Here is a 69,887-nt window from a genome sequence, read left to right as displayed (position 1 = left end):
GCCAAGTCCTGTCAAGTGTAATATTGTTAGAATATATTTAATAAAGATTTCCTATATTTTTTTGTGACATAAAATTGTAGCATTGTCCTGGAATATTTATTCAGAAGTTCTTTTCTTGATTACTAGCATGTTTTTCTGGTCTTTCAAGACTAAATTCAAAGTATGTAGCATCTCCTGTTCATTAGGATAGTTTGATAGTTCATTTCAGTAGCTGGTTAAACATTTACAATTTTTCTGTTCTTATTCTCATTCTTTATCCAGAAAAGGAATACATAATCTCCTCTCCTCCTGTGCAGTGCTCACCCTAGTTTCAATCATAAGTAGAGTTTGTAAACTTGGTTCATTTTTGTGTTTTCTTTTATCATGGGATATAGTTTATGAAGGATTATGAGGCGTAAATAGAATTCATCCTTTTGAAAATAATGTTGGGAGAGAGAAGAGCAGTGGTAAGGAGTGGTCCTTAAGGTTTTGTTTGGCCTAATATAAACTTCTGTTTTACATTTAACATATTTCACCAGAATGCCATATTTTTTTTTCCTTTAATACTGATAATTAGGATTCTATACTGCTTTGATGGTTCTGCTTGAGTACAACAGTATTCTGAGGTACAAAGTCAGGTGTAGCTATAAATCTTATTTTTATAAGTGTTAGGCTTTCATAAACTTATGCAATCTCACCTTGTACATTCCTAGCTGTCAGTAATGTTTTTTCCTGGATTTTCTTCTCAGCAACCCGATAGCAGAAGGGTCAACTCTTCTGTTGGATTTTCTGTTTTGCAGCATACAAGCAATGACCCATATTGCTTTGTGGAATTTTATGAACACAGAGATGCAGCTGCTGCATTAGCTGCTATGAATGGGAGAAAAATTTTGGGAAAGGTAAGATAATAGAATGATGGCACTTCATGAGTATATATTTTTGCTTGTCAGATTAGCGTGTGTGTGTGTGTGTGTGTGTGTGTGTGTGTGTGTGTGTGTGTGTTTTAGCTTGTGTTCTTTTTAGCAAGTTTTTAAACAAATATTCAGCTTTGCCGAGTGGTGGTTTTGCTTTTATTCAGCCTAGTGTTTTTACAAAAATTATCCTGTTTGATAAATGATGTAATAAGTGGTAAGTGTTAATGGTTCATAATGACATGCCTAATAATTGTATTAAATATAATCTTTATTTTTAGGAGGTCAAAGTAAACTGGGCAACAACACCAAGTAGCCAGAAAAAAGATACTTCCAGTAAGTACTCCTGCTGCATTTTACTGTGGAAGAGTTCTGAAATTATCCTGGCAGCGCTACCAGCTTAAATAGGGTTTTTCTTCCCTTAGTGTTGCCTGAAAAAGGCTTATTAGTAGCTGGCTCTTTAAGTATTTGATTACCAAATGCTTTGATTTCAGATCACTTCCATGTGTTTGTTGGGGATTTGAGTCCAGAAATTACAACAGAAGATATCAAATCAGCATTTGCCCCCTTTGGTAAAATATCGTAAGTATCATACTCAATACTATACTCAATAGTGATAGGCAAAATTGTATATGATTAACATGTACTGGAATTAAGATTTTCTTTCCCTAGTTAGTGTGACTTTTTTGTTTGTTGTTTTGTTTTGTTTTTTTGATTAGTAGATGTTGTTGAAAATGTTAATGTCATTTCAGTGTTCTGGGGTCTTGTTTTCATCTAATCCTGTGTATGATATGTTAAAATTTTTTAAGTGATTCTGTTTGTTATCTTTGAAGCAGATGTTTGGGTGGTAAAGCTTATTATAAAGTCCAACTTTCTGTCAGATGTTTTCAAAATTTGGTGGTTAACTAAAAGTGAATGTGATGTATACTGTGTATTAAATTTTATAGGAAGAGTTTATAAATTGGGAAAAGTAGGTAAATCCTTGGGTATATGGTGGTTAAATTGGAAATGTACATGTTTAATTACAATGATAAATGTGTTTTGATATTTTAGCTGAAAAGTAGTCTATTATAATACTAAAATGTTTTGTTGTCTGAGCCATAAATGTGGGATTAATCAGTAGATGTTTTTTTGTTATTGGTATTTGATTCTGGTAGTTAGGGCCCAAATGTGGTTTGATTTTAACAAAGCTTATGCTCAAATCTCATTGTATGTTATGTAATCAAATATATTGGAAAATTGAAAGTGGTTTTATAAGTTCTATAAAATGTCTGTTACAATGTATCTTTCTGATTAAAATCCGTATATTTTATGTACTTCCTGTAGATTTAAATGAAACGTTGTAGTACTACTTAAAGGAATATGTTTCACCTAAGAACAACAATATTCTTCTGTATACAGTTTGTTGTTCTGTAGATTTATTTGAAAGAAAGATTTAATTCTTAATTTTCTATTTTGATATTTGCTTTGCTTTTTAATCTTTAAATGTGGTAAGTAGTACTGTTTTAAAAATCAGTATAAAAAATAATACAGGTTGCTGTTTTTCAATCTTTATTTATACCTGAGACCTGCAGTTTTTCTAAAGTCCAAGTCACAATTAAAAGTAATAGCATTCTGGTTATTTTGCAGAATTGCTCATAAGAATGGACAGGATCTTGAAGGCTAACTGCAAGGAACTGTGCACACTGGAACTCAGTTGTAGATTTTTTTCTCATTTCTATTTATTCTTATTATACATTATTTATATATACATATTTTAGTATTTACATTTTAACATTCTATATTCAGTGGAGTTCTATATTTCCAATCATCTTAACTTACTCACTAAAATTTCTGTGTAAATTTGTTGTTTTCGTACTGGTGTGCTTAGCATTGTTGTTAGTTTTTTATTCTCCTTTCTTAAATTTCTGAAAATGTCAATTTTTCAAAATTTACAGCTGCCCAAACTCCAAAATGATGGTAGAGAATTGACCAAGAAAAATAAAGAAATCTGTTAACAGGCCATGTATGCCTTTTTAATTCCTATTTTTACCTCTTTTTCAATTTTTTAATATTTCATATATTTTGTATCACTAGGCAGAAGACATTTAACTATTTAGAGATTGCATGGTAAAGTAGTTAGCATTGTTACAGTAATTTATAGACCAGTAAACCTTAGAGGACACTAGCCAATAGAATATTAGAAAAGGAAACTATTGTTCCTATTAATCTTCAAATTTGAGCATTTAGTTTAGAAAGTGCAGGCTATTTGATTAGGTTGCATGTTTATTACATGTTTTTGTCCTACTGCTTTTTTCTAACAGGTAAAGAAGCGTTAGGGAGAGTTCAGGAATGGCAGTAGTTAATTAGGGCTAACTGGAATTTTATTTAAAAAAATGCTCACAATACAGTGTGTGTGGTTCCTTTTAGTTTTTATTTTGAGGATGACTCTTACTTCCCTCATTTAGCTGTGCTTCTTTTCACAGGGACGCCCGAGTAGTTAAAGACATGGCAACTGGAAAATCCAAAGGCTATGGTTTTGTATCTTTTTATAACAAACTGGTATGTTCTTTCAACTCAATATAAATTTAATCCAAAATTAGTGGTTAATCGGAATCTTGAATATTCTTAGATATTGCCTGTAACACCTTTTAGGTAATTTTCTGTATTTTAATAGTAGAGTGTAATTGTTTTCTTGGAAATAAATAGCTGGAAAAAGATAGGCTGGTTGTAAGAAAGTGTATCACGGTTGCATTTATGCATTGGTGAAGATAAGATGTGTTGGAAGTCAAACTCAAGATTAGGACATATGAACTCATCTCAGAATTTGGAGGGAAGTTAAATAATATTTAGCCTGAACCATGAAAATCTCAGTTTTAACTTTTAAATGGTCATCCATACTTTTATAGCTACGATATTAATGACTACAGCAAAGTATATAAATGAAAATTAAAACAATTCATCTTGATTTTTTGCATATATTCTTAAAGAAAGAGGTACCAAAATGTCTTAAGCATCTGTATTAACTGTAAGATCCGACAATAAAGTGGGCTTCAACGGTAGCATTTTAGACCAGTGTTAGCAGCTTAGATTACCAAGATAAAGGCTGGGAACTGTATTCTTTCTTTGCTTAAATTCATTGCAAATTCCCATTAGTTGCAATAAACTCATTTTTACTGGCAGCATTCTAAATCCTAATGCAGAAGTCTTCTGTCTTAAAATGAGCTATTAATCTTGTGTCACAGTCATAATCCATTGCTACAAGAATGTTGATTTTGGGCTAGGTGGTTTAGACCGTAGTATTGGGAGGTTCTATATATTCTTCAGTAAAAGTTACACCTCAGTCAGCCATCAAATTCAGATATTTTTGGCAGTCTTACTTTCCCTCTTTTTGGTAATGAGTGGGGTTATAATTTTTTCTTGCATACTTGAATTATGATAAATTTCCCTTGTTGCTTAAATGTTGTACTAGTATTTTGAAATCTGTGAATAAATATAGTTTCGATGTATCACTGGAGTTGATACCAAGGGATAGTTAGTATCATTTTTGTGTTATTAGTTCAGTTTTGTTTGAATTCATTCCCTGTGCTGGTAAGATTTGGATTCAGGGGTGCCAGCGTGTTATTTCATTTATTGGTCTTATATGCTACAATTTTCTTTTCTGTGTTTGTAATTGCTCTTTCTCTTTTTTTATCTGTAGGATGCAGAAAATGCAATTGTGCATATGGGAGGTCAGTGGTTGGGTGGTCGTCAGATCAGAACTAACTGGGCCACACGTAAACCACCTGCACCTAAAAGTACACAAGAAAGTAAGATCCGTGTACTGCATTTTGTTAAAATTATGGCTACGTCACAAAATCATGAAGTAGCGTCTTGATTTCTTGAAATTTAAATTTTATTAGCTTTGTAAGGCTCAGTTCATCTTGAATTTAATTGTCTAGTAATAATTGGGCTTTGATAATTAATGTAGTTGGGGCTGTGAACCAGCTGATTCTATAGATCAGATCATAGCATCAAGAAAAAAGTTCTCTTTTTTCTCCCTCAATGAGGTGTATCTTTGTACACAGTAATCAGTTTTATACGACTGTATAATCATCAACATTTTTGTTTTCTTTCTGTATATAGATAACACTAAGCAGTTGAGATTTGAAGATGTAGTAAACCAGTCAAGTCCAAAAAATTGTACTGTGTACTGTGGAGGAATTGCCTCTGGGTTAACAGGTACAGTGTGTGGTCTTCTCCCCTTCTCCGAGGAGCTTTATCCCTCTTAGTGTCAGCGTCATGAGCCTTAAGTATTTTATTCATGTGTTTTTGTTTCTCAGATCAGCTTATGAGACAGACTTTCTCACCATTTGGACAAATTATGGAAATAAGAGTTTTTCCAGAGAAAGGCTATTCATTTGTCAGGTAAAATTCTGTCTACAGGTTGCTCTGCTATTTGACCCGTTCTTTTCAGTTACATTATTTGATCCCCTCGGGTATCCGCCTTCGTTGTTTTAGCAGTTCTTTGCGATGTAGAATTTTAGCCTACCTGCATAATGTATTTAGGAAAACACCAAGTTGACAGTTATAAACTAATGAGTTTCTATTATTTATTGTGTAAGTTCTTTAAAAAAAAAAAAAAAAAAAAGACAAACCCTCATATCTTCCCCTTCTAGATTTTCAACCCACGAAAGTGCGGCCCATGCCATTGTTTCGGTGAATGGCACTACAATTGAAGGACATGTTGTTAAATGCTATTGGGGTAAAGAATCTCCTGATATGACTAAAAACTTCCAACAGGTAATTCGATTTTTCACAGCACTTTTTAAGGTTTCCATCTTACATATCTACATAAAAGCTTTAGAAACTCTGTAAAATAAACAGAAAATAAAGCATATAGCTGCTTTCAGTTTATTTTTATTAATGCTTTTTCGAAAGTGATTATTTTGCGGTATTAACTGAATCTTAATACTTTCTTTCCACAGGTGTCACCACCCCAATAAACTTAGACAATGATAAATAACAGAGTCCTATTCACATAAGGGTGCTTACTTAGTTTTTCTCTTCCTTGTCTCCCACTTTCTTCAAATACTGTGTTTCTTACTTACTTCCTAAAATGGTGATTTGTTTTTTCCTAGGTCGACTATAGTCAGTGGGGGCAGTGGAGCCAGGTTTATGGAAACCCACAACAGTATGGACAGTATATGGCAAACGGGTGGCAAGTACCACCTTACGGAGTATACGGGCAACCGTGGAACCAGCAAGGATTTGGAGTAGAGTAAGTTGTCTGGGTTTTTCCAGTGTGGAAACTGATATAGTTTTGACAAAAGAAATCAAAAATGTGTTTTTCTAGGGGGAAATCTATTTAAAGTAAATTCATCAAGCTATTCGTCATGGTGTTACAGAAACCTTACGAAAAGTGATTTATAGTGCTAAAAATTTGCTTTTTATTACCTAGGTGAAAGGTGAGGTTGTGGTAACATTTGATGTTTTCTACTATCTCTATAAGCTGTTGGTAGAATTTCATTTACATTTCTAATCTATTTTATCATTTATTTTTGCATGGAAAGGGTCTTTGTCTAGATGTGTTTAGAAATTTAATGACTTGTGTCTGTTGGCTTACGGGAGAAGTCTATAAGATTTACGTGGTACAAAGTAGCTTGCGTTTTTTTCCTTTGTTCATAGAGTAGGTTGGTCCTTTGCACGTTTCTCCCCAGGCCAGCCCAGATCTTTATTTTTACTGGTTCCTTCTTCCTTCTCTTTCCAATGTGAATTTTGTGATTTTTAAATTTCTTATATTGATGTACCGTGTGTGCAATACATGATAGGTAGGTGATTTTTCATTTTTTAAAAATCAGTTTTGAAATGTTCTTCAGAGAAGTTATTGTGTTGTGATTACATTAACCAAAAATTTAAGACTATTGTTGGGATACGTATTGTACATGTGTGGATGCGTGTCATTTGTTTCTTCGCCCTTTGTTGTGGGTGTGTTGATTTCTTGTTGTCTATTCTATGATGGGGCTCTTCTTGTTCTTGTATAAATGGGTGGATAATATTTTCTTCGTGTTTGCTCAAGATTTTTTTTTTCCCCCCCAAGTCAATCACCTTCTGCTGCTTGGATGGGTGGATTTGGTGCTCAGCCTCCCCAAGGACAAGCTCCTCCCCCTGTAATACCTCCTCCTAACCAAGCTGGATATGGTATGGCAAGTTACCAAACACAGTGAGCTGGGACTCTAAACAAAATTGTAATTCATGATAGCTTCAGTTTCCTGTGACACTCTGAAGACATGAAAGTAGACATCGGAAAATGAAAATATTTATTTTAAAAATTGAAATGTTTGGAACCTTTAGCACAGCTTTGCTTTGGTGAAGGACACATGTCTTCTAGTTCTGCCTTTTTAAGTTTTTGTTCATGATGGATATGAACATGATTTTTCTTTGTGTACAAAAACTAAAATAAAGTCAATAAAGACAATTCTGACTACAAATTTTGATATAATAGGAGAAATGGGTAATACATTTTGATTCTTAGATACTATTCCATTTTTATCTTGCTGTTCAGTATTTTAACTCACTGTGTTTTTAAAAGAGCAAAAAAAGGGAGGATCGTGGAAAACTGGGAATCACATATAAGTTCATCCTGAACCTTGATACTCCCCTCCCTCCCCCTGAGGTGGACCACATTTGAAGTCAGCAGAAAAAAAGTGTGATACTGAGAAGAAATTGCATGATTTTGGAGTCGCTTTGGAGGAAATAACTTTATGCCTAAAGAAACTGAAGCCAGACTGATAAAGGAATTTTACAAACTAAATAAGGAACAGCATTATCTGAGTTACTTGAGTGAATGTTGGTGGTCCACATAAAGACATGTTTTTAAACCTTTAAAAAGTGTTGATTATTAAAACTGTAGTAAATTACATTTCATTTTGGGGGAAATTCCAAGTATGGTGTTTGTATTAAAGTCAGACAGTCATACTTGTGCTTTTACATAAAGTTTAAATGATATACATTGTAAATATTGAATAACTACAGTGTTTAAAAAGCATGCTTCACCATAGAAGTAGCAGCAATGTAATTATTTGAAGTAACACTTAACACACTCCACTGCATTGAATGCCGTGGACTGATAAGAATGTTTAAGACTGACACTTCCAAGGTTGGCTACTATGTAAAATTAAAATTATACAAATTACTATACAGAAAAAGCCTTAATTTTAATTTCATACAAATCTTTGATGCATTAGTACATTTTAAAATGTCATTGGAAATCAGATTTCTTTTTTTTTTTTTCCTTTACATCACTTGGTATGTAAATACCTTGATTAAAACCTTGTAAACCTATTCCAGGGTTCCTATAAGTTGTATAGTACAAGTGTTTTTAAAAAAAAAAAAAATCTTGGGGTGTTTTTTAAAATTAGATATATTTTGCCCGAGAATTTTTTTAACAAGATTGCTAAAACATCTTATTTAGACAGTTTGATGTACCAATTTATAATTGGATATTCAGCTTAAGTAGTACACAGAGTTGTGACTTTTATTTTTATTTAGCTTTTTTTCTTGTGGGTAGTGTGCATGGGATGACGAGCCTGATCAGAGGCTGAGTTGTACGTGTGCAGAGTTTGTAAATGAACCACTTGGGTAGATGGAGAAGACAGAAGTTTGCTTCAGAGGTATTTTTCTGGCTATGTGGATAAAATCTGCCTCAAATTTCTATCCTAACAAGAATGTACAAGAAAAAATCCTATGTATTCGAATTCTGACAGCTAGAGGGTGCAAATGTTTAGGGCAGTGTATTTGAAATGTTGCTTTGAAGCCTGGGCACCAAAATGAGAAAACCCTTACCAGAGTAAGATGCAATTAATACCCACAAAGCACTATTTTTTAAACGTCTAAGGTCTTAACAGTCAGCTTTAAAATAATGACGGATTTATAAATTGGTGACTACAATAATTTTGGTGTTATTCTTCCCCATTTAGGAAAAGAGATGTATTAAACATGAATATTTGCAGGGTCTGAAATTCATCTTCGGGCCAGGTTTTTTTACGGCACTTTAGTTTTAACCACAGGAGTCCTCTGTGATCCTCTTCTGTACAAAAGTTACCCTTATTTCTTTGTTTATGGCTAGTGTCCTTGGGGGATGTTATGGTAAAGTTACTTTATATTTTATAAGGAGAACACTCAAATTATATCAATTATGCCTCCTCGTTTAAAATTTCTTGAATATATGTGAAACTTGAACAACTAAAGACTTTTTTTTTTTTTTTTTTTAAATATATCAATATTCTCAGTTTGCCTTTTTTGGTCTGCCAGTAGATTAAGTAGCTGACTGTGGTAGCAGCGAACTATAGCTGCAGTGTTTTCCTGGTGGTTCTAGGATTTCATAAGATGATCCAAGCTAGTTCTAGCGCCATAGAAAACCTATTTCTAAAGTGTCCTTCGTCTCAATCTGAAACAAAGATTTCATGATCAGCTCAGTTAATGGAAGTTATTTCATATTAAATGGTTTTTAAAATACAAAGCTACTTATCCAAATGAAACGCACCATTTTAAAATTCAACTGTCAAGCTAACACAGACTCAAGTCTATTTTATAACAAAGTGAAGTCAGTGCTATCTTGATCAATTTAAGCCTAAGAATCGTTGCCTTTTCCATGTTCATTAAAAACAACAGCAGAGATTCTTTGGCATGCGAGAAAATGTTTCTTACTAATATTTCGAGATTTATTTTGGTGATGTGTTTCTGACTGCCATCTTTGCTCTAATAATCTCTTTATTAGTATTTCCCCCATACCATTCCCACGTGATTTTTATGTCTGCTGGCAGTGAGAGGCTAAAATGACTGGCCAACGTAAGCCAAAGCTGTAAACCACAGTTGAAGTAAGTCTTTCAATAAAGACTAGACTGTCTGATAAGTGGTTTTTTTCTTATTGTCGTTTATTACTTAAGTATTCCTTCCAGGCTGCCATGAAATAAGCAATTTTGTTTTATTAGTAAGGTATGTAGAATAAACATTTATTCAGGATCTGTTGCTATGTTCTGTGTGTCAAAAGTCCATTAGCTTTGTTGAATTAAAAAAATTTTTTAATTAAAGTTTAATTTCTGGATATGGAACAGCAGAAATTTGCATCCTTCTAAAAAAGTATGCTCTACTGAATATTAATACAGTAAAATTTCATTAATTTAGAGTTCCCAGATAATGGAAACCCGTTGTTTTACCACAGCTAGGTTGATCTTTGGTAGTATCTGTGAGTAAAGTTTGCACTCAACAAACAAAAAAATAGGAAAAGAATTTATCCTGAGACTTTTCTAGCTGGTGTGCCCAAATTAAATCTTCCTATTTGTTAAAAATCAGCATTTGGACTTCAACTTAAAACATTTTGAACTTTGAAATTGCATTTTTAGTATGCATTGGAAAGCTGCAAAATGATTTAGACTTCAGTTTAGCCTTCTGTTAAGTGGTCCAAATGAGAAGGTTTTGTTAAATACAAATTCTGCTGTGTATAGTAGAGAAGTGTCCTACTTATGTGTCCAATAGGTTACTATGAATTAGATTGCCATCTATTCTATTTTGAAACAAGGAAATTATGTGAATAATTACAACTTCAACAAATGTGTTAATAAGTACAGTCTATTTAAATGGATCTGCTATGGCAGTTAGTATGGAGGCTAGAAACTGATTCACAAGGTGAATTATTACTTTGTGTAAATATCTCTTTGCGGGGCAAGAATGATTTTTGGTTTTTAAACCCTAAATGTGAAAGAAGTTCAGTTTATATCTAGGAAATAGGGGAGGGGTGGGGAATTATATATAGTTGGTTTTTTTGTGGGTTTTTTTGTAATCTTGGGCAAAAGAGGGTGCTACTGGTAATCGACTTTTTGATCGTTAGGATTTTGTTTGAGGGAAGAGAGAGCTTAATCCACACAGCGTTCACAGTTTGGTTTTTAAACAAGAATATCCATGAAAGTCACAGTTTCTGACAAAAGGTATGTATCAAATAAATGATTTCCTTGATGATCTAACTCAGTTTAATACAGATACTGAATTTTAACTTTTCCAGATTGTTGTGTTTTTTGCAATTCACTAAGCATTGTTTTGCTGGAGTGTTCCACTGGGAAAGTGATCCCCATATTCTAATATTTTGAAGTCAGCTTGGAAAGTCTACCAGACGAATGTAGCTGGAGAGCCGTCTACTGGCTGTTAGAAGAGGGGCAGGCAGCCCTGTGGGAAGTAAGCTCTTGAAATGGAGCTGTCCACTTGGTCTTGCAGCTGGACTCAGCTTGCCTGCAGTCTCCTGTTTTCACTCTGCTTCGTTCTGGTGAACCGATGAGCATTTGCAAAGAGCCTAATTCCCAGCTGATACTGGAAAATTGCATTTTTAAGGTAACCCAGGTTTTGCTATAAACCATTCAAAATCATAACTTGTGCAACTGTGATTTTTTCGCCTCTGTTCTTTCTTCCTTGGGTTTTGGTATACCAATGAAGAGAAGTCCAAAACCATCTGAACAAAATGGGCATATGAAGTATGTAGCCAGATGCAGCGCTGCCTGTTCTGAGGGGTGATACGTTGTATATGTTTTAAATTTTCATAGTTCATTTTACTGGGTAAGAGTTCGGAGTTGAATTGTTTGGTATGGGGTTTATATGATTACTTTTGCTCACAGAAGTAAAAGTAATTCATAAATCTTAACCTACCTAAACAAGATTGAGAATGCCCATGTAATCTTACTTTGCTTCTTTTTGGAGAAGACTAAACTTGTAAAAACGTTAGTTTCCTTTGACTAGGTTGTATTTTAGCCTGTGGCCCTGCTCAGCCTTGGTTATCTGTTTAATGAGAATTTGGACCTGGAAAGGGGTGGTGCCAAGGATAAAGAAGGGGGCAAAGGTCGTTGATGTGGGAACAGACCGGCCCCAGGCAGGTGTAGCAAACCCTGGTGATCAGGGCTTCAGTGCTGCTATTTCATGTTTCTTAATTTAAGATGACATGCACATATTACCAGGAAGACTAGGACACTTAGCAGGTCCTTGAAAATAAAATATTACCAACACCTTTGTCTTATTTACTGACCCTGGTCTTTTTTTTTTTTTTCCAGTTTCCTTTAATAACGTGTATCTATCTATTAATGTATCTAGAAGGCTCTTAGAACGTTGGGCAGATGCTGTGATTCCAAATACTGCCTTCGAGCATTTTCAGTAAAATGGGATTAAGATAGGATTCAAAATCCACATTTAGTTTATTATAACCAGGAATCTTTTATTTTTAAAAATGTTCAGCATTTCCAGATTGCTTTGCTACTTTTGTATCTTTGGTTCTGTCATCCTCCACTAGAATGTAAGCTCCGTGGGGGCAGGGATTTTCTTTCGGTGATGACCCAAAGCCTAGGACTTACAGATCAGTGCTTGGCACATGCTAGATGTTAAGTAAATGTTGAATGCCATGACTATGATGGAGGAAGTGAAGGTAAACATATTTTAGTCTCCCTTTTAAAAGCAGAACACCGGGCACCAGGGTGGCTCAGGGGGTTAAAGCCTCTGCTTTTGGCTCAGGTCATGGTCCCAGAATCCTGGGATCGAGCCCCTTATTGGGCTCTCTGCTCAGCAGGGAGGCTGGCTGCTTCTCGCTCTCTCTCTGCCTACTTGTGATCTCTGTCTGTCAAATAAATAAATGTAAAAATCTTAAAAAAAAAAAAAGCAGAACACCACTTGGTGTTCTGCTGAACTAGAACTTGATCAGAATCAAGTGGGTGCTTGTCAAAATGCAGATTCTGAGGATCCGTAGTTGTGGATGAAGGTAATCTGAAATCAAGTTAATTGGTGTGGATTCCTTTTTTCCTCTTCTAACTCTTGTCCAGGGAAGAAGACCCTGTTGGCCATAGTCACACGTTTTCAGAAAAAAAAAAAAAAATGGTTTGGGGGGAGTGCATCATCTCTGTAATTGCTACCCACTATAGCTTGTCAAGCATCTTTGAAAAGTGATTAGGATGTACCCCTTCTGCTAATGCCCTGGGGTGCACCAGGTAGGAATCATAGCTGCCCCTGCTAGCACGCTTTCAGGAATGTGAGTGATAACTGGGCCGTGGTGCCAGATAGCTTGGGGAGGATTACTTCTTTAGGAAGAGGGGCTATCAGCAAGGCAGGAATTGGGTTTCTGGACAGGCACCATTGGAGTGTAACAGGCAACCTGGAAATAGCCATGGGAAGTGACACAGATAAGATTCTTAAAGTGGCAATTATATATATAGCACATAGACTAGATCTAAAGTCAGTGTGTGCCTCAGTGTATTTACTGATTAAACTGGTTAGAGCAGAAGGCAGTTTCTTTGTTGGTTAAGTGAGGACGAGAAGACAACTTACAAAAGACTTGTACAGTGTTGGAAAACAGGTCACCTGAACAGGTCTTTCATGGCCTGGTGTCTGCCAGGCGAGCGCACAATTAAAATGGTGTCTTGCTTAAAGTTTGGTTTGCCCTTCAGTCCTGAAGGGTGAATATTTATTGAAGACTTTGTATTCTTTGGTTAACTCTTAAATGTTCTCTGAATCTAGCTCTTCTGTCAAAGAGAAAGGTTTTAAATATTCATAACTAGAAATTACTTCCATTTACTCACAGATACTTACAATCTCACCCCAGTCTCCTACCTCTTTCAAGCAAATGCTTTGTTTTGACGTTAGATTTGCTGATGATTTTGTTAGACTTACTAGGCTGGTGACAGAATGCAAAAATGGAAATAACAAAAAGCCTGTCAGTTTATAGCTCTTGTCTGCGCCCATCTCTGTCCTCCCCCACCGCTGGCCCAGTCCGGCCACCGCCCTTCATCTGCAACCCTGCAGGAGCTCCTACCGCATGGACCGAGTAGGTATCCGAGCATTCCGCGGAGGAGTACACCTGTGTGCCCAGCTCCACTCACAAAGTGAACTCCGTCACACGTCACACGGTGGCAGGAGATCGGGCAACAATGTTGCCAGCGCCCAGAAGCCTGCCTGCTCTTCTGGCTAACGCCACTCCTCCCCTGACATAACTGGTAGCCTGATTTCTGTGACCATCGATCAGTTTGCTTTTTTTTCAAACTATATAAATACAAAGCTAAGCAGTTTATATCCTTTTGTATCTGATTTACTTAATGCTCTGAGTTGTTGCATGCCTAGTTTTCAATGCTGTCTGTAGTGTTGTGTGAATGGGTGCCACAATCTATCCATTCTGCTCTTCATTAAACACTTGGCTTGGGTTCCTGGGTGGCTCAATCAGTTAAGCGTCTGCCTTCGGTTCAGGTTATGATCCCAGAGTCCTGGGATCGAGCCCCGCATAGGGCTCCCTGTTCAGCCCTCTTCTCTCTCTGTCTCTCATGAATAAATAAAATATATTAAAAAAACAAAACAAAACAAAACAACACTTGGCTTTCCATTTGGTATTTACGTATAGTGCTGTAATGAATTTTTATAAATGTCTTGGGAAACAGAGGTACTCCTTTCTGTTGAGTCTATATCTAGGGATGAAATTTGGGCTTCTACCTTGTGTGTCTGATGGGTTTCAGAGGATGCTGCCCCGCATCTCCCAAAATGGTTACATTAGTTTGCACTTGGACACAGTGTATGAAAATTCCACTTAATCCCCACGTTGCCAACAGTAGATAGCATCGGTTTTTATTTTAACTGTTCTGGTATCTTTCCTAAGAACAGCCAGTCACAATAGCCAGCGTGACTTTTTAATTTTTAATTTAGTTTTCTGTTATGTAGGTAATTCTTAAGCATGATACCTATTTCAAAAGATAAAAAGATACACAGTAAAAACTTCCTCCCGCTCCTCGCTCCTAGCTATACTATCTAGTTCCCATTTCAAGAAGCACTAGTGTTACCGGTCTCTGGTATTTTTCTAGAGATATCCATTTATATATTAACGTTAATTTTCCTCTTCCTCCAGAAACGATAACATGTTATATACACTGTTCTGCACCTTTCTTTATTCACGTAACAAATCTTAGAGCTTATTCTATAACAGTTGCACTATTATTTTTTTTTAAACACCTATTAACATGAATCTTGAAAATGCCTCAGTAACTTCGCATGCACTTAGCATGAAATCCCAAGTGCTTCACAGGCTTCCCGCTCTGCAGGACCAGCTGCTGCCTCTGCATCCAGCTTCCGCCACCCCTCCACCCTCCTCTCGGCTAGCAGGCTCCAGTCGCCCTGCCTGTCTTTGACTTCCTGTATTCCCGGAGCCCTCCCACCTCCGGGCCCTGGCATATACCTTCTTAACCTAGAAGGTGCATCTACCACCACCTACCTGGCTGTTTACATCAGCCTATCATTGTTCTCAGAAGTCTCTGACAACGCCTGAGCCCTACATGTAATTTAAGGGTCCCTCATTTTTGCTTTCATTATCCCTGTATTTTTTTCTTTATGATCCTTGAGATTCTAGACATGTATTTATGTGATTATTTGATTAATGATACTCTACTAGATTATAAATTCCACAGGGGTAGAGATTTTATCTCATTTACCACTCATGGTGTCTATGTGCTTAATGAATAGTTGAGTGAATAAATGGATTTATAGGAGGTTAATTCGTAAACTAATACGAAGGGTTTAATGGCAAATAATAAAGTAGGACTCGGACAGAAGGGAGAAATAGGTGCTTGTGTACATTTGGAATAGCAGTCTGATGGTTAGAATAAATGAAGCAGTACAGGCCATTCTATTTTCCAAGACATAGTTGCTGTGCCTCCCACCTGCTGCTTAGGAATCTCCCAAAGTCTGGGGGGCCGCTGGCAGCCTAGGAGGCTGCTGGTGGTGGTGGGAGCTGCAGTTCTTAGCTGTTCCGGGGAACAGGCAAGTCCCCTTCTTCCTAAGAGCTCCCATTGCTGTTCCCGAAGGTGCTGTTGCCAGTGACTGGGATGGAAATCGCTGAGGGTGGCCAGTGCGGGACAACACCTTCCTTTCTGCCCTGCTCTGCCATTGGCAGCCCTTCCTGTGTTTACTGGTGAATGGGTCCTTCCTTATCTTCCCGATGGACTAGAATAAGGCAGGGGTTCAAGAAAAGTTGAAGTCTAGAAATAACAAAAAGATTTTGAAGTTAAAATTTTTTAAAGTTCTGGGAACAATGATTCAATCAATGATGTACACTTTTAAATATTTGAAAAGTTTTGCACAACTGTTTCCAAGTTCTTTCAACATTCAGTAACTTAACTGAAACCAAAAACTTTTCCATGGATGTAAAAAGTAGATCTGTGTGTGTGTGTGTGTGTATGTGTTACTGTAAAGGGAACCCCACCCCCCAAACTAATAGGTGTTGGCGACACTGTGGAGAAAGTAGAACCTTGTGTGCTGTCCGGCCACTGGGGGAAATAGCATGGAATGTTGTCGAAAATTAAACCCAGAATTATCATAAGATCCGGCAATTCTATGTCCGGGTGTATGTCCAAAAAAGGGCAGATTTTTGGAGAGAGTGTTGTATACCTATGTTTATAGCTGCGCTGTTCACAAAAGCCAAGACGGAGAAGCTCCTCATGTACATCACCGTGTGAATGGAGACACTGAATATATATCCACACATGGGCCAGCTCTCAGCCTGGAATGGCAGGGACTTCTGACTCGCTATGACCTGCATGAACCTTGAAGATCTTGGCTAAATGAAGTAAGCCACTCTACTTTTTTTTTTTTTTTTTAAGATTTTATTTATTTATTTGACAGGCAGAGAGGCAGGCAGAGAGTGGGGAGAAGGCTCCCCGCTGAGCAGAGAGCCCGATGCGGGGCTCGATCCCAGTACTCTGGGATCATGACCTGAGCTGAAGGCAGAGGCTTTAACCCACTGAGCCACCCAAGCATCCCAAGCCGCTCACTTTAAAAAGACAAACACTGAACGATACCACTTACATGAGGTTTCTAAGGTAGTCAGATTCAAAAAAGCAAATCATAGAATGGTGGTTACCAGGGGCTGTCGTTTCTGATTGGCAGGATTAATTGTTCTGGAGATCTGTTTCACAACCATGGGAACGGGCACCATATACAATTATGCTGAACTGTATACTTAGAAATAGCCGCGATGGGGCGCCTGGGTGGATCAGTTGGTTAAGTGTCTGCCTTCAGCTCAGGTCATGATCCCGGAGTCCTGGGATCGAGTTCCGCATCGGGCTCCTGGCTCCATGGGGAGTCTGCTTCTCCCTCTGACCTCCGCTCTCGTGTTCTCTCTCACTTTCTCTCTCAAAGAAATAAATAAAATCTTTATTTAAAAAATGGCTGCGATGGTAAATTTTATGTTGTGTATTTTCACCACAGTAGAAGTACATGATTTTTAAATCGTATAGATCACATTTAAAAGTAATAAGCCGGAAAACAACTCCCGCCTGAGGCTAGTTACTTATCTTTCAGGTTCGTCCACTGCTTACCACATCTGGGTCTCCATGCAAAATTTATTCAACTTTTCTTTTGTTAGGCGACTGTTCTTAGATATTTTTCCTCTTGAGAAATACTATTCTTCCACATCTTTGCCTTTATATTAACTGCCCGTTTTATATGACAGAATTTAGACATTTGACATTAGGGAGAGTTACAATCTCAGCTAGTCACCAGCTTATTAGTGAATTTCCTCTTAAATTGCCTTACGGTGGCTTTAATCTGGCATTTTTAATCCAAAATATATCCATATCTAAAATATAATGTATCAAAAACACTAGACCTGAAGAAAGAAGGTGGGTCCATTACCAGGAAGTTCCAAATGTCTGCAAAATGTACCAGATAACAATCTTTATTCCTCAACTGCCCTGTATCTGTTTAGCCTGTAAAGTCACGAATGGTATGTTTGCACTTGGAGAATTTACTGCTGTTTATGTTAAGGGTGAAAAAACTCTCTGGTGACCATGACTAAAAAAGGTTGAGGGTAGTGGTGGCTGAGAACAGACTTGGCCTCAGCTGGAAAAGATCGTGCGAGGTTGTAAATGATGCCTGGCAACAAATTTTACCTGTATCTATAAATCCCTTCAAAATATGGACTGGAGCCAAAATGGCACTTTTATAGCCTATTATGTAAATGTGTGGGACTTAGAGTTATTAAAGAAAGTGTTTTGGTATTTATGACTGGAAGCATATGAAATGAAGTACCGTTAATGGGTTCTCTTGGTTTTTTTTTTTGTCAATCCTGGCTATCTAATGAAGCTAAGAACCAGACATTTGTGGTATTTGCCTCCCCATACAGGTAACTCCTTCTTATGGAAAGATCTTTGGGCTTAAACTTTGGGTCTGATGATTGTCAGACCTCTGTGTGGAATTAATGCCTGCCCTTGAGAGATGAAAGCTGTACAGAGGTCTCTAAAATGCATTTAGCTGTGGGTGGCTGTCTCAGGTGGGAGAGTATGAAATGCTTGATCTCAGGGTCATGAGTTCGAGACCCACTTCGGTTGTAAGAGATTGCTTAAAAAAAAAAAACCACTTTAAAAACTGCATTTAGCAGCTGTGCCAATAAACCTCACTGCTTTTCAGCTTGCCTACATGCCCATTTAAGTATGTATATATGCATATATATGTGCACATACATATTCATACATGTTTACACACCTATATACACACACATATTTTTCCACCCCAATATATTAAAAATCTTGAGTTATGGCTTTGTATATTATTTCAGCTTTTTTTCCTCCAGTGTGCAAAAATTCACATGTAATGCTCTGTAACACTGATAAAAAAATATCAAGTTTGTGAGCCTGAGAACACGGTCATCAATTCCAGAGAACTTGGTGAATGTATTATCTAGAAAGCAGTGAATCAAGAAAGTTTCCATCAAGCTAAAATTTAAGCAAGAACAATATGATTTATAGTCCCTGTGTTTTTGTCAGATGGTTTTCTTACATTATTTACTACCTTTTCTGATGTATTTTCTACAGCCACATATAAAGCAGTTATTAAATAGCTTTTTGGTCAAACTTGGTGGCTGGGCAAAAGGTACTAGGAAATTGCAAATGGGAGCAGTTTAACAAGTGATCTATCTTTTGAAGATTGCTTTCTAATTACCTTGGTTGGGTTTTATGATTTAAAAAAGCATTTTAAAGAGTTTTCGAGATTAATTTATAAGCATAGATGAATAACCGGAAGACAGAATAAAAATCATTAAAACTTCTGCATTTTTAAAATATCAATTAGGCTTGGGTTTAAAATGATTTAAAAATTTTTTTTTATTGAATTCTGTCTTATGGGGCTGATTAATTCACAAAGTATCCATTGTTTTTATTGAGTAGTAAGGAACATTTGTAGGTATATTATATGATGGCCACAAAATTTAGTAATGTAACTTTCTGCTTTTGTAAAGTAAATCTCTTTTAACCATACCAGATTTCATATATCCAAGATGTGAAATATGTGTTTGTCATTAAAAGGGGTCAGCTGGAATTCTCTTCCCCAAATTCTGGTTCTTTTGAAGTCATTTTGGGGCTCGGCCTATAAGGCACACTGGTCAGTTGCGCAGCGATCTTCCAGCTCTGTCTCCTGTCCGCACCTTGGCCCCTCACTGTCCTCTCACACGCCCCAGTCCACAGGTCTTCACCACTTAGCTTTTGGCCATTTCCCACAATTGCAAGATAGGTCCACAAGATAGTGTTCACGATGAGAAATACCCAGCAGCATATGACATCCCAAAGGAGAAGTTTTTGAAAAGGTCTCAGCAGGGACGGCTACCCAGTCGCCTCTGCAGGGTGTCTGTGATCACACTGAATGGGTTGTGTGTTGGCAGTGCAATTGTTCAGGAACCCCAGAACAGTCTTACAGTCCGGTCACGCCTTACATGAGCGTGTGGAGGCGTGCGCCCACGCACTTTTGTTGTTTCTATTGTTTGCTTTTCAGAGGACGTTTTTGAATCTAGATTGGAAGGAAGGTCCAGGTTAAGAACTCTGGATTCTTTAACATTTAAAAAGAACACCCGCGTACAGTGTTCCAAAGTAGACACCTGGAACAGGGATTTTTTAAAATCATTTTTTCCTGGGTGGGAGGCAATCGTGCAAAGAGCACTAGAAGCCAAGAGACCTGAAGTCCAACCCTCCTCTTGCACCTGTACCTAGGACATCGAGCTGTTCTCCAGACCTCCTGGACCCGGTTTCTACATCTATCAACTCCCCATCACCCTGTTAGTCAAGATTGAATGAAAATATGTGTGAATGTGCTTTTTAACCCATGAAGAGCTACAATTGACTTGCAGTTAGTTGGTGGTCTAGCCGCCCGCAGAGACGATCTAGAATCGAGGCCCCTCTGAGTGCTTGCTCAATGAGAAGCGCCTTTCAAAGAGCATTTAGAATGGAGCTGAGCGTATAGTAAATGCTCCCATCTTTGGTGCAGCATATCTTCCAGTAGCTTTCCAAGGAGTCTGATGACTGTTCAAGTTCTGAACTTTTGTATGTGATCTGTGTTGGATCTTTGTAAATTAAACAATTTTGTTGAGATATTATTTGCATACATAGAGTTCACCTAATTGAACATACAATTAAATGGTTTTTGCTGTATTTACAGAGTTGTGCAACCATCACCCTAATCTAATTTTAGGACTTTTTCATCATGCCCCCAAAGCAAGCTCGTACTTATCAGCAGTCCCCGCCCGCTCTCTCCTTGCTTTGGGTTTAGGTAACCACTGATCTTTTCCTTCTCTACCAATGTGCCTATTTTAGACTTGATATAAATGGGATTATATGATGAATGCTATTCTGTGATGGTTCTTTCACCCAGTGCAACACTTATTTTTTTTTTTTTTTTTTTGGTTCATCCGTGTTGTAGCGCGCATTAGAACGTCATTCCTTTTTATTGCCAAATAATACTCTAGTGTAAGGATATGGCACAGTTTATCCATTTGTCAGTTGATGTGCATTTGGGTTGTTTCTACTTTGGGGCTTTTATCCATCATGTTGCTATGATGGCGCCTGGGTGGCTCGGTCAGTTGAGCGTCTGCCTTCAGCTCAGGCTCTTTCTCCTCTCAGATAAATAAATAAAATTAAAAAAAATAATGTTGCCATGAACATTCAGGTACAAGTTTTAGTGTGGACACTTATTTTATTTCTTCTGAGTGTAGGATAGTAAGAAGTAGAATTTCTGAGTTAATGGTTTCTGCATTCCCATCAGCTGTCAGTTTGGTTGAAATCTCTCTTCCATTATTGCCTCCTTTCCCATACACCTTGTCCAGGTGGGTTTGTACCTTACTATAAAAATATACCTTGTGTTTAGCAGCTTCTCTGTCATCTGACTGGGGATTTGGGAGAGAGGGTGTAAGGATTCTCTCGGGTGGGGACGCCTGGGTGGCTCAGTGGTTAAGCATCTGCCTTCAGCTCAGGTCATGATCCCGGGGTCCAGGATTGAGTCCCACATCCTGATCCTTGCTCAGCAGGGAGCCTGCTTTCCACCCCCCCACCCCCCCACCCGGCTTGCCTTTTCCTGTGCTTGTCTTCTCTATCTCTGACAAATAAATAAATAAAATCTTTAAAAAAAAAAAAAAAGGATTCTTTTGGGTATCAACACATTTCATTGAGTGATCCTTGTGTGACAGGCCCCCGTTCAGGAGCTGGGACTCCAGGGAGAATGCAAGGTAGGGGGAATGCTGGGCCCCTGTGGAGAAACAGCAAACATAACAACTAGAATGCGCTGTGCTAGAAGGTGCTACATGCTCTGCGGAGCCCCACTGCGGGGATGGAGGAAAGGGGACGCGGAAGTACAGGAGGTGGGCTTGCCAGCTTAAACACGGGTGAAGTAACTTCTGGATAAAGACCTGAAGCCACAGAGGAGTGTGACATGCACATTGGGGGGGGGGGGGTGTTCCAGGTTCCAGACAGAGGGACTAGCCAGTGCAGAGGTCATGAGGTCGGAGCTGCGGGGGTGTTTGCGGGGTAAGGAGGTGAGGTGGGAGCAGATGAGCTGCGGGAAAGAGGAAGACCCGGAAAGGGGTTCAGAGGGGACTGGAGGTCTTGGCCACGTGGGGCCTGCTCCGTCTTTATCCTGTGGGCTTTCTCCTGGGACAACGGGGCCCCAGAGCAGTCTGAGCAGAGGGTTGATATGCGGAGACTTCCCTTGTGTCAGTGCCCCCTCCGGGCGCTGGGTCTCCCGCAGACCGCGCGAGGCAGAGGCCGGGCCTGTGGGCAGCTGCCGCCCGTGGCCAGGCCGCGGATGGTGCCATGGACGGGATGGAAACCGTGAGCGCGCGGACTAACGCGTTCAGTGCAAACCGCAGGACGCCTCGAAGGAGGACATGGGAGGTACGAGGAAAACAATGATCAGAAACGACTCCCAGATTCTTAGTCTGAGCAGCCGAGACGCGGAGCCGCCCGGAACAGAGGAGGCGGCTGGAGGGGGCCGGCGTGGGGCAGCCGCGGGGGGCCGGCGTGGGGCAGCCGCGGAGGCTCCAATCCCGACACGCTCAGTCCGAAGGTGCCATCAGGCATCGGAGAAGATCGCAGGCCGGCCAGCCCCGGCGGAGAAGGAAGCGTGTTCTGCGGTGTCCAGATGGGATTTCGTAGGGACTTCCGGGACTGTTGTGTCATATAGGTCCACCAGTTGTAACAAACGTACCCCTCTGGGGGGAGGTGGCTGTGGGGGGCTGTGCATGTTGGGGGGCAAGAAGCACATGGGAACTCTTCTGTATGTTCTGTTCAATTTTGCTATAAACCTAAAACTGCTCCCAAAAACGTCTATTTTTGGGGTGCGTAGGTGGCTCAGTGGGTTAAAGCCTCTGCCTTCGACTCAGGTCATGATCTCAGGACCCTGGGATCAAGCCCCACATTGGGCTCTCTGCTCAGCAGGGAGCCTGCTTCCTCCTCTCTCTGCCTGCCTCTCTGCCTATTTGTGATCTCTCTCGCTGTCAAATAAATAAAAAATTTTTAAAGCCTATTTTAAAAAAATGGTATCAAAAGGCTTTAGACTTGAGATGGTCAGGGGAGTAAGCGTGCAAAAGAAGAGCTCCAAAGACTGAGTGTGCAGCGCCCACTTGTATGAAGGAAGGGTGGGGGGGGTAGCAAATGTGGCAGAAAGAAAACTAAGGGGTTCAAGAGGCTGGAGTGGGGGGGGGGGGCGAGGGAGAACCGGCTCAAATCTCTCAGGAGACCTAGTAGCACATTGTCTCCAAAGTTCTCTGGGCCTCAGTTTCTTTTCTTTCTTTTAAAAAAAAAAATTATTTATTTGACAGAAAGAGAGAGCACACAGCGGGTTGGGGGGGTGAGGGAGGAGGGCAGCAGGCAAAGGGAGAGGGGGAAGCAGGCTCCCCACAGAGCAGAGTCCTGCTTCGATTTGGGGGCTCCATCCCACCCTGGGATCATGGCCTGAGCTGAAGGCAGATGCTTAACTGACTGAGCTACCCAGGCGCCCCAGGCCTGTCTCCTGATCTGCAGGGTAGTATGCTGACCTCTGGCTGTGCTATGCCGTGAATGTGTGAGTTGAAGTGCAAGGGAGATCAAAGATGGGAAAGGCCATTGGTGTCTGCTTGCTCCCTCCATGGAAATGCAGAGTTTAAAGACAGCAAAACTCATGTTGTAAAAATGTGGGTTTAAATATTGGTGGATTAAACCCCATAGAGATTTTGACCAGTTTCCAACCACTGATTTTTTTCCCCCAGGGATTTAAGAGTATATACACCATAGAAATTTTGCAAAACTGGAAAATGTAATAATGAAAATTAAAACCACCGCTTATCCCATCTAGATACAAATGCTAGTAACATTTTGGTATAGTTTTCTGAAAGATTTCTATACATAAATCAACTATATTTCCTCTCCTTGCCCACTGAAAAATTTCTGTATATCTGTTTCCTGAACAAAATCAGTTCTTACAACTGGAAATATCCCATCATAGGAATATATTGTCCCTTAGTCACTCCATTAATGAGTACATATAAAATTATAAACAGCACCCATGAAAGAAGAGTCAGGATGTTCAACAGTACCCAGAAATCTTTGCCTCTCTTAGTCTTTCTTTGGGATAAATTACTAGTTGTGGAAGCATTCACTGGTCAGGGGGGTATAAACATTTTGAAAGCTTTTATACATGTTGCCAAAAATGTATCTTAACATACCTGCCTCTCTTGGCTTCTGAAGAGGTTGTAACAATTTACTTGCTTCCTTTCTCTGTGCCTGTCAGTTGCATCACTGTTCCCAACCCCCTGCAGATTCCTCATATTTTCTTTTAAAAATGCCACTTCTCACTGCACATAGGATAAAGTTTATTTAAGCAGCACTGTAAGGGGGAGCAAGAGTAATTCAGATTCCAGTACATTTTTGTGAGCTTACATGTGCAGGGCACCTTGCCAGGTGACTTTCATGTTTATTGCTGGTAAACACCACACCCTTAGAATGTGAGTGGCATCCTGTCCTTGTCCAGTCCCGTGAGGCTGTTTGAAGACACTCAGCTGGGCTGCTCTATGCCCAGGACTGGTATCCAGGTTTCTTGACTCCAACTCAGGCCACTTCTTTATCTTACACTGGGCTAGAATATTCTTTATGAATGACTCTAAAATACAACATATATAATAAAGTATTAGAAATTCTATAATATATTCAGAGCTCAGTAATTTTCAGAAGTTTTGAGTAGAACAAAAAATATTGAACTTTGAAGTCAATGATCCCTCTGACATCCTAGGCTCTTTCTCCTGGCCAGGCTGAATACAGATTTTTCAACAAAAGATGGAACCAACAGGGGTAGGAAGAGGCCAAGCTGCCTGTCCTCTTCCTGTCCAGGTTGGTTATCATCATTTGAGAAGGCCTGAGATGAGCCACACAGAGTGAGTGCTGCTGCCCGGGTGGTGGGCAGTGTCAGCCCACATGCAAACCCCAGGCAGAACTTAATCGTGTGTGTGTATGTGTGTGTGTGTGTGTGTGTGTGTGTGTGTGTGTTTTCTTTTGGCAAACTTTAGAAACCATGAAGCTCTATATTTGTATATTTGGTCTTTTACACAGTGCCTGTTGAAAACTGGCTTTTGGATCTTTAGACACTTAGATATTTAAAGCATCTTTACTGAGACAGTCTCTTAACGTTCCAAAACAGAAATTTAAAACTGTGTACATTAAACCTTGACCCTGGTCTTTATTTTTGAACTCACTATCTGATATGCTAACAAGACTGCGAGAGTGGCTTGAAGCTGCGCTATTTCCCCCTTATTTTAGAGAAGCCCGGCTGCCTTCTTAGCTCCGGAGGCATTCATGGGTATGTCTTAGGCCACACCAGGGCATTTCAGGACACTGTGGGGTGGACCTGGCAACTGGCATATTTAGCTATGCCTGATGCTTCCCCACTGTGCCAGTCTCCTGGTTTCCTGTGTTAGGATTACCTGTAATTTGGTCTCCAGAGCGGTTTTCTGGGGAGATGTGCTGCACAGACACCCTTGGCGTTGCTTTGGGAAAGTAGCGATCTCGTTTAGATCCAGGACTCTGCCTGAGTTTCCAAGTCCGGCTCCTACAACGGGGGCAGCTGCTGCCTGTGGTTGCAGTATGTCACAAGGGTGTAGAAGCAGGTGGGGAGCCCACCCCCAGAGTTCGCCCAGGACAGGAGGAGGTGTTTTTAAATTGAGCTTTTGAGCTGGGTTCTGAGTTTGTTCCTGGTCCCCATAGTGACCATCCTGCGGCGCAGTTCAAAACCCCGCGCTCTTCACCATCTTCAGGAGCCAGGAAAACCTCTCCTGGCAGCAGGGGAGAGAGCAGGCTCTGAAATACTGGGAGAAAAGTGAGTTTCAGAGGGCAAGGGTAGGGACAGCACTGAGAAGCAACCATGGAAAGCCAGAGATGGGGTGGAATTGGGCCTGAGCGGGTGGGTAGAACAAGGGAGGAAAAATGAGCAGAATGGGCAGCTCAGAATAGAAGATATAAAAGAAAGTGCCAGCTAGTGAAAACACTGCAAAAGGAGGGTGGCAGGGCCCGACGACTGGGGAGCGGTTTAGAAAAATAGCAATTAGCACAGCTAAAAATAAAGACCAATTTGGAGACAAAGCCGGATACACAAGGAGAAAAATAAGACTCGCCAGAAAGACAATTCTTCGCAAACCGAAAGCTCAAGAAATGAGGCTAATGACACCCCTTTGGGGGCTGGTTTGCTCAGAAATGAGACAATAGATAGAGGGGGGCGCGGCGGGCCGAGCAGGTGACTGCTGGCGGGAGAGGAGGGGCGCAAAGTGGACCTGAGTGACTCCGAGAGTTGAGCAAAGGCCCTGCCGGAAGCCGCACCACGTGTCCCCAAAGTTAGAGAAGTGTCCCCAACCAGTCGCTGTGAGGGCCAGAGGCATCTCTCGGCGGTGGAACCCGAAGGGTTCCCGCAGAACTGCACCGAAGCCCGCCCCTGGAGCCTCCACCCAAGTTCGCCCCGCAGCGCAGCTCGGCTCGCTCCCCGCGGCCGGGACCCTGGCGACGCCCCACGAGCTTTCGCCGCCAGGGGAGGGCCGGGCAGCCCCGGAGTCGCGGGGCGGGCAGGCCGGGGCCCGCGGGGATCCTGGATCCCGGGGGGCGAGGAGGCGAAGGCCGTGGGCCTCACCATGGGTTTGCAGAACCTCGAGGCCTCGGCTTCCCAGTCCGTGTAGCGGGAGGGGACCCCCGCCTGCCGCCTCGCGAAGGCGCACGGAGGCACCGAGAGCGCTGCGCGCGCGGTGCCGCGCCCGTTTCTCGCGGCTGCAGAAGAGGGCGGGAGCCCGGGATGGTCGGAGAGCGGCGAGGCGGGCGGCCGGGCGGGCCGGAGGGGCGGGGCCGGGCTCGGGGCGGCGGCTTTGGCGAGCTCCGCTGGGCGGCGGGGCCCCCGGGGTGCGCGGGCAGAGCTCCTAAGCCACAGGCAACAGCGCGCGCTCCTTCCAGGCCAGCGCACGCCATCCCGGGCGCGGGGCTGGGACTAGGCGTTTGGTCACTCGCGACCGCCCTGGGCCACTCAGGCCCCCGAGGCTGGAATGCTGGGCTCCTGCCGGGGCTGGCGGGCAGGGCGCACCGAGCGCGCCACGCGGCGCCTGGCGGTGGGGAGGGCGGCGGGGCGGGGGCGGGCGCGCCGGGGCGGTGCTGAGCGGGCTCCTCCTTCTCGGCCTCCTCCTCCTCTCCGTCCTCCTGCTCAGCCGCCCGGCTGCTCCTCCTTCCTCCCGGGGCGACCGCGGCGATGTTTAACCGCGCCGTGAGCCGGCTCAGCAGGAAGCGGCCGCCGTCAGGTAAGCGGCTCCCCGGCACGCGGGCTGGGGATCGGGGCGCCCGGAGGTGCCGCCTCGGCCGACGCTGCCCGCCCAGGGTTCCGGGCATCCTTCCCTCCCTCCTGTGTTCGGGCGCGGCTCGGCGATGCCACCCGACGAGGGTCCCCGCCGACCGCGCCAATGCTCGTTGCTCCATCCAGCGTCCCTGCGGTCGCAGCGGCGGCGGGAGCGCAGAGCCCCGAGCGGCGCTGCGGGGAGGAAGTTTGGACAAAAGGAAGAACAAGCAGCAGTTTTCTTTTTAGTGATGGTCTGGGAGAAGAAAGGAGATCCCATGCACCCCCAAACTTTGGAGGGAGTGTGGGCTCTAGATCCGAAAAGTCGCACGGGTCCCTTCCCTTGGGGAGTTCTCCGTCTCTCTCCGCTGCGGGCGTTGGTGCGAATGATGCCCGCGAGGCGCCCGGAGGTGGCAGGGCTGGACCCCCAGCATCGGACTGGCAGCGGGGCCCGGGCTGCCCAGCGCCTTCATTTCTGCGCTGCGGAGCCGAAATGTGGAGCCGCAGAGGAGGGTGAACACCAGGGTGGAGAGAAGGCACGTCTGTAGTTCGCTCCAGGGGAGCGCTGACATTACGGGGACTTGCCCTGGCTGCCACAATGGACCAGGCTGAGCCACAGTTTGCAGGGGTTTGATAGGACAGAGAATCCACGGTGAAAATGAGACCATGCCTTTGACGCCAACCGCCTTACCCTTTTCGTTCACAGTTACGGCTGTGCTCCTTTGAGCTCTTAATGTGGGCGCAGGTCTCTGTTCACCCAGTTCTGCGTTCTCTCTCCACCCTTAGGGGCGCCCTTGTAAAACAGGTACTGTTAAGGCTACTTTCCAGAAGAGGGAACCGAAGCTCGGAGCTGTTAGGTAACCAGTTAGGGGGGGATGGAGAATCTTTGAAACTCAGGTTGATCTGACTGTGGAGTTCAGAGGCTTTTCTGCTACCTCCCACTCTGACGGTGGCTGCTTTAGTGCTGAGAGTCTGAACATGTTGGTGGGTCCTGTTTTCACTAAATATCCTATTTTATGAGGGACAGTGCAGTTAAGAGGAGGGATTGGGTGGGCGGGTGAACCAGACCCTCTGGGACCAAATCCCACCTCCACTGTTGTAAAAACTCTGTGTCGTGTGCAAATGAGGTTCTGCAGAATGGGAATAAAACAGCTATCCCTCTTTGAGCCCTTGAATGGAGCTGGTTTCCTGTCCATTGCCTTATGCAAATCATTGCATTTAATATTCAGGACACCCTTAGTAAAGTAGGACTTCACAGGGTTATTGTAAAGAGTTCTTATTGGTGTCAATGGGCTTGTACTTCTTTCTGGGTTGTCTGTGGGTCCAAGGATTCCTTTGGGTGTTCCTTTTAGCTGTTCCCTGTTGGTGCCTCTTCACAGGCCTGTGGGACAGTAAGCAGAGCCTGGACTCCAGCTCAGCTCCTGGTTCCCACCTTGACTCTATCATTCGGTGACCTTGAGCAAGTTACTTGACCTCTGAGCCAATTGCTAAATTATTGGGAAATTTGAGAACTGGGTGCCAAATCACAGACAGCTTGAAACTGGCTGTTGGTGGATACTTTTACCATGGAAATGGGCAAAGACTGCAGATCAAGCTTTTTTTTTTATCTAGGAGAGCTGGTTTCCTGGCACACCTCTGCATCTGTTTTCCCATCTGTAAAGTGGGTTTCATAGAGTCTTGGGATTAAATACACAACATACGAGGTCTCTAGTGCAATGCCTGGCATGTAATATGTGAGGAATAATGGTTAGTTTCCCCCCTTTCATGTTATAAACAGAGCTGTTCTGAACACCTCTGCCTGGGTATTCATTGCTTTGCATCATTTGGGGGTTTCCCTGGTTTGGGGGTGTTATAGGGATGAGGGTTGTACCCCAGAAAGATTGGGGCAATTTAGAGACACTAGTGGAGTGTACCTCTTTTAGGGTCGTCACTTTTCAGCCTTACAACATGAGATTAGGTGACAGATAGAAAGATTAGTAGCTAAGCACCATGGTTTGGCATTGGGTGCCTCGCCGCTGAGAGCCCAAACAGCAATGGATCTTTAGATTTAAAGTGTACCCCACCGATGGGAAAGGGCAAATGAGGCCCTGCCCTTTGGGCATCACCATCCAGCAGTGCGAAAAGAAGGGGTCAAGTGAGAAAGGGCATGTGGGCCCCGAGGCAGAGGTACTGGGAAGCTTGCCAAGTGATCCATGGGACCCTGTACTGCATTTTTACTTGGTAACTTTGAATTATTTTCCTTAAACTGGCTCTCCAAATTGTATAAGCTTCCAGCCCCACAAGTGCTGGATCCAGCCCTGCAATCGCCTGATACAGGCCCAGTTTCAGTCCTGGCTCCCAGAACCTTCGATTGTATAGGCTTTTCCTGCTTTTCAGCAAAAACTTACCGGAGACCATGTCTTCAAGCTCAGAGTTTGGAGTTCCTAAGCCCTAATTTCAAGGTTCAAAGTGGAATTCCCTTGTTTTCCTTAAGGGGATTTCTCAAAGTATGTTCTTGAACCCACCGGGGATGCCAAGGCCGTGGATAAAATGCAGCTTTCCAGGCCACGCCCTGGACCCACTGATTCCATCTTGGGGACCCGAGGTTCGGGGGAGAAGCTGCATTTTCAACAAATGCCTTAGTTGATTCTTGTGCCACTGAAGTCTGTCCACCCCCTCGCCCCCTACAAGGACTCACACAGTCGGTGGTAGTTGTGATGCTGCTCACCTGGAAAGCAAAGCCGAAGCCACAGTCTTCCCTCTGCGAGCCGACCGAGGGGCGATCCGTGGAGGGAATCCCCACCCTGCCAGGCAGGCTTGGCTCTCCCCCCGGGGGCCGGTTGTACACTAGCCCTTGGGACCAGTTTTGGATTTATTGCTGGGCTTAAGTTTTTATTTAAAGATGACAGTCAACATAGCAACTTAAGGTCTTTGTTTTAACAACCCCGCAGCCGGCAGTCTTGGCCTCTGGGAAAACTTTCCCTGCGGAACGTCATGGGCCCTGTTGGCCTGTGGCTTCAGGGAGAGCAGTTTGGGGACAGGGAGGCTGGGCTGGGCCCAGGGGTGCTGTTTTAGACTGGTATGGTTAGCCTACAAGCCGGCTGTGTCTGGGATGTCAGCTTCCAATGCCACCAGCTCTGAATGCCGCCAAGGGCAGCCCAGAGACCAGCGGCACAGGTGCTACTACAGCTCTGCCTTCTTCATTGGCTTTGCATGTGACCGATGTCTCCTTCTTGCACTGTTAGAAATTTGGGGAACCCTGGCAGGTGCCAGGCAGGCTGTTTCCTGGGGGCTTCCTGGGTAGACTAAGGCACACATCCTGCTGTGCTTGAGTAATCCCCTCGGCCTGGGGCGCTGGGCTTAGAAAGTTGCTGTTTAAATTGTACTAAATTTACTCTCACTGGTTGTCTTCTGCTTCCCCCAGATAGCTCTCCTCTGGAACAGCCCTAAGAGGGGTGGTGGGGGCCGAGGGGCCCCCGGGGCAGGCGACAGCAGCAGTAGCTACCCGATAAGAGCCATCAGGAGGCATCCCCTGCGGGGGGAACAGCCCCTTGCAGACTTCCGGGGACTCATTTCCCTTCTAAGCCGGTTCCCATCCCTCCAGGGCTTTGCAGGGTGCCTGTGGGTCAGCTGTGCTGTTCCCTCTGCACGGTGCTCTGGGACCCCTCCTCGGGCCTGCCTTCTGCCCCAGGCCCATTCCCCCTGCTCTCACTCTGCCCCTGGGGGCTGTGCGTTCCCGCTTCTGCCCCTTTGCTTCCCAGGGGTGTCCTCTGTCCTGAGTCTTCTTCCAAAGCTGGGTCTCCCCCTGCCCCAGCAGGGCCTCTCTCCCCAGACTCCTGCCTCCCCCCCTCTCTGCCTCCGAAACGCAGGCCGTTTTGTCTCTCTGTGGACAGCCACAGAGGCCAAGGGGCAGGGTCTTGTCTGGAGCCACCACCCATTTTAGAAGGGACAGACCAGAGAACTCAAATTTCTGACCCAAGCCCAGAGCTACCTGCATGAGTTCACACAATGTCCACTGAGTCATCTTGTTAAAATATATTTAGAGTTAGAATATATAAATGAACACGGAGCCGACGGCTTTTCTCTTTCCTCTTCTCCTGCCTCCTTCTTCCCTTCCTCCCCTTTCGTCCTTTCTCTTGTCAGGACATTACAGACAACGCCGTCATCAGCCATCTTTATCTTTCCATACATGAAAGGGCATTTGAATACCCAAGAGAGTAAAGACAGAATTTCATGTAAGGAAATATCCTGATCCACGGAATCTTCTAGAGGTTGTTGTGTCCAGAGAGAGGCACTGGGTGACTGAGGGACAGAGCTGACAGGAAGTCATGCTCCCCTGTGCTCCCACTGTCTCTTGAATTTTGTACCATGTAAATAAATATAATGATCTTTTTCCTAAAAACAACCCGTGGCCGCCTTGACCATATCAAGACAGCTTACGTGGTAAATATTTTTTTATCCTTATTTTCATTTCTTTTTTTTTTTTTTAAGATTTTATTTATTTATTTGACAGAGATCACAAGTAGGCAGAGAGGCAGGCAGAGAGAGAGAGGAAGCAGGCTCCCCGCAGAGCAGAGAGCCTGATGCGGGGCTCGATCCCGGGACCCTGAGAACATGACCTGAGCCGAAGGCAGAGGCTTTAACCCACTGAGCCACCCAGGCGCCCCCTTATTTCTTCATGAACTGGTGAAAAAAGCTTCCCGGAGCCCTGTGGCACTGTGGGCAGACAGCCATCTGGGAACTCCTGGTCTGGTCTTCTCAATTAATTTTAAGTTCCGTGAGAAAAAGGGCCTCGCCTTTCCCTTACTGCGTCTGTCACTGTCCTTCTTGACTTTGCAGGCTCTGCAGCCCGAGGACGGGGGCTGAGCCCCACCTCATCCACTTCTTTGCTTTCTCCTTGGAGCACAGGACTTAACCTCACCGTGCCTCAGTTTCCACCTCTATAAAATGGGCCCCTGATGAGCCCAACCTCAGAGGGTCGCTGTGACGCGGAGACCAGATCCATATAGCAAGCGCTCAGTCCGGAGCTATTTTCACAGCCGTCCTGCTCTCTGTCTCGCCCCCAATCTATCAGAAAACATCCATCAACATAAACGTGAACATGAGCGCCAGACACGGCGGACCCCCGGGGGGACTCGGCTCCTCCTCAAGAAGTGCAGAATGTCACTGACTTGCCCAGCCGTGGGGGCCCCCGGGGGAGTGAGGGCACATTTGTGCGTGAGTGTCAGGCCCCCCCCGGGGGGGGGGGCGGCACAGGGCTTCTGGAAAGTGAGGGAAATGAGGACAGGGTCTTCGTTTTCACCCCCAGAGTAGGGCTCCTGGGTAATTTTTATTTTTTCTGGGCCTTTGCCTAGAAAGTAGAGATCTAGGGAGGCTACAAATAACAGTCTGGCGTTCTGATTTCCTTCCCTCTGGTAGAAACTGGAAGCCAGTGGCCATCTGTTGTTTAGTCCACTCAAAAGAGGATGTGGAGTCTTGTTTTTCCTCCAGACCCAAGGGTGCTCAGGAGCCCCACAGCCCCCGGCCTGTCTCCCACGAACCGTCTCTGAGAAGGCAGTGGGTTTCTGGGCTTCGTGAGACTCCTCAGGTGGACCCCAGAGCATGGAACGTAAGGAGCGGCCCCCACCCCCTTTGGCAGATGTCCTCCGCTTAAAGGTGCACCGGCGCCCCGGGGAGGCACCGCCCTAGCCCTTGGCTTTCTCTGAGGTCTCTGGCTTCTTGTAGAAAAACGCCACGAAGCCTTTTCTGAGTCCAGCCAACCCTCTACAGCCTGCTCGCCTTCTCTGGTCTTTGATGCTTGCTATTATGATTATTTTAAAAACTTTTCCAATTTTTATTATTATATTCTGCTCCTTGCACTTCACGCAAACCTCCCCACCAAGGGAACTGCGTGCTCGAAGGGTGGTCATTCTCTGACCTTAGATGCTGGAGCCAGTAAACACTTAAGTAACGTTTAGATAGAGTGTCTCCGTGACTCACTTTCTCTGGAGCCCTACATAGATCTCCAGTTGTAACGAACTGATTCTCTGCTTCTAAGTTTGGATGACTTTAAAAAAAAAAAATGTAATATGTTTGATGCGGAATTGTTGATATGAGGTTTTAAAGATTTTATTTATTTGTGAGAGAGAGAATGAGGGGAGGGGCAGAGGGGAAGGGAGAGGGAAAGAACCTCAAGCAGATTCTGTGCTGAGTGCAGAGCCCGAACCGGGGCTCGATCTCACAACGCAGAGACCGTGACTTGAACTGATACCAAGAGTCAGACGCTTAACTGGCTGAGCCACCCAGGCGCCCTGATGTGAGGTTTCACGTAAGGTTCTTGGGGTGTGCACTTTTCCTTGAAAGTTTACGGGAGTTTTGGGGTGTGTGTGTGTGTGTGTGTGTGTGTGTGTGTGTGTTGAACCAGACTGCTTTAGAATTGGGAATGAACATTTCTGCCTCTTCCTGGGCGTGAATATTTCATATGTTTTCTTTAACAATGCTAGAAGTTTTGGGGGTACTTAGGATAGACTCTTTGATGATGTACCCTGATTCTGCTTCGAGGAAGGTGGGTGTTGAGATTTTACTAGGACATTATCTGACTTGGGAAAATTGTCTATGCAGGATCATTAACCTAGACCTTCCTGCAGACTATTAGCAGGAATCCACGCTGTAAGCCTTTAGCTCTGATGAGTGTTACAGATGTCTTTTGAGTATGGATTTCCAAGGAATTAATGTCTGGAGAAAGTCTCTGGTAGATATGACATCATAGCATCTATAAATAATGCATTACGAAATATGCTGCAAGCCACCAGCCTCAGCCATCTGTATCTGTGAAATAATGGCTTTTGCTGAAGTCAGAAACCACACAGAACAGCATAAATGTAAATGGAAAGCGTATGTATGTTGTGTTCGCATGCTAGATGGTTCTAGTGGTCTGGTGTGGGTTTCTGTCTGTGCTGAATTCCCTCTTGGTTTTCTCAATCTTTTCCCACGGTGCAGTTGTCTTCCTCTTCAAGGCCGTTATGTTCTGGCCTTTGTGAGTGTGGAGATTGGCTGTTATTAAAAACAAAAATGTCAGTAGAACCTTATGATAAAATGCATGGGCTCTGGAGCTGTGCTCGGAGCGTGGTCTCCGCTCTCCTCGCTGGGCGACGCTTACAAGTTTCTGTGCCTCGTCTGTGCTTCCCCATCGGAAGTGGGGATATTAAGCACACCACAGGCTCATTGTGAGGTGTGAATGATCGAACCCACAGAAAAAGCTTGAAGCAGTCCCCAGCACACTACAAACAATGTGTCAGTGTCCCCTGTTGTTACTAGCTAATGATAGATTGCTCTGAGCATAAATCTATTGAAAAACAAGTATTGTGAGGGCTCCTGGGTGACTCAGTGGGTTAAGCGTCTGTCTTCAGCTCAGGTCAGGATCCCAGAGTCCTGGGATCGAGCCCCGCATTGGGCTCCCTGCTCAGCGGGAAGCCTGTTTCTCCCTCTCCTCCATGCTCTGCTCTCTCTTGCTATCTCGGTCTCTCTTTTTCAAATAAATATATAAATAATATCTTTAAAAAAAAAAAAGAAAAATAAGTATCATGCCTACAAAAATCTGATCTAAAATGTTTTAAAGACCGCAGGAGGTTAAAAAAATTTTTTTTCATTGCAAAAATATTTTAATAGGTAAACTAAACAACAAGACAAGATAAACAGAGCTGGACAAAATTGAAACAAAAGTCATCAGCGATAGCTCCTTACTAGCTTGAGTGATCTTAAAGCTGCTAGAAAAGTATGTTTGACTTTTTTTCCACCTGTGCATTCCAAGTTTAACTTCTTGTGTAATCCATCTAAAATGGAAACTTTTGTCAACAAAAAAGCAAAGAATATTGTTATTTCTTTATGGCTCCAGGTGCCAGGAGTTGGGAAGCTGGGAACTCTTGGCTTTGCTTTATTCTTAAGTTCAGAAGTAAACCTGCTTTTTATAGAGAAAGGTTATTCCTTTTTCTTACAATTGCTGGACTGACTGTAACATTTCAGGTGAACTTGTCTTAGGAGCCTTTACTTTCATGCATTGGGAAGTAGGGAAAGTCTCCTGAGGTAATAGAAATGGCCCGCGTTGAGGGATGATCTCTAGGGCAGTGCCAGATGGGGGGTGGGGGTGGGGGGTGCAACGCTCAGTCTCCCTGGTGGTCAGGAGCATGACTTGGAAAAGAGATGCACCGTTAAATGAGTGGAGTTGCAAATGTGGTTCTATTTAGAGCTTTCTATCTATACTGATACCAATCAAGAAAGATTAAGGAAAAAAGGTGTAGCCAAAAGCTCTTATTGAAATTGAAGGGCAGTCAGGAAGTCTTGGAAAAATTCGAACCAATACTCCTGAGAAAAACAAAAACACACATCAGACAGAGTGCGGGTAGATTCCCACAGTAAAGGTAGTGGGGGCAGAAGGTGGGCAAAAAGGCAAGAAGGGATTTGTCTTATCCAGGGCACCAGAGCCAGACTCCAGTGGCAGTGGCTGTGGCTGTGGAGAGTAGCTCCATCTTGGTGGACTTCCTGAGCCAGCCCTGGAAATTCTGTGCCCTTCTGTAATCGTGTCGGGGTCAATGCAATTCATGACTTTCGATGGCAGGGAGATGATAGCCCAGTCAAGAACCAAGAGAAAGGGCCGTTTATTTGCCAGGTACTATGTTCTGGAGCAGACCTGGGGTTCTGCGAGGGTGGCCCTGGGTGGGGGGACGGTCACTTTCACACTGAAGTCCCAGTACTGGTTCCATCGAGCTGTTCTCTAGTTGGGTCACCTTGTGTAGGTCACTTTACCCTCTGAACCTCTATTTCTCAGTCTATAAAATACAGGGACCTGACCAGACTAGTGCGTATTGAGTTATAAGAGTTTTCGATCAAGTGAAAGTTGGCACAGAAATTCAATATGCAAAGTAATTTGAGTATAAATTAAGGGTTGGGGGAGGTGGCAGTTATCAAATGGTGGGGTCAGAAAGCTTATCTCCTATTTAACCAAAGGAGCGCTCTTTTGGATTTTTAAATGGGAATCCACTGAGTGTATTTATTTGCAAGATACGTGTGGCAGCAAACACTAAGATGCGGTCTGTTTTTTTGTTGAAAAGAATGTCAGGAGCTTTAAAACCCTTTCAGACCAAGGTTGGAAACTTACAGGCAGAGTAGGTGTTGTGTGACAGCAGGAGAAATTTCTGGCTGCCTAAGACTGCTCCCGGGAGCAGCCTACTTGTGTCTCTGCATGTATTTACTTCAGAGCCGATCTCCTGAGGGAGGGTAGCAAGTCGTGAGGCTGTACTCACGAGCAGGAATAAGTTGGTGAAATGCTTGGCCGAATGAACCCTCTTGCAGAACTTTTTTATAATGGTGATCTCTTGATTCGATTTGTACTCTGTCGGGAAGAAACCCAGTGTTCATTGTGTTTAGAGGCTTGCCGTTCTAGCATTTTCGAAGAGAGCAGGGGAAGTAATGTAATATCCACGGACTGAAGATTCACTTTAAAGAAGAATCAGGTCCATTTGTGCTGTGTCTGAGTGAGTTTACTTCTCCGTGAAAGGAATAGCTCTGTCTTGAAAATTCTCTTATGTGCTCTATCACCAGTGTGCATTGAAACACAATCCCCACTCCCTGGCAGGCTTCTGGCTTCTGCTTTTCAGCCCCAGTCAGCCAGCAAGTGTCTACAATCCAGGTGGTTCTCCCAGACCCTGGGGGACAGAGTCTCAGCTGCTCGAGAAATTAACACGTGGATTGACCCAATAGAACAGGAAAGATCATGGCAGCTGAGTTGCTGTTAAGGCCAATGTATCCGGATACAACTTTCTTCCAAAAACGTTTAAAACTCTATGGCATCCTAGTGGTTTGCAGCAATTAATATTCATAGGACTTTTTTCATTTGTCCTTTTCAAATGGTCTGCTTTGCTGATTTTTAAAATTAAAAGCATATTTTCTCCTACATTCAAACTTTTCTTTATAGAAATAGGCATCTACGGGATGCCTAGGTGGCTCAGTGGGTTAAAGCCTCTGCCTTCAGCTCAGGTCATGATCTCAGGGTCCTGGTATCGAGCCCCACATCAGGCTCTCTGCTCAGTGGGGAACCTGCTCCCCCTGCCACCCCGCCTGCCTCTCTGCCTACTTGTGAGCTCTCTCTGTCAAATAAATAAAATCTTAAAAAAGAAAGAAAGAAAGAAAGAAAGAAAGAAAGGCATCCACTTCGAACGAGAAAAGGCAATGGAGAAAAGTATTAGCTATAAAAAGAGTTCACTTGATACATCATTATTTTAGGGAAGAGGAGAGAGGAACTAACATTTGTGAGGGTCCTCTGTGAGCTTCTAGATACCCGATGGGCTTCCCGTTTTAGTCTTTTGGATAACCAGTGAGACAGGAAGATTATCTTGCACACAGAATTTTGCCCCTTACCACACAGTCTGAATTTGCTGAACTGGGTTTGGAACCTGGGCCCATCCGAAGTTACATTCAATGTTTTTTTTTTCCCCCTTGACTCCAGGAAGGGACCAAATTCTGTAAAATGAGGCATGTGTGTGTTGTCACTTCCTCTCAGGCAAATAGTCAAAGTGTGTTAGTTGGAAGTCGCCTGTCCCCTTTCCTATAGTCAAGAGACTTTTCTGCTCTTGAGGAAGAGAAGGCAGCGGGTGTGCAGGTAGAGAGTCACTCATCCAATCTATACACGTGGTAACGGTGTGATGCTGAACCGTATTGGAGACAAAGGAAAAATCAGTAATACCAATCCTGTTTTTATTCACAATTTTGTTATTTTGTTTGTTAAAGAATTCTTTTTCTTTTTTTTAAGATTTTATTTATGTATTTGATGGAGTGAGAGAGCATAACAGGGGGAAAGGCAGAAGGAGAGGGAGAAGCAGGCTCCCCACTGAGCAGGGAGCCTAACATGGGGCTTGATCCCAGGACCCCAGGATCATGACGTGAGCCAAAGGCAGACGCTTAACCAACAGAGCCACCCAGGCGCCCCACGTTATGGAATTCTTTGCATATTTTGATTTTTCAAAATCTTGCATGAAAATACCATTTATCTTGATGCCTGAGTTTTTTTAGCAACCCCCTAAAATCATGTACCTGCAGCCAGTGTCTCCCTTTTCCCACCCTTGGCCCAACCCCGGTGCACACTTTTATTTATGTGCCGGGCAATGAACTACATGTGTTGCGGATACAACATAAAGATAACACAGAAGCTTTCGGACCAGTGCGTCTGTCACGCAGATCATCACAAGACAGCACGATAATTACCAGACTGTGCCCAAAGCACAGTAATGGGGAAGCAGCCGCCATGGTGGCAGGGTTCCTGGAAGTCCTTGGGAGGCTTGAGGGCTGGCCACTCGAGGACATGTGGGGGGGGGAAGGATGGATGGAGAGTGGTGGGAAAGGACAAGGCCCCCTTGTCATCGCTCTGAGCCTCAGTTTCCCTCACATGTAAGATGGAGGAAATGGCAGTGCCTCCTTCCCAAGGTTATCATGGGAGCTAGAATGGGTTCCCCGTGTGAAGCGCCTGCCGTAGTTTCTGGCACGTAACCTGTATTAGCCACAGTGGTGATGACCGTGACCATTACTTGCAGATATTTTTACGTGAAAGTATCTTTGGGCCAAATTCACAGTCTGAACTTTGCTTTGCAGACATCCACGGCAGCGATGGGAGTCCCAGCAGCAGCCAGCAGAACCCCAAGAGCACAGCCAAATGGGCGGCCTCTCTGGAGAATCTGCTCGAAGACCCAGAAGGCGTGAAAAGATTTAGGGTTTGCCTTTTTCATTGTTGACTGGGATCGGTGCAGCCTGTGAAGAAGGGTAGACACCTGTTGGGGGGAACACGGACTGGTTTTTCCCTCTGTGTGTCCCAACCTGAGAATTAGGACTTCTCACTTGCTATGGCCAAGGGGGAGACTCTCTCCCAGATCGCCTGGGGCCAGAGCGGAGGGGCACGCACAGGCTGTTTCTGGTTTTTATGTAGTTGGATGGGAGGGGGAGAGGGTGATGGGCAAAGACGTGCTTTGCTCATTGGCAGAATCCCCAGAGCCTTTCCAGCTCTGGGACCCCTGGGAGGGGGTGGTCTGGGTTTCGGATGTGAAGGTTGGTTCTCCGGGATTCTCGGGATTCATTACGGCCCCGGGGAGAAAGGAGGACAGCGGCTGGAGAAGTGAGGGTGAACTCCAAGAGGGGGCTGACGCATGGGGCGTGTCGGCGCTGCCTAGAAAGAGCCCTCTGGCTGGCAGAAACCCCAGGGGTCGGATAGAAGAACCACATGTGAATTTCAAGAGGGCCCTGTATCTGACCGAGTCCCACCGCCTTCTGCCTTTAAGTTTTGGCTCAGGTCAGCGTTAGCCCTGATGCTGTTGGTCCCTGTTGCAGCGCCGGGGGAGGGGGTGGTGGGCTGCTCTCCTAACATCCCTGGACATCCGGCCCCTGGGGGCACCGTCTAGATCTCAGGGAGGACCCCATTCTGCACCCAGTGGGATGGCAGACTGTGCTGCTCACCCCCACTGCTGCCCAAAGAAAACACACCTCCAGCTTAAAATAGTTTTCATCGTGGCATTTTTAGACATGCTTAATTTGTTTCTTTTCTTTTGTTTAAAAAAAAATGCGGCTGATTTTAGAGGAATGTACTTTGTTTAAACACTGTCTGGAAGGAACTAATATATCTCCCACTTAAATTTACTCTTTGGTAATTTATTGTTATCTTAGACTTCTGAGTAAATTCTTGCTTCATTTTTAGTCTTCCTGACGATGTCCGAGTCAGTAAATTCAAATGCATATGAAATTCTAGCTTTAACATTAAACATATGCTTTGTTTTTTAAGATGGAGTTTTCGAAGGGTGACAGAACCGTATTCGTTAGTCCCATTTTGCCAAACTGGCCCTTGAAGGAAATTACTTGTTATTTTCTTTCCTTAAAGTAGAACATTGCTTGATATTTTCTCCTCTTTTTATCTATAGGAATTTTTAAAAAAGGAATTCAGTGAAGAAAATGTTTTATTTTGGCTAGCCTGCGAAGATTTTAAGAAAACACAGGATAAGAAGCAGGTATGTCTTCGAGTCTGTAATTAGTTCTTGAATTCTTTGAGTTCTTGATCATTTTTTTCTCTCTCATTATGAAGTTACAGCTGCCTTTCCAACAGACTTTGAAATTGCCTCAAGAAATCTGAACCATATTGGATTTGGGGAAGACTGAAGCTTCAAATTATGCAGTGATCAAATATTAATAATTTTTCAAAGTGTTAATTTTAATTTTTTTAAAGATTTTATCTATTTTTGAGAGAGAGAGAGAAAGAGAGAGAGCAAGCATATGGACTGGGGGGAGGGGCAGAGGGAGAAGCAGACTCCTTGCTGAGCAGGGAGCCTGATGCGGGACTTGATCCCAGGACCCTGAGATCATGACCTGAGCTGAAGGCTGACACTTGACTGAGCCACCCAGTCACCCCAAATTGTGTTAATTTTTAAATGGAGCTGTTCCAATGGACAAATAGTTTAAAGTAAAAATAACGATTTCTGTCATTTCAAGTTTATCATTGCACATGATTTTTTTCTTCATGAATAAGTTATGAGGATGCTTCCCCAGAGTTTGACATGTCGGCATTTTGTACGGATGTAGTAAAACGATAAACAGATGTGTGGCGATAAAAGCGCAACTCGAATCAGATAGATTGTCAATTATTCAACGTATCTTACAAAACATCCTGTAGTTGGCAGGCGTCCCGCATAGAAAGTTTCTGACTGTTCTCCTGGGTAAATGTGTGCTCTTTGCAGGAGGTAGCCTTTAATTCTGATGTCAGCAGATTTTCTGTCCTTGAAGATTGGGTGTAAGGGGGAGGTGGAGGCGATTATGGGGACGAAGGCCTGTGGGTCGGGTGTGTTTGTGAGGCCTAGGCATGTGTATTTCTAAGAGGCTACCAGCTACATGCCTACAAGGGCCAGTGAGTAAACACGAATCCGTGAAGCTTTTGGTGTGAGGCTATAAGGAGTGGTGGGGACTGGGGCCATTGTGGATAGCTGGCCCCGCCTCCAGGAGCTGTGCCTGATGCTGTAGCTGACTTTGGCAGTGAACACTTTGGGGCCTGTGGCTGTCTGGGCTTTCTGTGCTTTGAGTTCTGCCCACTTAGGTCTTTGCTTGCTCACCCTTGCCCCCCAGAACCCTAAGGGTCTGGCCTCTTCCTAAGGCATCTTCAGCCCAGTGCTGCCTGGTTATCCAGAGAAGCTGGATGTTTGGATTCTTAGGAAACCATTAGATTTTATAAATGTTGGAACTAATTTGTAGAAAATGTAAAACCTTGCCTGCCAAACAAAACATATCCATGGGCAGATGTAGCTCGTGGCCTGCCAGCTTTTTGAGCCTCTGTCTCTAAACCTGGACTCTGCAAAGCCAGCAGCCGTTTCATGTTTGTAGACAACAGCTTGGAAAATGTTCATCATTGATTTGTTCAGAGTCTTTTCCTGACTCAGACACACTTCCCCCAAGATGGAGCAGGGCACCTTGCTTCTACGGCCTTCCTCTCTGTGGGGGCAAGGATGGATGCTAAGATAGATTCCTTTTAGCTCAAATTTCCTAGGTCAGCCTAGAAAGGCTTCCCAGGGAGGACCCTTGGTATTTGATTCCTTCAGGCTTCTTCTCGTCCCTGGATGACTTTGTTTGAGCCTCCTGGGCAGTGAATGGCCTCTAGGGTAAAGCGAGCGGGTGGGTCTGCCAGTCCTGGAAAGCTGGGATCCCGCCCTATAGACAGGAGTGCTCACTGTTTTCCTTTGGCCCCAGCACTCAGGGCAGGGCTCAGGGGCCACTGTCCGTAAATGCTGGACTGTGCAATTTGATTTGTCCAGACTCAGGCTAAAACCCTAGGTAAGAGCCAAGCAGGCAAACAGATATCCGTTCTTCTGCTATATTCTTTGTGTGTCAAGGGTGAGAGGGGCCTCCGGGTCGGCGTCTCTCCCTCTACCACTCCGCCACCATGGAAGCTGAGGCCCCCACAGCTGAGCTGGGACTTGGACCAACATTCCGAGGTCACCTGGGTGCTCTCCCTGCACACCAGCTCATGTGTTCTCGGGTTCAGCAGAGTCCACCAGATCTCTGTGGAGGGCCTGCTCAGGGCCAGGCCTTGTAACGAGTGTGGAAGACACGCGGGGACAGGACAGATGAGCTGCTTTAAGGGAACAGGCATCGAGAAGGAAAGCAGCTTGTTAATCAAGCTTTTGCAAGTGTGTTGAGCAGAGAAATGGAAAGTGGGGGTTCTGTGGGAGCCCAGGCGGGGGTCGATGGGGAAGCAGACACCTGAAGGGGAGTTTGGGGGTGGGGACAGCATGGGGAGAGGACAGCCTGGAGAGAAGAGCCAAAGGAAGGCCAGGTGGTGGGACAGTGGCGCTTGAGGCACAGGCCAGCTCTGCTGAGCTTGAGGCTGGGTGGGAGGTGAGGTCAGACGCGGAGAGCCCGAGTCCGGGTGAACACTGCAAGGCTACAGGGTTGGGTTAGACTGGCCCATCCTCATCCCACAGACAGTGTTTCCAGAATCTGAGAACCCCTCGCTGTACCCCCGCCCCTGACACCCAGCATATGACCTCGTGAAGGTTCGTGTCTTGAAGCCTAGAATGTGAAGTGAGGGCCTCACCCCCCAGCCACCTGAGAAGGCAGCAGTGCTGGGAAGGAAGCAAGCCTCTGTGGGGCCTGTGGGGCCCCGATCTCGGTCTGGGTTATCGCGCTCAGCCTCATGACCGCCCCCGTCCTTCCAGAGGTGTGGGCTGTGGTTTGGAAGAACACGCAGCAGCTTTGCCTACGCTGCCTGGCTTGGTGCCATCGGGGCCAGAGCGCAGACCCGGGGCTCAGACTGCAGAGTCTGTGTTCTCTCTGGTGGGTCTGGCTATAGGGGAAGTAAAACCAGGAGTAAGCTCTGAAACACTAATTTTAAAAAGTGGAGGAGGACAGAGGCAGGAGGAGAAGTGAGTCCAACCGAGTTTCACAATAAGACGTGCCTCGTCTGGTCCGGAGGGGAGTCTGTCGAGGGTGGATCTCTACAGTGAACGGAGGCGGTGGTGGACCGGTGTGAACCTCATGTTGCCTCCATTGCTTTCTTATTTTTTGAAAAAAGATTTGTTTTAGAGAGAGAGCATGAGTTGGTGGGGGGCAGAGGGAGACGGAGAGAGAGACTCTCAAGCAGACCCCGTGCTGAGCATGGAGCCTGACGTGGGGCTCCATCCCGCGACCCCGAGATCACCACCAAGAGTCGGACACTTAACCGACTGAGCCACCCAGGTGCCCATTCGTTACTTCAAAGAGGCCCTGTGCTGGCTTGTTTTTTCATTCTTTTACTAGGATTATCCCGCTGGATCTCTGCAGAGTCCTTACCAATTTATCTGACCTCTTCTGGGTAGAGTTTCTTTATTTCCTCTCTGTACTGTCTTGTCTTCCTGCTACCACACAGGCTCTGGGGGTCTGAGATCTGGGTCTTCTCCCCACTGTATCCAAGTGCCTAGAGCAGCCCGATGTCATTTACTTCCTGTTCTTCCCACTCAGGTCAGCAGACACCTGATGACCCCCTGGGGTGGGTCCTGGCCCCCTCCCCTCCTGCCACGGTGATGGCCCTAGGGACAGACATGTTTCTCAGAAGCTCCAAACAGTGGGCCCACGCTGTGCCCCTGCTGCCTGCCCTGGCCCGTGCTTTCCCAAGGGAGGGATCTGGCTTTCAGGAAGTTGGGAAGGGTGATGCCCCGCACCCCCGCTCTCCTTGGGGCTCCTGTGATGGCTGTACCTTTCAGGGGGTTCATACCCAGCAGGCAGCTTTCAAAGCACTTCTCTCCGTTCCCAATTTCTTTATGGCTTGAAATTTTTCTGTAAAGTGCCTTTCCCCCATGAATTAACACGAGAGATGGATCTATCTTCTCAAACCGAGTGGTATTTATGAGTGATAAAGCCTCAGGACAAGCCCCAACAAGGTTTTGGGTATCCATGATTCATTCATTCATTCATTCATTCATTCATTCATTCATGGGCATACTGGGCTTGTTCACTCTGTGACATTGTGCAGAGGGACACAGCAGTTTGTACAGATTTATAAAAACCAAGCCAGGAATGGGGGTGGGGAAGTGGCGGGGCAATGCAGGTTTCTTTTTTTTTTTTTTTAAGATTTTATTTATTTATTTATTTATTAAGAGAGAGTGCACAAGTAGGCAGAGAGGCAGGCAGAGAGAGAAGGGGAAGCAGGCTCCCTGCTGAGCAAAAAGCCCGATGTGGGGCTCGATCCCAGGACCCTGGGACCATGACCTGAGCCGAAGGCAGAGGCTTTAACCCTCTGAGCCACCCAGACTCCCTTCCTTTCTTTCTTGAAGATTTATTTATTTGAGACAGGAAGAGGGAGAGCATGTGGGTGTGGGGAGGAGTGTGCTTGAGAGAGAGGATCTCAAGCACACTCCGAGCTGAGTGGGGAACCTGACATGGGGCTCTGTCCCATGACCCTGAGATCATGACCAAGAGCTAGACGCATAGCCAGCTAAGCCACCCCGGTGCCCCACCGCGCCACTTTCTAATAATCATACCTTCGAGAAGGGCTTGCACTGGCACTTAAATAGAATGGTACCTTGCCTTTTTATAGTGTTTTAGAATTAACAGAGTTATGGGGGAGGGGTCTGTGGTATTTATGATTTTTATTACATATTATTTAACACTACAAACTGTTTCAGGATTTAAAGTGTTTGAGGTTCTTATTTAACGTACCAAAGGGCACACCTTGGTGGCTCAGTGGGTTAAGCCTCTGCCTTCAGCTCAGATCATGATCCCAGGGTCCTGGCCTGGAGCCCCCCCATCAGGCTTCCTGCTCAGCAGGGCGTCTGCTACTCCCTCTGCTCCCCGCACCCCCCCCCCCAACTTTGCTCTCTCTCTCTCAAATAAATAAAATCTTTTTAAAAAAGTACTAAAGGAGAGGTTTTCCTAAAAGGCTAAAACACCATCTTCTTTGTTAAAAAAAAAAAAAGTATTCAAACCTCCCCAAGTGACCCACGCTTCTTTGGGAGTAAGGTGGGCTGGTTCCCTTCCCCCCGCAGCACCCTCCAGATTTCACTCACCCCCGGTTCGTGCTGCGCGTCTCGGCCTGGGTCTGGCTGGGTCCAGGCTGGCCTGTGTGTGGCTCTGCTGCCCCCGGTGGGGTGCGGACCCAGCACTGGCCGGCCCCCCGCCCCCGTGGCTTCCGAGCTACCTTGCCGCATCTAGATGTTATCTCCCGGCTTCCCCTCGCTGTAACTGAGCCCGCACTTACCTGCCTCCTTGTCACTGTTTTCTCACGAAGGAGCCTCTTTTCTCTCTTGTTTGCGGCTGAGCCAAAGAGGATGCCTCCGTGACGTTTTCTCTCCTCGGACCCTCTTGTGCTTTTCTTACTCTTCCAACCTCCAGCGGCCTCTGAAACGCCTCCCGACGCGGTGTCGCGTGGGCTCAGGCCTCTCGGTTCGCCTGTGCAGCCGGGGCTCCCCCAGGGACCTGCCTGGGGTGCTCTGACCGCAGTTGCCCCTGGGGCGTCCCCAGGCCTTCCTCGGCCCCCACAGGCCTTCCCTCGGCTCCTTGCCTGCTTCGGGGACCCAGGACATCTTCTGTCCTGAGTCACTCCCTCGTGCTGGGGCAGCGTGGCCAGGAGTAGCCTCCTGAGGAAGAGGACGTGGCCCGTGGCCATTTCAAGAATGGTTGAGTGAAAATGCTATTTTTCCCTACTCTCCCACTTTACTGATACTGTGCTGGAACGGAATTGAATTCTAGGTTGACACGGCCTTAGGCCTTTGAACGCACTGCCCCGTTGTCTTCCATTTGTGTTAAGAATTAGCATTTATATGTCAACTCTCCTGTTTCATTGGCTCTTTTCCCTCCGGAAGAGCATGCGCTCTTCATCACAAATATCCTACAGCTGTAGAGGCAGAAGCTCTGGGGGCTTGGGGTTCATCCCCTGTGTGGGCGTTTTGTGGAGCCTTTTAATCTGGAAATGTAGAGTTCTGGGCAATGTTAGGGTGTTAGGATTGTCATGACTTTTGGTCCCTCCTTTCCGTCTGTTTTCTCTGGCCGCTTTCCCAGGGACGGCCCTGCTCCCCCGGACGGAGCGAGACCTTCAATTTCACCTTGTTTCCCTCTTACTTTTTTCATCTCTTTGGCTTTTGGTTCCTACTTCTCCTTCGGAGATTACAACTTTATTTCCACATCCTTCTGTGGAATTCTTTTTCTGCTTTTGTTTTCTCTAGACTGGGGCCCCGTCGTCTCTCTGCGGTGGCCGCACGCCTGATTTGCTCACAAACCACACGGACGTCCAGCGTGTGGGGCTGGGAGGATTTTGCGGGGGGTCCGGTCCGTGGTAGGGCTCCCCTTAACCATTTGCTGTCTCATCCTTGCCCTCCTCGTGCCTCTGTTGGGCAGCTTCCCCCAGTCGGTTTCTTTAGTGGAGAAAACTCTAGTCTCCCAGGGAGAAGGGAGGGGATAGCCGCTCTGGGTTGGGGCCATCAGGGCTCGGGGCGGGGGGTCTCGTGGCTTCTTTCTGCGGCCCTCCTCATCCCTTCCGTCTGGGGTACCTGACACCCCCGAGTTCCTGCTGTTGGCAGGCGCTCCCGTTGGCACGCCCTCCCCACCCCTGCAGGTGCACCTTTGTTGTCTCTGCTCTTGGCAGAACCATCCCCCGTCCCTCCAACTGCTTTCCATTTCCTGAGCCACTTCTCAGAACTATGCTTGCATCGTCTACTTGATATTTTCTTTGCCTCCTTCTTTTTCTGAAGCTGATATGAGTAAAGGTAGTGGCTCGATCCTTAAACTTTCTCCTGGGCCCTCTCCTGTCGTCCGTCTCCGGCTGAGGGGCAGGAGTGGACGGGGACCGGCTGTGCAGGCGTGTGCGGGAGGCCGGGTGAACCGGGTGCACAGATCTTGGTGACAGGCGCAGTTTTGGGGTGAGACCGGTGTGGGGAACTGTGCCTCCCAGCATCCTGGGGTAGAGATGGCACTGGCCAGGAGGGGCCACTTTGCTTTTTGGTGTTAAGGTGGAGGTGTCTGTGGGACATCCAAGCCCACATTTCTAGAAATCTCTATGGTTAGGAGCTTGGGGAGAGAGGGTTGGGATGAAATCTTGGGAGAGCCCGTGGTTAGGAAAACATCCTCGCTAGGACAGAGGACTGGGAACCCCAGAATTCATGGGGGAACAGAGAGAGAGGAACCTACAAAGGAGACAGAAACAGGAAGGAGTTGGAGGATGCTGAGAGGGCAGGCAGGGGCCAGAGAGCAGATCAGAAGAAGGTCTGAGGGACTGAGGCACAAGCACACGTCTGGGAGCTGCTGGGAGGCTGAGCTGGCGGTTGGGGGTGGGCAGGGGGCTTGTGGAAGCCAGACTGAGGAGGCCAAGGAGGGGGTCACGGAGACGATGGAGATGGAAAGTGTGCACTTTTCCTCTGAGATGTGTCAGGAACAAGTCAGGGGGTGGGGAGGTCATTAGCTATAAGGGCACATGGAGTGGAAGGAGCTTTTCTTTTCCCCAGGGAAAAAGCTTCAGTGCCCTTAATGGATGGGGGAGAGGAGTGAGGCAGTCAAAACAACGCTCTTCTGAGCTCTGGAATGCTGATGCTTCTGTTGTCCCGAGTTGATTGCTGTGTCTAGGGCCGATACTCAAGCGGATTTGCTTCTCAACATGCATCTGCTGAGGGAGCAGCGTTTGAGCGCTGACTTCTGCCTGAGTCTTGTTAGGGCTGACGCATCACCAGGCGGGAAGGAAAGCCCCAGATTCAAGCAGCGTCTGTGAGAAGCTCATCTGGGGGCAAACACTCCCACAGACGGGCCTCAGGTTGATGCCAGGAGTCATCACCTGGGCCCCGGGGGCGGGGATCCTTTTCCAGCACCTTCTAGTCGGGCAGGGTCGGACGCTGGGCGTGTCTGCTCTCCGCGGAGCAGGTGCCCTGCTGGAGGCTGGCAGGGCTGGGGAAGGGCAGCCTCCTTCCAGCTCATACCTGGAACCGTAGCCCTGGGCCGCTCCACCATGTTCTGTTCTCTTCCCGGCGGGAGCTAGAATAGGGTTAACAAAGCTATGGAAACTCTACCAAAATAACTCAAGAGACCTGGTTCTTCTTTTTTGTTAAGAGTTCTCGGCATGGGCATCAGGCCTTCCCGTGACTGGCTTGTGGTCTGCAGTCTAAGGGTTTCCCTTTTCGGTCACGCTTCCTATCCCAGCGCAGATAAGCTCTGGGCTGAAGCCAGTCCCCTCTGTGTGTTCAGCCGGGGGTGGGGGCAGCCATGGACCAGGTTAGCCCCAGACTGTGTGCCTCGGGGACCCCACCATCTTTCCAGACAGACTCAGGAGGGGTGGCTGGGGACCTCAGGGTGGGTGAGGCTTAGCACCCCAGAGGCTAGCGTACCTTCAAGCCCCCAACCTGCTTCCTCTCCATCTGCCCCGCCCCCCACCTCCAAGCCTCAAGCTACTCATTACACTTCTCCTTTGCGGAACCACCCAAAAGAGCCTGGATTCATCTGGAAAACATGTGTGTGTGTGTGTGTGTGTGTGTGTGTGTGTGTGTGTGTCTGTGTGAGTGTTCAAGGGGAAAGGGAGCCCCAGAGTGATTTCTATTTCCAGAGCTCTGCATGGAGTCTGCTGATCAGACTAGCTGAAATTGTATTTTCGTGAAGTATTGTTAAGACAGGAAGTGGTTTCCAAAACTGCTCCTCACGGACAGAAGGGGTAGTGGGAGTGAGGCTCTTGACTTCATGGAGTCATGGGGGGCCTTGGAAAGGCAAGAAGCTCCAGAGCGCTTGGATCTCTGCGATGGCCTCCAGACTTGTCCCTTGGAGAAGCCCTGAGAGGCTACTGTGTTGCTGAGTTGGACATCAATTAATGGTTCTTGGCAATAGTTGATCCAGAAATGATACTGTGGCCTGAGACGTTGACCCCATACTGTCAAGACTTTCTTTCTGGGGGGGTAGGACCGTCATGGCGTCTTTTATCAACCAGTCCCTGGAACCAAAATCAGTTAAACTCCCCTTGTTTCAAGGCTCCTTTGGAGTCTTCCGGTGGTTTCTAGAAGTCTGAATGTTTCCAGAGCTTGGGCTTCCCTGAGCCGAGCTCGGCAGCCTGTGAGGGGTCCCAGGTGGGCTCTCTGAAGACAATGGCACTTTTCTGGGCCTCAGGAAGCCCCCCTGTCCCCGCCCCCATCCGGTCATGGCTCCATGGCTGCCGGTCAGAAGCATTTGTCTCCTGACTTGCTGTGGGGCGAGGTACTGGGTAAGTCAGTGATGTTCAGAGAACCGACCCCCATCTTCATTGCCAGCGAGGTGCCTCCTTTCTCTAGGAGAAAACAGAGCGCTCTGGGGTTGCCCTGGAGGACCATGCAGCAAGCAGGCGTGCTGTTTTTAAGACAGAGCACTTACGCTAAGTGTTTCTGCTCCAGGTTTTTGCAGCATCCTGAGTGCACGTGGGCATATCTTTTCCAACTGTGCTTAGAAGAATTTTAAGGGCCTGTCTCCACTTAGGACTGATGCTTTCCAGCAGGACTGCACTTGGGACTCAGGGCAGCAGCAAGCCTTTTCCCTTTTGCTTAGACTCATATCCCGGCACCAAAACATTCCCTGTCCTGGAACGTGGACCGACTGGACCCCTGGAGGGGGTGATGTCTCTCACAGGTGTGAAACAGGGACAGGGTGGGGAAGGGTAGTCAAGACTGGAATAAGCCACATCACCTCCTCTGTGTCCTCATCAGGGAAGTGGCGTCACCAGGAAATGGCCCTTTGCTGGATGCTCAGGGGATTAGGGAAATGGGGTCATGGCTGTAAAGGGCATAGTAGGTTCTCGAAGACTGGTTGGCATACTGTGCATGGTTTAACTTGATGTTTTTTATGTTTATTTCTATGTTTAATTTTAATTTTACTTTTTCAGAGCGGGGAGGGGCAGAGGGAGAGAGAATCTTAAGACTCCACACCCAAGATAGAGCCCAACGTGGATCTCCGCCTCCTGAGCCTGAGATCATGACCTGAGCTGAGATCGGGAGTTGGAGACTTAACTGACCACGCCACCCAGGCGCCCCAAACTTGACTTTTTTTTAATTGCACTGTTACACTCATAGCACAAATCTTACCATTTAACCATTTTTTTAGGGCTTTCCTTTTTACCGTTTTAAATCATTTTAAAGTACACAGTTCAGCGGCATAAGGTACCTTCACACGATCCAGTTCCAGAAATCTTTTACTGCCCTGCAGAGAAACCCCTTACCCGTTTGTAGTCACTCCTCCTTGCCCCCTCCCCCAACCCTGGGCCACCCCTCAGCTTTCTGTCTCTGTGGATCCGCCTCTTCTGGATATTTCATGGGAATAGAGCCATGCAGTATGGGGCCTTTAGGGCCTGGCTTCTTTCTCCTTCATTTGGGGACTTCTGAGGATGGTCCTGAATGGCGCAGACTACCATCCACTCTGGGCCGGGATGCTTTCTGTCATCATTTCCGAATGGATAGTGTCGAAGTTTCCTGACAGGACAAGTGGCTTCAGATGTGTGGCAGGGATGGCGGCAGGGGCTGGGTCCAGCACGAGCCCTCCCACACAGCGTTTAGCCCCGGACGGCAGCCAGAGCCCCAAAGGGCTATGGGGCTGCTTTTCCTGCAGCTTCTGGGTCTGGCTGGTATAGAGAACTGGGCTCAGGCGGGAAGGGCTGGGCTCCCAGATAACAGGCTCCCCCTGTCTCCTCCAGATGCAGGAAAAGGCAAAAGAGATCTACATGACCTTTCTGTCCAGTAAGGCCTCGTCACAAGTCAATGTCGAAGGGCAATCCCGGCTCAATGAGAAGATACTAGAAGAACCACACCCATTGATGTTCCAGAAACTCCAGGACCAGGTAATCTGACTGCCCTATCCGCCCCAGGATGTGACACTTATTCCCAGGCTGGAAGAATGTTAGGTTCCCCAGAAGCTATCTCTCCGGCTGGGCAAGTTGAGGCGCACTGAAGGGCCGTGGTTGGTGAATGAGAGGGGACTGGAATGCCAGGCTTGGGCTTTGACACATAGGAGGCTCCCTCAGGCCTGCCTACTTTTGGTCTACACACAGTTTGAACCAGCAGGGTTATCTTTCTTCTCAACCCAGATTAGAAGGGAGGCTGGAGCTATTTGAGGGACCCACACTGAGGAAGCAACATGTAGCTGCTGCAGGTAGGAACAGAGAGAAAAATCTGGAAAGTAAGCGCAAGGACTCACAGTGGTACTCATCCTGGGGCTATTTTTGTGCCAGTATCTAAGCACAGCCACCCACTTCTGGGGGCCCTAGGCTGTGAGTGAGTTCACAGTGAGGCTCCTGAGTTTTAAGGAAAAGGTTAATGTTGGGCACTCTATTCCACTTAAAGCAGGACAAATTGAGTTTAAGAAATGGACCTCTAAGGGGTACATTAGTTTTCTGGCAAGTTTTTTTTATGAGCTATGCCAGTGGTAATAGGAAAAGGGACGAAACTACACTCCAGAGATTTTAGACATGAATTTGCAGATGTGACTCTTCAGAGTGTGCTTACGAAATGTTACCTATACACTTGTCGATGAGGGAACACGGACCAATATCAAACTTCTGCTGGCCCCTTCTGGGGCAAGGGAGCAAAGGCCTTCTTTGACTCCCAGGTGGAAATTGGCTTTTAGCTTCATTCAGCAGCCCTCCAAGGTGAGCAAGCCCAGACCCATCTGGAGGGCTTGATCAGACAGACGCTGGGCCTCACCCCCAGAGTTAATCTGCCAGTGCGATGGTTCCCGGGTGGCCTGAGACTTTGCCTTCCTAACAAGTTCCCAGGTGACGTTGCTGCTTCAGGTCCTAACACCACACTCTGGGAACTGATACAGTGCCTCGGTTGGCCTTTTTTGGATCGTCTGGAGTAGAGAGCCCGGAGCCTGTGCCAGCATCCATCTTTGCTCAGCGTCAGGTTAGGAAACAAGTATATTGGTAGCAAATACAAAGGTAAAAAGTGGTTCGAGAATGTTTTCAAGTTGACATGGCGGCAACAGGGCACGCATTGCAAACTCCGTGTGAATTGAATCCTGAACCAAGTTTAGGTGTTGAAGGAATTCCAGTGGGTGTGGGTGACTTGGTGAGGGCTTCCTGGAGGCGGTGGTTTTGAGCCAATGGGAAGGAAGCCATGGACATGGATTTGTGGCTGGAAAGGAAGTAGAATGGATGGTGAAAAGGCACTTCTTGTGTCCATAGCTGCATGAGGATCTTTGCCCCGACCTGGACCGCTGAGTCTTTTTTTTTCTTCTAAAGATTTATTTATTTGAGAGAGAGATCGAGCTGGGGTGGGGGAAGGGCAGAGGGAGAAGGAGAAGCATATTCCCTGCCAAGTGTGGAGCCCCACGTAGGGCTCGTGCCCGATGGACCTCAGAGTCTTTTAAAATTTCCCAGGGAACTTGAAAGTACAGGCAGGGTTGAGAACCTGGACTGAACCCCCTGTGTCCTGGATATTTTCACTAAGAGCAGTGTTTATTGTTCGGGGTACCTTCAGCGTCTCATGTCTACTTGGCTTGTCCCATCTCATTAATCTTCTGCTTGCATTATTATTACTCCCATTTTGGTGATGCAAAAAGCAAGGTTCAAGGAGACTCAGTGGTTTGTTAGTACAGAGTCACACAGGTAGCAGGAGGTGCTGGAGGCCAGATGTGTTCTTGTCCACCTGCCTTCAAAGACCACGCACTCTCTGCCACGCCCACAGCCTGGATCCGTGGGGGCCCCTCATGGCTCTTCAAAGCAGCTGGAGCAGAGGGACTGGAAAGGCCGGGTGAACACCGGCAACCCCATCGTCCAGGGCCGCAGAAGCCGAGGTAGTAGGGAGGGATGCAGTCCACTGACATCACTCCACTCCCTGGGACCTCGGGCTCCCAAGGACCCAGATGTCCTGCAGTTAGGCCTGAAGCACGTCTCAGGGTGGACTGGACCCCTGTGACCGGGCACGCTCCACTTGCTGCAGACGCTGGGCGTTTCTGCTGGGACGGAAAGGAGGAAACACAAGGGACAGAGGCCGATCTTTTTTTAAACGACAAAGAAAAAAATATTTTAAAAAGATTTTATTTATTCATTCGAGAGAGAGAGAAGGAGGGGGAGACAGACAGAGAGAGCACAAGCAGGGGCAGATGCAGAGGGGGTGGGAGAAGACCATACCTGCTGAGCAGAGAGCCCAATGCGGGTCTCGATCCCAGGACCCCAAGACTGTGACCTGAGCCGAAGGCAAATGCTTAACTGGCTGAATCACCCGCAAAGAAAAATATTGTTTAAATTACCCTCATTTAACTATACAAAGTCATACATGCTTAACAAAAGAAGCTTGGAAAATCAAAGTATAAAGATGAAAAAATTCATAATTCTATACTTGGAAAAAAAACCATGGATAATGTTTGACTTCTGGATTTTCCATCCTTTTCTTCCTGTAAGTACGCATGTGCCACAGTGCAGTTCAAAGTGCTTAATGTGAAGAAAGCACTCGTGTCTCCTGTTGCTAAAATTCACTTATTTGAGAGGGAGAAAGAGGCACCATCTTCCAAAGGCACAACAGGGTGGAAACAAGGTATTTGGAATCCGAGCTGATGCCACAGGGAGCCCCTGGGGGGGGCTCCTGCGTTCTGTTCCACTTTGGGAAAACTCTGCCCCTCAAAAGCCTTGCTGGTGACCATCAAAATGTGTGCTCAGCACAGCCTGTGGCTCTCTGCTCCCAAAAGACGCCCCGGGAGGACGCTGTTTTTCTAAGTGCAGGAGTTTGAAGCCAGGAGGAACCTATGTAGAACCAAGAGAACTCACCTAACTCCAGCTCTGTCCCACTTGGTGGCTCCGGCTTTGTCCAGCCGCCTGCTTCTCGCTCCCCGTCCATCAGGGAGACATCAGGGAGCCTCAACCCTCCTGGGGTGGGGGGAGGGCAGGACATTAGTTCACAGCCAGAGCCTAGAAGGGTGGGAAGATCCTCCGTGAGCAGTAAATTAGAAGACCCCTTGTCCGTGCATCTGATTTGAAGCAGGGCTTCTTGGGTCTTCATCCAAGTCCTGTTTATTCTTGCTGTACACGCGGTTCCGGCAGGCTCGGCACCTCAGGTCACGGCGGGCTGGAAATGCAGGTGGAGGCTGTGCAGGGATGGGCAGCAAGAAGTGACAAGTGACAGGCAGAGCGGAGGCAGAAAAAGGAAACTGAATATGAAACTGTAGCGATATCTAGAGCCACCGAGGGGGCCCTGAGCCCCACGCACTACACCAAGGGCATCCCTGTGCCGTGGGACGATGACACCATTTGTGATCCTGATCCCCCAAAGCATCAGGCCAGAACTGTGGTCGGCGTGGTCTCTGAAGGATGTGTTAGACACTTGACATCTTTTTTTCTTTTTTAAATTAAGATTATTTATTTATTTGACAGTGAGACACAGTGAGAGAGGGAACACAAGCAAGGGAAGTGGGGAAGGGAGAAGCAGGCTTCCCACTGAGCAGGGAGCCCGATGTGGGGCTCGATCCCAGGACCCTGGGATCATGACCCGAGCCAAAGCAGACACCCAATGACTGAGCCACCCAGGCACCCCAACATTTTGACATTTTTTAAAAAGATTTTATTTATTTGACAGACAGAGATCACAAGCAGGCAGAGAAGCAGGCAGAGTGAGAGGAGGAAGCAGGCTCCCCACTGAGTAGAGAGCCCCGTACGGGGCTCGATCTCAGGACCCCGGGACCATGACCTGAGCCGAAGGCAGAGGCTTTAACCCACTGGTCAACCCAGGTGCCCCAACATTTTGACATCTTAAAAGAAGTTTGGGGGCTTAAAACTCCATCCCTTTGAAAACTTAGGGAAGTAGAGAGATCTTTCTCTGATTTAGCTCAGTTCATGCAAACATTGTGTGCTCAACACAATGCTGGGATGGCCAGGAGCGGGCGGCAGCCGTGGGGGTGGGGGTTGGTCTTGGACTGTGGCTGTTTCCTTGGAACCTTAGCCTAGAATCAAAGGACAAATTTAAGTTGTGGGAAGCAGGAAGGAGGAGGCGACCTTACAAAGAACTGGTTTTTTCAATGAACTGCAATTTCCTGCAGTGTCTTTTCTTTCCCCCCCTTTAAAAAACCCTCTGCTGGCAGGTCTATTTCCGTTCTGGTTGGTTTGCTGGTATTTGTTCTTTCATTCACTCCCTTATGTTACCATCTTGATGGAGAGCCTACTATGTACCAGGGACCATGCTAGGAGCTGTGTGTGCAGAGAGGAAATCAGCCGCCATCCAACCACAAAGACAGAAAAAGATAAAGGCTATGAAGTAAATACAGCAGGTGGTGGGCTACAAGTGACTGGGAGGGGCCTACTATGGATCTTGTGGTCAAGGAGGGCTCCCTGAGGAGGTGACTGAGACCTGAGTGGCAAGGGGAAGCCAGGTAAGACCTTCCAGGGAGAGGCAACAGGAAGTGCAAAGGCCCTGGGGTGGGGATCTACTAGAGGAGGTCAGTATGGCTGGACTATATAGTCAGTGAGGAAGATGGTAGAAACTAAGTCAGGAGGGACTGGCTGGGGTTAGGCCTTGGAGCTGTGGTAAGCAGTTTATTTCCAAGGATTTTGATTGGTAACTATTTATAGAATGTGCCAGTCGGGCTAATAAGGTTTGGGCCTCGAGCTGTGCAAGAGGATGGTGATGACTCGGTGCAGAGCCATCTCTGTTCGAGCTGTGACCCTGCAGCCTCCTGACCATGGCTCATCATTCGTACCCAGATGGCCTGACACCTGCCTTCGTCCCCTCCCGCACTGCCCATCACTTCCTGGATGCTGAGCTCAGACTTCCTGTCATTTTCTCTGCATGTCAGGTTAGCTGGGAGGGGCACGTGGGGGCTCTCGTCCCAGTCCAGCCTTCCCTTTTCTTAGTGTGACCTCTGAGTCCACCTCTGTACCATGGGGCTTTTGGCCAGTGCTGCTGCCCCTCGGACCTGCACCGTGACGCCGTCTACAAAGTCAGTGCCCTGATGTTACAAAGTCGCTCCCTGCCAGCCACATCCTTTTTTCCTTAGACCCAACATTTCCCCCTTTCCTTGGACTTTAGAATTTGGTAGCTGGGAGGCTTGGGGGAAGATGCAGTCCCTCTCTGGGCGTCAGCTTCCTGTTTTGTGAAACGGAGGTTATGATAAGACACTTGGGAGGCGAAATGCATTTGTTATCCGCGGCGTGTTTACTCAGGACCCTCTGTGGGTGGGGCTGTGCGTGTCCTTTAGAATGTCACATGAAGATAAACTTGAACTTCGTGCAGTAGTTCTTAACCAGGGACGATTTGGCTCCTCCCTGCCTCCCCCCAGCAGGGGATCCTGGGCAATGTCTGGAGAGAGCTTTCTGGCTGTCACAACGGGGGTGGGCGGAGGGTACCACCGGGCTCTTTGGGTGGAAGCCAGGATGCTGCTAAATGGGACACATGGGACAGCCCCGCACGACCCAGAATTATCCAGCCCCAAATGGCCACGGTGCTGAGGTTGAGAAACCCGGCTTGATGGGACTTCCGGAGCCGTGGCAGAGTGGCCGTGCCTCACCCTCCCCGAGCCTCGGTCCCCACCTGAAAGCAGCCAGAGCCGGGACCCGGAGCCTCGGCTCTCAAGTGAGAAAGTTCACCCCTGGGGCAGGTGACCCGACTAGCCCGAGGTCTCCACGTTGGGCGAGGGGAACCCGCGTGGGCGTGGGGCTTCCTGGGGGCCAGGCCGTCCTCCTGACCCTCCGCCTTGCCGCCTGGCCCTGCCGTCCTCCTCCGTGCCTGGGCCGCCACCTTCCTTTCACGCGTGCCTCACAGCAGCCCGGTCTTTGGCCCTGAAAGACCTGCCAGGGCTCTTGCCTTCTCCTTTCCCACATCCATCTCCCTGGCCCCGCCGGGCTCTTCTGTCCCGCTGGCCTAGCTGATTCTAGAACATTCCCGTCCGTCCCTCAAGTACCAAGTCAGTTACGAAGGGATCAAATTGGTCACAGCAGCCTAACAGGTTTTCCTTTGTACGAGACATGACAGCGTCCGTCCCTGCTGGGCTTGTCGGCTCGGCGGGCTGGACCCATGGCTGTGAGCTCCAGGGAGGAAGGCCGGCCCAGGGCCCCACTGGCCAGCAAGAGCCATGAGCGCAACCCGTTACTGTGTCACCTAGGATTCTGAGCAGGTTCATTTAATTTAATTTTTAAAGATTTTACTTATTTATTCGACAGAGACATAGTGAGAGAGGGAACACAAGCAGGGGGAGTAGGAGAGGGAGAATCAGACTCCCCCCTGAGCAGGGAGCCCGATGTGGGGCTATATTCTAGGACCCTGGGATCATGAGCTGAGCCAAAGGCAGACGCTTAACGGCTGAGCCACCCAGGCGCCCCTGAGCAGGTTAATTTCAAAAATTAATTTTAAAAAAGATTTTAATTAATTAATTAATTTGGAAAGAGCACGAGTGGGGGTGGGGCACCAGAAGGAGAGAATCTCAAGCAGACTCCGTGTTGAGCGCAGAGCCCGACATGGGGCTCCACGACCCTGAGATCATGACCTGAGCCAAAACCAAGAGTCAGATACTTAACCAGCCGAGCCTCCTGGGCGCCCCTGAAAATGATTTTTAGTAGATAAATAACTACGTTTGTTGTTGAGAAGAAAAGATAATTCACATAACCCAGGAGGGGCTGAACCAAAGCGTTAAAACCCCTTAGGCCGTGCCTTCCCTCTCCCTCCCTAGCAGTAACGCCCGTGTGTTCCGTATCCTTCCAGACCCTTCCCTGAAGGGGTAAGAATGGTGTGCCTTGAAATCTGCTCAGTGACTTGAGATCGTGCCATGTCAAAAGATTTAAAACACAACTCTGCTCCTAGAAGTGTCTCCGCACCATTTTACACACCTTTCTCGCCCTGAAGCCTCTGGTCTGAATTCCACAGAATAGCCAGGTCGGTTCCCCCTGGGCCAACGAGGAGACTAGAGGCAGTGGGAGGGTCAAGTTCATTGCACGTGGCACCTTGAAATCATGGTTTCCTGGGGCCATGAACGAGAATGTTCCTGAGGGAGCCAGTGCCTATACCTAAAGCAGGTTTCAAGTGCTGCCGGGACCCTCTCGCCCAGGCTTGGTGCTAAGTCTAGTCTGGGGAAAGCAGGAGGGAGGTGGCCTTCTCCACGGGAAAGGAAGCTCTCAACCTCTGATGCTTAAAAAAAAAAAAAGTAGAAAAGACTTTAGTGAGATGTCAATGCTCCCAGCCACATCCTTGACAGAGAAAGGAACCATGCGTCCGGCTGCTTGTTGGCAGTGTCTTTACTTTGAATTTCCCCAGAACCCAAGAAGAGAGAAACACTTCCTTTTTAGACATCAAGACGAAGGGGTGGGCCGGTGGGTGAGGACCTGGCCGTGGGGGGAGGGGCTGCCATGCTTCCGGGGGGCAGGTCGGGGTCCACCCCCTCCCCCATGCCCTGGATCTCCAAGTCCACAGTGATGGCTGGGCCTGGTGCCTCTGTCTCGTGGGTGCCAGCTGACACCTGCCCCTGGATTAAATCCAGTCCCCAGTTTGGCATTTTCCAGTGAGCAAAGCTCGAAAGGGCAGGTTGTGGGTTTTCATTCAAATGGAAGAAAAGTTGGCTCCCCGCATCTCCCACAGCTGTTTGCCTCAGGAGGGCAGGAAAGACAGCCTTTGAAATACTCTGAGGTTTTTTTTTTATACCTTTAGAAAGGTATTTAGGGGAAGAAGGTCGGGTGGTGCTAGAATAACTTTTAAGTCTCCTCCTTGGCAGAAAGCAAAAGAAAATACTTTCTCTCCACGTAGAAAGCACATCATTTGGGCTTGGGATTTGAGCGTGATGGACCCCAGGAAAAAGTGGACCAAGTGCCCCCTGTTCCATGGGACAGCACCAGACCCATGGGCCTGTGAGGGGAATCGCCCTTGAGCAGGGGGCGCTCCTCCTTGGTCCATGCCCACCTTCTTTCTGGAGCTTCAATCCTACCCGGCTTGGCGTCCGTGTCTGGCAGCCTGTCCCGAAGCAGGAGAGAAACTTCCACAGCCTGGTTGGTTGGGACAAGAGCTGAGCTGAGCTGCTCTCTGCCGGCTGCCCTCAGACCTTCTGAGTGGCACCCCACTCAGAAGACAGGGAGGGGGTCTTGAACTTGCACGGTATGGACACCCCTGTGTGTGCCCTGCCCCGTGGCCTCTGGTCATTCCATGGCCTGAGGGCTAGAGGGAGGGAGCTTGCTTTCTTCACGCTTTCTGTCGGTACACGTGGGTAGGAAAGCATGTCTGTGGTCTGCGTGTGTGGGCAGAGAGCGCGTTCCAGAAGGTGCAGTTAGACATGGCGCTTGCTGCCTTCTTTCAAGACCCCGGTTCTTGAAGCAAATACAAAATCTCACTACAGGAACGTCCTGTTGCATTAAAGGCTTTATTTCCCCCTTGCATCCAGCTGAAGTAACATGGCAGAGGGGTGTGGAGAGGAGGGATGCGCACGGAGGTCTTCCCATGCCCCTGCTGTCTGAGCGGCGTTCAACGATTAGCTTTGAAACGTGCTGCTGAAGACAGTGATGAAATCCCCACCGAGGGGCCTTCAAGCCTGGTGAAGCGTCCTGTCTTCTCCCCGGACGATGGTGCTTCTGGAAGGGCGTCCTTTCTCGGAACGGCAGATTCGGAACAACCTCCAGTTGGAGCACCGCGTGGGTGTTTTCCCTCGCAGAAAGGCCAAGGCTAATCAGTAGCACCCTGGGACCTGCGGACAGTGGGGCCTTGGTTGGGTGGTGTGACCTGGCCCACCGATGCCCGTGGGCAGGAGGGCTCCCTTTGCCCGGATCACAGAGAGCTCCTTCTCCAGCTGCCTGCAGACGTGAGCCCAGCACAGCGGTGCTGGGTAGTTTACCGTCGCGGCAGGCTGCAGACAGCTGCATCGCTCTGCTCGGATGCCGTCTGTCCACGGGGGCCCCAGCCCCAGCCCCGATTTGTCTCCACCTCCTGCTTTCTCTCCCCCGAGGACAACTTGAGGTGTGTTGGAAGGTGATACTCTCTGTTCAGGCCCCGTGAGGCCAGTTCTCCCCATCAGAGAGGGACCTTCTGGAACACCGAGAGCCATCCCATTTTCTGCGCTCAGGTAGGAGCGAGCGGAGATCAAGAAGTCAACTGTTGGTTTCCAAGGGCTGTCTTAACAAATGGTTCTAAACAGAGTTGCTTAAAACAACAGAAATCCATTCTCTCAGTTCAGGAGGCCAGAAGTCTGAAATCGAGGTTTTGGCAAGGCTGTGCCCCCCTGCGGGCTCTACGGAAGAATGCTTCCCTGCTCCCTCCTGGTTTCTGGTGGGGGCTGGCGTCCCGGTGTTCCTTAGCTGGCGGCTGCTTCGCTCTGATCACGGCTTCTGCCTTCATGGGACCTCGTCTCTCTGTGTCCGTCCGTGTCCTCTCCTTGTCTCAGGAGGACACCGCTCCTTGGAAGACGGTCTCATCGTGAGATCCTCAACAAACCCTATTCCTGCTAAGGTCACATTCTGAGGTTCCCGGTGGACATACACTTTGTGGGTCCCCTATTCAACCCACCACACTGACTTTTAGGGATATTTGTTTCCCATTACACATACAAATACATTAAAAAAAATTTTTTTTTAAGTAATCTCTTCACTCAACATGGGGCTCAAGCTTATGACCACGAGTTCAAGAGTCACACACTCTTCCAACTGAGCCAGACAGGTGCCCCCACAGATACACTCTTTTTTTTTTTTTTTTAAAGGTTTTAATTTATTTGACAGAGAGAGAGAGAGATCACAAGTAGGCAGAGTGGAGGGGGAGAGAGAGGGGGAAGCAGGCTCCCTGCTGAGCAGAGAGCCCAATGCGGGGCTTGATCCCAGGACCCTGAGATCATGACCTGAGCCGAAGGCAGAAGTTTAACCCACTGAAACACCCAGACGCCCCTACACAGATACACTCTTGAGGAACATGTTTGGGATCATTGTTTTTCATTTCAGCACATTTTTAAAATTGAGTGTTTAGACATGTAACATTCACATGTTGCATTCTTTTCACGTCTAACTCCTTTCGCAGACTTCATTTTCAGTGACTGCCTCCTGGTCTGCCAGCTGAGCGGTGGGACAGCCTAGCCGTTCCGAGTATGGGCTCGGGGCAAGGGGGCCAGCATCCGCATCCCGCCTATCTCTCTTGGGTTGCTGCCGACCGTGTCCTCTCCCAAAACCTGGTGTCGGAGTCCCAAGCCCCAGGACCTCAGAATGTGACTGTGTTTAAAGGCCTTTTAGGAGACACTGAATGTAAAATGAGGTTATTGGGGGTGGGCCCTAATCCAGTATGACTGGTCTCTTTCTAAGAAGAAAAGTTTAGGACATAGACACAGAGGGAAGACCGTGTAAGGACACGGGGGGAAGATGGCCATGGACACATCTTCCTCAACTCAATATGGAGCTACATCCTGACAGGAAGTGGAAAATACTGCAAGTTAAAGAGGATATTAAACACATCTAACCTACCGAACCACATGGCTCAGCCTAGCCCCATTGAACGTGCTCTCAACACACATTAGCCCACAGCTGGGTGAAGTCATCCAACGCAAAGCCTATTTCACAGATGAAGTGTTGGATATCTCACGTCGTTTATGGAATACTGTACTGGAAGTGGAAACAGAACGGCTGTACGGAGGTAGGATGGTTGTCAGCGTGAGCCGTTGGCGCCCATGGTGGCGGGTCCGCATCACCAGAGAGGGTCAGACCGCCTATCACTTGCCCGGGGAAAGACCAAAGTTCAATGTTCCAAGTACGCCTTCTACTCAATGTGTGTTGTATAAAGTCAAAAAATTGTAAGTTGAACCACCCCAAGTTGGGGCCATCTGAATAAGCCCGGGAGAGAGGCCTCAGAAGATGCCCGCCCTGCCAACTCCTTCGGTTTAGAGTCCCAGCCTCCAGAACCGTGGGAAAGAACTTTCTGTTGTTTGAGCCCCGCAGTCTGGGTTACGTCTCACAGCAGCCCCGGTAGATGGACATGCCGCCTGTGGGGCAAAGCCCTGAGTCTCTGAGGCCTCGTCTCTTCTCTCTGCAAGCAGGTGTCAGAGGGTCTCGGTGAGGGTTCAACAGAGAGGATGCTCCGTGCATGGCCTGGTGCTGGGCTGGAAAGTGCCCTCGGCAGGGATGGTACCTGCCCCTCCTCTGCCCCTCCCACCCCCCATGTTGTCAGCCCTCTGTTGCTGCACATTAGATAGTTTCTGTTCATTCACTGAGCGAGGATTTATAGGACCCCAGTCACAGCCATTTGTTCTGTGACCAATGAGGCTCCCCTGGGGTCCACAGCTGGAGACACTGCCTTTGGGCACTTCCCGGGAAGGGATTTTTAGGAGCATTCTCTATCCTCCAGGTGTTTTCACTCAGCAGCCCCATGGGGGGGCCCTGGGACTTGAGCCCCCTGTTCCTGTGCACTCCGAGGCCAGTACCCAGGATACCCTTTGCTGCTAGGCAGCTTGCAGCCTTGGAAAATGTGGTTCCTTCTCCTACAGGGGTCTGATGCCCGCGGCCACTGCCTGGTGACTGCATAGCTCCAGGAGGCGGGCGAAGGCTCCTGGCAGAGGCAACCTGAGCCCAAAAGCCTTCCTGGGCATTTCACATCTGCCCATGGCAGGGCGTGGCCCTTATGCTCCTGTTAAATAGTTTATAGCCCTGTCCCCTCACGTTCGCTGGCACCATCGAGTGCCGAGAGCCTGTGGCCTCTGGGGATCTTCTAGAGGCCGAGTCCTGCCTGCCCTAGAGCAGCCCCCCTCAGCTGAAGAGACCCCCTGGCCTCCGTCCCCCGCCTGCTCCGTCCCTGGGGGCTTTTTTCTTCTCTTCTCTGAAGGGTGAGCCTCCGAGCACGGCAGGCAAACAGGATGCTATCCTCCCACACGCCGAGACTTCAGACGAGACACTTGGGTCCAACCGCATCCTGCTGGCAGTGCTGGGTTCCATCTGCTGCGGACCTGGAGTGGGAGGGGGGTGCAGAGCTGGGTGCCAGGAGGGGTCCTCACGAGGCGGCGTTCGTGAGTCACTCTGAGCCTCGCGCCAGACCACCAGGGCGGGCACGTCAGGGGGCCCCCTGGGAGCTCTGTGCCCGGGAGAGCAGAATCAGGCAGGTGCCTCGGGGCGGTCCCACCTGCACGGCACACTCGTGGGAGGCCGCCAAGCGATAATGGCATTCCTCATCCCCCGCCTTGCCCTTGACTCTGATTTTTGTGTTTTCTGGGAGGGTTTTTTTTTTTTTTTTATTGTTGTTTTAAAGTGAATGATTTCTCCAAACGTCAGCCCATCAGTCTCAGATTGCAAGATTGCTATAAAAGGTGACGGTCTCGGAGAGGCACAAGGTGGGGACTCACGGGGGCGTGTCCTTCCTGAACAGCTGCAGATCCGAGGCAGGGCTGGAGGGCACCCGGGGACGGGCAGGCCATAGTGCAAGAGTTTAAGGAATACACAAAGTCCTAAATCTTTCCCTGAGCAGTGGACTCAGACGGCAGCAGAGTGATTCAGGTGCTTCTCCTGTGGGTGAAGCCGTCTCAGGAAAAGGAAGGTATAAAGGCAGAAGGTTCCAGGTCTCCCATCCCCCAGGCAGAAGTTCTGAGTTCTTCGGCTCTATCCGACATTCAGTTTTCAAAATAGTTTGCGTGTGTGTTGGGAGAGGTCGAATTTAAAAGATGTCAGGGTTTTACCACCCACTTGATAACCCCGCCTGGCAGTGAGCGACATTCTAGACAGCCCTGGAACTTCCCACTTGTTGAGCCCATCGCAGTGCAGGAAGCAAAGACACCGGGGTGCATGGTGTGGATTTTTCTTCTGCAGAATGTCCTGAAAATTCAGTTGAAAGGTTTGAGAGAGAGAAACAGGAGGAGGATTTCTCAAGAGACTGTATTCTGCAACAGCCGGAAAATGCTTCTCTTTTTTTCCACCGGTTTCGTAGGGCAAGGGAGGAGGGGGACAAAGGATCCGGTGGGAGTGGAGGGGAGGGGAGGCTGGAAACAGGGACCATGGCTAAGAAGAGGGGGCAGTTCTCTGAGGACCTGCCGGGGCAGGATGCAGCCTGATAATCCAGGAGACTTAGGCTCCATGAGGGGTCCTCCCTTCGTATCTGAGAGTCCTCGCTTCCCCAGAGCAGTGCTCCTGGGCTGTGTGAGTGTGCTGGGGTCCGCCTGCCGTAGCCAGCGGCTGCTTGCTTTAATTAGGGCCTGTTCCCGGAGCCTCTCCTTGCTAACACCGTCATTTCACTCCCCGGCCTGCGTTCAAGTAGCCCCATTTTGTTTCTTGGCATCCTAACAGGCTAATTTGAGATTTTGGATGCCAGACTTCTGGGGTGGGGGTTCTTAACAAGGTTGGCATCATCTGAGATGACGGTGGCCTTTCCAGTCACCACCCCCTCTACGGGAATGGTTTCTGTTCTGCCATCTCAAGTTTCTGGAGAAATACAGCCCTATTTGTTATCTATCTGTGTTATCTAACCAAACAGTGGAGTTTCGTAAGGGACCTCTTGATACAAGGGTGTGAATCAGTGCTGTGTGCATTTGTACTTCCAAGGAAGATAGGGGTAGATTCGTTTGTGTGGCTAACTATTACATTCCGCTGAGTCTGTCTCCTAATGACCAAAACCACCCAAGAAATCTTCCTTGCCCGGCACCAGACTTACTTGCTTTGTGGGTTTTGCACGTAGCTGCCCTCTTTGGCACACGATAGGAATTTGATACACATTTGAGAGAATGACTCACGGTCCGATTAGCCTCAACCTCAGATTCCTTTATCCTTTTCTCCTTTAGATCTTCAACCTCATGAAGTATGACAGCTACAGCCGCTTCTTGAAGTCTGACTTGTTTTTGAAACACAAGCGAACCGAGGAAGAGGAAGAAGATGCCCCAGACGCCCAAACTGCTGCTAAAAGGGCTTCGAGAATTTACAACACATGAGCCGCCGAGGGGCTGGCAGGACTGGCGGCTTTCAGAGGCGAAGGAACTCCCTCCCTTTCAGGACCGTGCAGGATTTATAATTGCTTTGTTTTCTGTAAGGACTGAAATGTACAAAACCCTCCCGTGGGATATGTGTATTTTATTAACTGCTTGACCAGTGAGTTTTGCATGATGACTAATCTTACATAAAAAACCAAATAGCTTTGAAGTTTTAGTTCACATACACACACACGAGCAGAAGAGTCCTTAAACACTGGATGCTTTGAGCATTTCGTAGTTTGATTAAACATCGTCTAAGGCCACCAGGTGAAACCTAGAACCACCTGTTACCCTTTACGCCTTTGCCCAGCCTCTGGGGGAGGGGCCATGCATGTCCACGGATTCCCTTGGCAAATCAGCTGGAGAGTGAGTTGCTCTGACAAACTGAGGGCCCCAGGGGTGTGGGCTGTCAAGCGCCTTTTGGGTTAAGTACTTGTCAAGAGTAAGTTCACGGCTGGGAAGTCATCACTGACAGCCTCTCCAGATTTAGGGAGCTGTGTGTGCGCACCCCCAGAGGGTTATTTCTTGTGTGTGGGTTTGTCTTGGTGTTGCCTACAGTCTGTGACATTTCATGTGACACAGATAAATAGTTCATCTTGACAGAAACAAGATCTCGTCTGGAAGAAAGATAAATGCAGAATTGCTCAGGGTCCCCGTGGCAGCGCAAGGCAGTGGTGAATGGGCTCGTGGCCTGTGCCGATGATGGAATTGGGGCATGTCCTGTTCTCCCATAACCCGTCTGGGAACACACTGGAACCCTCTCCTCTGCCCTATGCTTTCCTGGATTTGTTAACTCCGGGCTTGACACTTCAGCAAGGGGAAAGAAGTGCTTTTCAAAAGTCTCTTTTGGGTAGAGAGGCTGTGAGTGAAACCCTGCTTGGCCCGGGCTGTCCCAGCCAGCCCAGGTAGCCCCCCTTCGCCCCTTTGCAAGCAGAGCCCGGCAGAGCCCAAGTCAGGCTCGATTCCCTAGTGCCGCTTGCTCCCGCCATCTGCTGCCAGACCTCTCCAGCCCGTTCGCCAAATCTTCAACTCCTGTTTGTACAAACAGCGACCACACTCGGTTACTTGTGAGCCTTCCCACTCAGACTTTCCCATTTGCAAAACTCCCTGCTGTCGAGGGTGACTGTGCAGTTTATTAATCACACCAGGATCGCTATGAGAGAGAAGGGAACGGAGTTTGGTCATTACGGGATAACTGGTGGAGACAGGATCTGTCTGAGCGAGCCAGCTGGTGACGATGACCACCCCTCATGTGACCGCTCTGCTGTCCCCCTGATTCCCCAGCCTCAATTGTCTACTTGCTGCGGCCGAAGGTTTCCTGTCCATCTCGGGCCTGGGGAAGGGGTGGCCTTCAGGGAGCCACTCACTGCTGAGAACCAAGTCCTCCGACCGAGCATTCTCCAGAAACTGCAAATGTTTGGTCCCCTTGTGGGGGTTCTCGGCCTTCCCCAGGACGTCCAGACAGGCCTGCTCTCTGCCCGGGACGAGGTAGTGACACTGAGACAGACAACCAAGGGACATGCCATCATCAGCTCGCAATTTGCCGTTTCCTAACCAGAAAAGTGCTGGGCTGAACCCCACTCCACCACTGTGGAGAGAGGGTAACTTGGGGTCACGAGAGAGTGGAGCGAGCAGCTCGGGGCTCCCTGTGGAGAGCCTTAACTGGGCAGGTGCCGGGCACTGCAGCGGGGCCGGGAACCCTCTTAATCCCTGGGCTCAGAGACCCTTTAGGGTGGTGGTTGCTTTGTAAGTGCTCCAATAAAGCAAACGGCCAGAGTCAGCCCCGAGACAGTTGAGCAAAGGAAAGCCTGTCACGTGGGAGCCACCTGAAAAGCTGGGTGCCCGGGGGATGCGAGCCACGGATGTGTCACCGCCCGTGTGCTGTCCTGCCACTTCCTCCGCCTGCTCCCGCCCGGCTGCCCACATCTCTGCCAGCTGCAAAGCTTCCTGAAGCCACGGTAAGAGCAAGCCGGAAGTGGGGGGAATCCAGGCAGCCAGATAGAAAGTTCTCCCAGCTCTTCACCTCACCCCGTCCATCTGACACCCCCCCCACAAGTTGATTAGGATCTCAGTTGTGTCTGCAGGGGGCCAGCGACTAGGCTGGGTGCCCAGAGCCCCGGGGGTACAGCAGCCAAGAGGAGTCATAGGCTCGTGGCACTCGCAGGTGTTACCACATGGAGGCTTTGTTCTGACTCAGGTGTGGTGAGATCAAGAGATGATGACTGTTGCAAAGGGAGTTTGTTCCGGGTCCTAAAGGGAGGGGCGGGCCGTGCCACGCGGGGCTGCCCGGGGCACCACCAGGGCTGGTCAGGAGGCAGAGGGAGCGACAGGAAGCTGTGGGCAAAGGGCATCTGTTGTGGTTTCCTTGGGAGAGGGAAAGCGAGGCAAGCAGGCGTGGGATTGGCCAGTTTGAATAGCCTCCATGGGCCCTGGGGCCCCAGGGCTGTCCCTACCTGTCCAGTACCTGGGCCTAGGTGAGGAGGGCGGGTGGCCCAGTGGGCAAGAGCCCAGGGAGGACCCGAGAAAGGATGTGGGTGGGAGATGAGCTCTGGATTGGCTAGTTAGCCCCAGCGGCTTGCTCTCTCTGGGAACTGGCCAGCCCGGGGAGGGATATCTCTCCAGGGTCAGCAAGGTCTCCCGTGTCAAGGCATCAGAGAAAAGTTTTTTAAAACATGCTTAGTACAACAGCCTGCAGGGTCTCCCACTCTCAGCCGGCAGGCCACAGATGTGTGTGACAGGGCAGCTGTTCTAAATCTTCCCATGCAAATGCCTAGGCAGAGCGTGAGTGTCCCGTCCAGGTGGCTGCCGGCTCTGTCACTCCCCATTGCCTACGATGGGCCACTCACAAGTGCTCTGCCCGGTGCATAGTTTGTGCCCTGAGCTCCCCTTCCTTTGCGCAGAGAGCACGGTCTGGGTGACGTTTTCCTGTGACCTCGCAGACCTTAGTGCCACCACAGGATCCACTCTCTGTCGCACATGACTTTCTAGGAGTGAGCCGTTGTCCGTGTCCCCTGCATGGTCCCCACTACCCTGCCTTTCTTTTTTTAAAAAGACTATTTATTTGACAGAGAGATAGAGAGCATGAGCAGGCGTAGTGGCAGGCAGAGGGAAAAGGAGAAACAGGCTCTCTGCCGAGCAGGGAGCCCGACACAGGGCTCCATCCCAGAACCCTGGGCTCATGATCTGAGCCAAAGGCAGCTGCTTCACTGACAGAGCCACACAAGCACCCATTACTACCTTGCCTTCTCAAGGGCAGCTCCCCCTCCCAGGCATGGGGTGGGGAGCTCACCTACATGCAGAGCCCCCTCCAAGTGCTTCTCTCCCACTGCCTCTTACACCAAAGCTTAAAAAGTAAGGGAACTTGGGGCACCAGGGTGTCTCAGTTGGTTAAGTATCTGACTCTTGATCTCAGCTCAGGTCTTGATCTCAACGTCATGAGTTTGAGCCCTGAACTGGGCACCATGCTGGGTGTGGAGCCTGCTTTGAAAAACAAACAAACAAACAAACAAACAAACAACAAAAAACAAGTGGAGGGGAGGGGAACAGCTACTTCCCCCATTTTAGAGAAGGGAAATCCAGAGTCTGTGATCTGAGTCAAACAGGCGCGTGCCTGTGAGCGGTAGAGTCCGAGGCTGGAACCGTGCATGCATTCTGGCCCCCGGGCCCAGCTCCCTTTCAGGCCCATCCTCTGCCTGGACAGAGGCTGAATGACACCTGTTGTATCCCAGCCGAATACTGGACACAGGAGTGACCAGTGCCCCCACTGTCCCCGGGAGAGGAGCCGCTGGGACATGCCTGGCTGGTTGTGCTCCCTTTAGTCTGCAAGCTCAGTGGCTTTAATCTTTCCCCTAAATATCAGGACGTCAGGCTTTACGTGGACCCTGGTGAAATGACTGCTTCCAAAAAGGCGAGAATGGCTGCTCTGTTCTTGGGAGCATCCGCGTTTCCTTCCAGGCTCAGGTGCATTCTGGGAAATGAAGAATTAGTTTGGCCAAGTTTCCCGTTGTGGTTTCGCTCACGAGGACAGAGGCCCCTTCCTGTGTTACAGCGTCACGGCCTGATGGATCGGTACCCACTGCCAGGTCCCGGCTCCGAATCTGGGAGCACGCTTTGTTTACGAGCTCTGTAAACGGCTAGGCAAGCACAGTCATGACTCACAGTCTCTCATTATTTACCTTCGTTCTGGCTGCAGATGTTCTAGAACTTGCATTTATTTAAGGCTAAATGGTCTTGTACCATTAGTGTCCAGGTTTTTAAATTTGTGTTTCTTCTCAAGGTTAGTGGCTTCTATCTAAGGCAGTGGGTGCCGTGAGAGGGCAGGCGCCAGGGTTAGGAGGCCAGAAGCCTCATGCAGGGGGGCAGGGTCACTGCCCAGGTGCCCAGACCCTGGGTAGAGCAGGTGGGCTGTCCTTGGATTCCCATGGGTTCTGCACGCTTTGTGAGCCCAGATTTGCTCCAGCAGAAACCTGGGGACCCCCTTCTTGGGGCCTCTGAGTGAGGGGTTTGTGGGTCATGCCCTCCCTGGGTGTTTGGCAGGGGGTGTTCACGGTGCTGCATCTGTTTGGGGATGGGGGCCTTCGCCTGTCCCCACAATGCCTCTGGGTAGGGGCACCTGGCTGTGGCCTGAGAGCCTCCCCTTTCCTGAGCTTCTGTGTCCGCTTCATCAGTTGGTCCTCTAGATGGTCTCCAAAATCGAGCCCAAATGTGCCTCCCCGTGTCCACAGCTCAGCCCCAGACAGGTCGAGGTGCCTCCCTTCTCGCCAGCCCCGAAGCCCGGGGCAGCCTCCCTGGTGGTCCGTCCGCACTGCACTCCTGCTCCCCGCTGGCATCCAGTAAAGGCAGGACACTCACCGTGCTCCCTGTACAAGCTCCTGCCGTGTCTCTCCTTGTTCGCAGAAGGAAAGTTCAGAGGCCAGGAGAGACGAGCCCAGCCCCCCCTTCTGCCCCTCCATGGCTCCCCAGCCTACTTTCAGATCCGAGAGCAGGGCACCGATGCTGCTTTCCACAGCTCTCCTGAGCTGTGCCCTCGTGACCTGGGCATGGCTAGCTCCATCCCTGGTGTCAGGCCACATGTTAGCTCCT

The 69,887-nt window shown here is 47.8% G+C and overlaps 2 protein-coding genes across 12 annotated transcripts in view; both read left to right on the top strand.

Moving 5' to 3' along the window:
* The window catches only part of TIAL1 (TIA1 cytotoxic granule associated RNA binding protein like 1), a 20,842-nt gene extending 11,080 nt beyond the window's left edge, over nucleotides 1-9,762 (top strand). For 4 of the 10 annotated variants that reach the window (XM_032312311.1, XM_032312313.1, XM_032312315.1 and 1 more), the window contains 10 exons: nucleotides 729-878; nucleotides 1,172-1,226; nucleotides 1,385-1,472; nucleotides 3,356-3,431; nucleotides 4,570-4,678; nucleotides 4,995-5,090; nucleotides 5,192-5,276; nucleotides 5,528-5,651; nucleotides 5,990-6,129; nucleotides 6,949-9,762. In XM_032312311.1, coding sequence (XP_032168202.1) covers nucleotides 729-878; nucleotides 1,172-1,226; nucleotides 1,385-1,472; nucleotides 3,356-3,431; nucleotides 4,570-4,678; nucleotides 4,995-5,090; nucleotides 5,192-5,276; nucleotides 5,528-5,651; nucleotides 5,990-6,129; nucleotides 6,949-7,075 — 1,050 coding nt within the window. In that variant the 3' untranslated portion in view covers nucleotides 7,076-9,762. Of the gene's footprint in view, nucleotides 1-728; nucleotides 879-1,171; nucleotides 1,227-1,384; nucleotides 1,473-2,827; nucleotides 2,896-3,355; nucleotides 3,432-4,569; nucleotides 4,679-4,994; nucleotides 5,091-5,191; nucleotides 5,281-5,527; nucleotides 5,652-5,836; nucleotides 6,130-6,948 lie in introns of those variants that run through there. The other 6 variants (XM_032312312.1, XM_032312316.1, XM_032312318.1 and 3 more) reach the window with 5 other exon arrangements.
* Nucleotides 9,763-26,832: 17,070 nt separating this feature from the next.
* RGS10 (regulator of G protein signaling 10) lies at nucleotides 26,833-64,974 on the top strand. Of its 2 annotated transcripts, none has more exons than XM_032313048.1 (5): nucleotides 26,833-26,964; nucleotides 38,595-38,713; nucleotides 39,908-39,994; nucleotides 50,626-50,769; nucleotides 64,620-64,974. In XM_032313048.1, exons 1-5 carry the CDS (start codon nucleotides 26,916-26,918, stop codon nucleotides 64,764-64,766), a joined length of 546 nt encoding a protein of 181 aa, XP_032168939.1. In that variant the 5' UTR covers nucleotides 26,833-26,915; the 3' UTR covers nucleotides 64,767-64,974. The 2 variants fall into 2 exon arrangements, with proteins under 2 accessions (XP_032168939.1, XP_032168940.1); XM_032313049.1 differs by lacking the exon at nucleotides 26,833-26,964 and adding an exon at nucleotides 32,419-32,583.
* The last annotated feature ends 4,913 nt before the right edge of the window (nucleotides 64,975-69,887 follow it).

Source organism: Mustela erminea, chromosome 14 (genome assembly GCF_009829155.1).
Source record: "Mustela erminea isolate mMusErm1 chromosome 14, mMusErm1.Pri, whole genome shotgun sequence".
Classification (NCBI taxonomy): Eukaryota; Metazoa; Chordata; class Mammalia; order Carnivora; family Mustelidae; genus Mustela; species Mustela erminea.
Note: the sequence above shows the minus strand (reverse complement) of the source record. Positions and strands in the feature narration are given on the sequence as shown.

What these genes read in the sequence shown, in the direction of transcription:
- RGS10 (XM_032313048.1), top strand. Translation starts at nt 26,916, where the DNA reads ATGTTTAACCGCGCCGTGAGCCGGCTCAGCAGGAAGCGGCCGCCGTCA. An exon ending in CAGGAAGCGGCCGCCGTCAG is followed by an intron (nt 26,965 to 38,594) that starts GTAAGCGGCTCC and finishes TTTGCTTTGCAG; the next exon opens with ACATCCACGGCAGCGATGGG. An exon ending in AAGGCGTGAAAAGATTTAGG is followed by an intron (nt 38,714 to 39,907) that starts GTTTGCCTTTTT and finishes TTTTATCTATAG; the next exon opens with GAATTTTTAAAAAAGGAATT.